Below are 71174 nucleotides of genomic sequence, written 5' to 3' on the forward strand. Positions count from 1 at the left end.
CAAGTCGTAGTCCGGATCCCTTGCTTCCCGCCTGGCCGTGCGGGTCAGCGGCCGCCGCCCCAACCGGACGGGGCCTAAGAAATCTCAGGGCACGTGCACCCCAGCTTCCCCAGTTGGACCTGCGGCCGCCTCCCGGCGTCTCCAGTTGGTGGCAAACAGCCTGAATTCGTGTGAGGTCGCGCTTCCCGGCCAATGCACCAAATGTTGTGGGAAATGAAGCGACCAAACACCGAGGGATTTTGGAGTACGAGGTTTATTCCTTTTACATGCATGGGCTCAGAGGAGTCAGCCTCCAAATTCTGAGCAATGAACAAAGGATTCTTGGGGAATATATAGATTAGGGGTCTTCCTATCTATGTGGCAAAAGCAAGATACAGAAGCAGAATGCGGTAATTAGTTCTGTCTAGGGGCAGTAGCAGAGCTCAAGGACACAGAAGCAGAATGCGATAATTAGTTCTATTTACGGGGCAGGGTTCAAAGGCTCCCATTATTCAGTTTTTCAAAGTTTTTCAGCCCTGGCTGGCATAGCTCAGTGGATTGAGCGCGGGCCTGCGAACCAGAGTATCGTGGCTCGATTCCCAGTCAGGGCACATGCCTGGCAGGGGACGCATGAGAGGCAACCACACATTGATGTTTCTCTCCCACTCTTTCTCCTTCCCTTCCCCTCTCTCAAAAAATAAATAAAGAAAATATTTTAAAAAAATAAAAATTAAAAAAAAAAGTTTTTCAAGGTTTCCCATATTATTTTTAAGTAATTTTGTACTAATGAACTCTCAGTATGAGTGAAGTGGAGGTTGTTCTTTAGTGATAAACTTGAGACCCCTGCATCTGGTGTCCAGATGACAACTTTTCTTAACCAAACTGGGACATTTGGACTATTGATTTTTATTTTTTAATCCTCACCCAAGGACATGCTTTTCGTTTTTTGAGTCAGAGGTGGAGAGGAAGAGAGGCAGAGAAACATAAATGTGAGAAACATCCATTGGTTGCCTCCTGTATGTGTGCCAACTGGGACCAAACCTGCAACCCAGCTCTGTATGGGCCCTGACCAGGAACGAAACTCCAAGGTTTCAATAGGTAGGTGGACACTCCAACCTCTGAGCCACACCAGCCAGGGCAATTACTGCTTTTAGTGGCTTCCAATTGCTTATGCTGTGTAGGTAGGGAGCTCTAAAGCAGCTTGGGAGCTTGGAGCAGGGAAAGGGACCTTGCTCCTTCCTGTCTGCCCACTGCTCTTGTCAGCCTTGCCCAACAGCTCTTGGCAGTGGCTGTGAAGTCCCCCTGCCCAGCCTTAGTTACTCAGCTTCCCAGAGCTAGATCCATCATTCCCAGCTGGGGCCACAGTGGCACTGGGGCACTCCTTCTCCTCATAGGGTTGAGCGTGAACCCTGAGTACTCTGGCTTTCTGGATTCCAATCACCCAGTCTGTGCTCTGTGCCCTTGAACGCTAGGAATTACAGCTCGACACACTTCTCCTTGTTCATCCAAGAGCTCTGTGTTTACTGTTGTAGTTCTCCAGTATCCTTGTAACCATTGTGTTGTATGAAAGTCTCTCTACTATTGTACAACACCAGCATGGTTTTTGTTCCATGTTAGATTCTCATCTGATTCAAAGAGAAAAAATATGGAGGATACATATTCCAGTCTGGTGTGAGATAAAACTCGGCCAAGACTGAGGATGGTAAAAACCCATCAGCCCCAGCTGCCTTTTGTAGCACCTACTCTATGTGGAGGGTTAGTAGGTGGGGAAACTGAGTTCTTGAGCCATAGTGAATGCAAGGTGTGGTCACTATAATGTGTGAAGGAGTCCTAGAAGTCATTCTAGAGCTGCTAAATGGATGAATATGCACGCCATAGTGAGTGAAGGAGTCACAACACCACCATCTTGCCACAAGTGTCCCTGTGGAGAACACCAGAGATTAGTCCCTTTAGAGCCCCCTTTCCTCTGGAAGGGAGTTAATGGCAGTGTCCCTGGTGGGTTTCTATGCCTCCCTACACCAAACCCTCAGAAGTATATTGAGAGGTGGTGGAGTGGAGCAGAGAATCAATCATCTCTTCTTGTTCAGGTACCTTTCCTCCTAAGAGATGCTTATGAGATGGCCATTTCAACACTAAATCAGATGCTTTTCTCTTTCTTGCTGTGTTTTGGCTCAACCCCATTCACATTCAGCTGGTCTTCTCATGTGTAGCTGTAAAGTCTGTGGTAAGTTTCGCATGTTGTCCAGTCTTTGTTCACTATTCAACTTCAGACAGGCTGTGATGAAGAATCACAGTGCAGAATAGAATAGTTATTGTCTGTCAATGTGCGGCTTTTGCTGTGTATAGTCTTAGCAAATTGGATCATTTCAGTCCCATCCTGTTTAGAGATACCTAATGTGGATCATTTAGTGTGGTACATTTAGTGTAAAACTTCTTGTTTAAGTAATATTCGTACAGTGACCAGAGGGGAGAAGGAAGGGAAGTTAAGGGGAAGAAGAGGGGGGGATTTGAAGGAAGAAATAGGAAGGACACAGGGACAAGAACTAAGGGGGGTCGAGATGGGAGGGAGGTGGGGAGCAAGGGGCGAGGGAGGCTGGGATGGGAGAAATAGACAAAAAACTGTATTTGAAAAATAACTAAATAAAATTTTTATTTATTTTTATTTTGTTTTAAGATTTATAAATATTTTCTTTATAAATTTTGCTTGTAAAAGCATAGAAACACTTCTTTTTTTAAATTTCATTTCTTTATTGTTGTTCAAGTACAATTGCCTCCATTTTCATTTTGTCTTCTTAAAATCATCTTTTTTTGTTTTGTTTATTTTTTAAGGTTTATTATGTGTTTAGTATTTTTTTTTCTTTTTTTTTTTTGTCTTCCCCCCCCCCCCCCCCCCCCCGCCCGGTCTCCCCCCACCCTCCCATTCCCCCCCCCAGTCCTCATTTCTGTGTCTTTCATACTTGTTCCTCAAAATCCCTCCCTCTTTTTCCCCTTAAGTTCCCTTCCCTCTCCCCTCTGAAAAAAAGGAAAAAAATATTCGTTAGCTCTGTGAGAGACTTGCTTTAATGTGTTTGTATTGTCCTATGAAATTTAGTCATATTTTCATGAAATAATGGACAAATTGACCACAAAAGGGGTTTACTACAGTAGAGTGTCCTGAAGGTTTTATTTTGAAAGTGAAGTTCTATTTGGTTAGTTATTTGAATAGGAGAATTTTCATTTTTTGAGTCCTTTTAACAGACTTGTCACTCCAAGGAATTTCTTTTTCTTTTGTTATTTATTCATTCTTTTTGTTATTCATTTATTCTTTTTGTTATTCAAGTAGAGTATGTTGCCTTTTTTTTTTCCCCATCCTAGCCCCACACTCCAGCCCTCCCCACTCTCTACTCTGTTTCCATCCACCCCCCCCCCCCCAGGGCCCTGTTATTGTCCATGTGTCCTTTATAATTGTTCCTGCAACCCCTTCACCCTTTTCCCCTGAAATTTCCTCCACTCTCCCCTCTGGTCACTGTCAGCCTCTTCGCAGTTTCATTGTCTTTAGTGACATTTTGTCCAAGGAATTTGTATACACTAGCAAATAGGAGTTGCCTTTATGTCCTCAGCCAAGATATGTGGATGAACATTGAGTATGTTTAGTAAATATCTGTGTATTTTTGTTTTGTGTTTTAGCTACTTACAGCAGATAGGAAGATGAGATGACAGTCACTGGTCATTCTGCTTTAGTTAATTGTGTCCTTCATCCTAGGACATTTTAGAGATACCACTGCTGTCTTCTTGCACCCCAAATGTGCCAACAAACCTGAAACAAAAATGGCTAACACTTTTCTATACATTTAGAGCCAATGAATCCTATAGTTGGAAGAGACCTGAGAACTTTTCTTGCTGGCCTTCTCCCGTAACATGGGAATCCAAATCTCTGAGTTAAACCACTCACTGACATAAAGCTTGGTCCTACTAAAACAACCAGCTTTCTTCACAGAGGTGATTCCAACTGTTATGGCGTTATTTCTTGGACTAAGATAAAATCGTCTCCCACTGTTTCTGCTATGAATTCTGATTCTTCCTTTGAAGCAGGTTGAAGCTTTCACACTTTTGCTTCTAACACCTTGCATATATTAACTTATGAGGAAATTTGAATGTAAAATTGATATGCGACCAAAATCATGAGTTTTTGTGAGATTCCTATTTTAGTGAAATTCAGGTGGATGCTGGGCTGAAGAAGGATATGGAGTCAGACAGACAAGGAAACAGAAGCAGTGGTTTAATAGTTACAAGTGAAACCTCGGAATTCCCACCCTGGGACAAGTTCTTTCCTAAAGATTGATAAACCAGAGAAAGTAAATATTCATGATGAATAATGTTTTCATGTTAGAGTTAAGCTATAAACTATAATAAAGGTTCTAAGGATATGAGTGTATAGTTAGAGCTTAGACTCTAGCCTTGCCTACTGAACAGTAGTTTTAAATCCCACGCCATGACCCATCAAGAGATTATTCAACCACCATTTTACTAGTAGAGTAGAAAATAGCAACTCATCTTCCACATAATAAAGATTCAGGCACATGTGTATGCATGTATGTGTGTATGGAATTGTATATAAAACATATATATTATCCAAACACAGGAATGGAATATAATTATTCATAAAGGGACAATGTGTGATGGGTAATATCCAATCATGAAATAGCATGATCAGAGTAGAATGTTCGTGGGTACAAAAGTCAAAGGACAAAGTTCTCTCCCTAAATCCGGCTAAAGTGGTGGCAGTCTGCCTGCCATGCTCTCAACTTAATTCAAGATGTTGCTGCCAGTAAAAATCACAAGGCTAATACATAAGTCATCTAATGTAGGCACAAATCTGTGAGATCCTCTGATAGGTGGATCTCCCACAGGCTTCTCATCCTCCTTCCCACCCTCGTGTGTGGGTGCAGGGCCAGTGCTACAGCCACCTCCCCATGGTGCCCATGTGTGCACTGGGGGTTGGAACTTCTGCCAGGCAGGCCCACAAACCAGACCTGCTGACTGAGGAAATTGTCCACTGATAGGGAGGCAGTGGGCGTGTTAACATGTTAGGAACTGTGGTGGAAATTTGTAAATAAAGGTAAGATTCACTGAACAGTGTAATGGAACACTGGCATTTAATTTATCAAGGTGAAAGAAATTCCTTCTGTGTCATTTGCCATGCGTAGATACTACTCACTTAGTAACTGATGAACAGGACGTTTTCGAGGGAAGAAGCAGTGACACACACAGGTCTACCTGTGACACATTAAACATGTCCCTCAGGCACTCAGACCTGCTGAGCTCTCTCCCTTGTTCCTTCCCAGGACAATGGGGGGCAACCAGACCTCTGTCACAGAGTTCCTCCTAGTGGGATTCCCACTCAGCCCAGGGATGCGGGTGCTTTTATTTGGGCTCTTCTCTGTGTTCTATGCCTTCACCCTGCTGGGCAACAGGGTCATCCTGGGGCTCATCTCACTGGACCCCCGACTGCACACCCCCATGTACTTCTTCCTCTCCCACCTGGCCACTGTGGACATAGCCTATGCCTGCAACACGGTGCCCCAGATGCTGGTCAATCTCCTGAGCCCAGCCCAGCCCATCTCCTTTGCTGGCTGCCTGACACAGACCTTCCTCTTCATAGTTTTTGCTTCCACGGAATGTCTTCTCCTGATGGTCATGTCCTATGACAGGTACGTGGCCATCTGCCTGCCCCTTCGGTATTCTACCATCATGAACTGGAGAGTCTGCTTCATCCTGGCAGTGACTTCCTGGACTATAGGAGTCCTCCTGACCCTAGTACATCTGGTATTGCTGTTACCATTGCCTTTCTGTGGGCACCAGAATGTGAATCACTTCTTCTGTGAGCTTCTAGCTGTTCTCAAACTCGCCTGTGCAGACACCCACCTTAACGAGGTTGTGGTTGTGGCTCTGTCAGCTTTGGGGCTGGTGGGACCCGTGTGCACAATTATGGTCTCCTATGGTCACATTCTATGTGTCATCCTGAAGATCCAGTCAGCAGAGGGGCGCTGGAAAGCTTTCTCCACCTGCTCCTCCCACCTCTGTGTGATGGGACTCTTTTATGGCACAGCCATTATCATGTATGTTGGACCTCAACATGGGGATCCCCAGGAGCGGAATAAATACCTCCTCCTGTTTCACAGCCTTTTCAATCCCATGCTGAATCCCCTGATCTACAGTCTGAGGAACAGAGATGTCAATGCTGCTCTGAGAAGGAGGCTGAAGAGGAGACACTGTCATGAGAGCCTCACTGATAAAAAAATAATTGAGTGTAAAGAGAGCCAGTGTGTTACCTTACCCGATATGTGCACGGGAATGCAGAGACATGCTCTACGCCTAAGGCGTTCTTTACATGTTCTCCTGTCACTATCTCCAGAGAAAGCCCATTTTGGTCGCTGTCTACAAGGATGCTGCACAAGAAAATGAGCCCTTCTTCCACCTTTCTGTGTGGTATGCACACTTGTGATATGGTCAAAAGGAATATTCTGAATAAGATGAAATAAATTTATATGTTTTGTAATCAAGATTTGTAGACAAAATTTTATTAAATAAACCAAGGTATGGAAAGAATATGTAAAATATAGCAGTTGAGACTGATTATATAGTAATTATTGAAATATTTAAAATTTAACATCTGTCATCTTAATAAATTGTTCTACATTTAAAACATTTGTTGGTTTTCCCGAATATGTCTATGACAGTGATGTTTCTGTGGCTTCAGCAACATAAATTAGGAAGAGCAGGAGCCAGGACTTCAAGGGAAAGAGGATTAAGGTGTAACTCTGATGAAACTGACAAGGAGAGAACCTTGAAGGATGTCAGGTGAAACACACAGACACATGGAATTTCCACTGCTGCTGCGTTTCTCTGCCTTTGCCGTGTAGGTGGAGATCCGGGATGGTGGGGATGAGAGGAAGAAGGCAGAATGGATGTAGCTGAGAGTCCTTGGCAGAATTAACATTTTCTGTCATTGGTTTTGTCCATTTTCTCCTATGGGATATGTCCAAAACTTACAGCATTCTCATGAACAAGAGCAGACTGTGTAATTGCTGTGATGACTGTTTGACCAATGAGACAAGATTATAAATTATCAGTAATAATTTGCTCTTTCAAGTAAGAGATGTGAGGTGAGTTAAATAACCATGTAACACGAAACTCCAACACAATTATGAAAAGGTAGACCACAGTTAAAAAGTGGTGGGTAAGGTTGTATTGAGACACTTTCAAATTTTTCCTTTAATTATATGCTAAATTAAACCTGAATACTTAAACTGCATCAAAGGGAATATTTACTTTTAAAATTATGTTTATGTGTGTGTGAAGAGTTTTTAAAGAAGAAAATGTATGGATTTCTTTCTTACAAAGCATGCTTATATTCTTTGAAGTTTAGATTTTGTAAAGTAAATTCAGTAACTAAGGTTTATTGAGAGGTAATACTATGGGCAAAATGCTTAGCAGAATCCACAAATTATAATGAGCTCAAAATTGTAATTATTAATATTATACTGTAGATAGTATTATCAGTTTAAAAGAACAAGGACTATGACTTACTGAGACAAATAAAGTGCGATTTGCTACTGAACATCCTGGGCATTCAGCTTCTCCCGGCCCTGTCCTTGTGTTTGTTGTCCTGAGGCTGCCCTTCTGTGGGCCTCATGAAGTCGACCACTCCTTCTGTGAGATCCTGTCTGTCCTCAAGCTGGCCTGTGCTGCCACTGGGTTCAGCTGGCTTGTTGCCTTTGTCGCTTCTGTGTTTGTCTTAGTGGGGCCCCTGTGCTTGGTGCTGGTCTCCTACACACGTGTGCTCGTTGCCATCCTGGAGATCCAGTGTTAAAGTCCTTAGTTCATTAATGCCATGTCTTCCTTTTTTTGGTTTACTCCCTTGTTTTATTGGAGTACACCCTACAATAGCATTGTAGAGTTAGAAAGAAGTACCATGGCAAGTTATAGTGGGACCAGTCATGAAGATTCCTAATTTCTCACCATTGCTTATATCATTGCATTTTTTTTCAGCTAGCTCATTGAAACTGTGTGTGCCAAGTGGTCTTGAAAACATTAAGACAGGACTGAAGCCCTGCAAAGAGGAATTTCTCTCTCGGCAGAAATAATGTTAAAAAGATACTAGGTGTAGCTATGGGTTTGCATTGAATTGTGATTTGCAAACATTTTTATTCTTAAATTGACCTGCATTTAATAAAGGTCCATCGCTAATGATGGTGCCATTTATGCTGCATAATATTTATCCTTACTGAAATGTAAAATATGAATCAATATAAATATTACCAGCACACAAGAAATGTAAGGTTTTAGAGAGTAAATATTTTTGCTCTAGTGTTTCAAAGATTAGCAGCAAAAAAAAATTTTAAAAAGGTAATGAACCATGACACCTCTTCCTCCCTACTGTCAGCTGTGTTAAATGCCATCGTCTTGTCCTCCTCAGAAGAAATCAGTGTGGTGCCCTGACTGGGTGGCTCGGTTGGTTGGAGCATCATCCCCTACACCAAAGGTTGTGTGTTCGGTCCCGAGTCAGTGTGTGTTTGTGAGGCACCTGATGGATGTTTCTCCCTCTCCGTTTTTTTCTCTCTCAAAAATCAATGAACATATCCTCAGGTGAGGATTTAAAAATATTTTTAAAAGGCATTAAAAATGGTAATTATGCATATCTGAATGAACATGGCCCAAATCCTTATCCTTAGCTCTCTCTGGGTATTGATGGGTGAAATTTATTTTTCTAGAATAATCTTGTTTTGCTTGTAAAATATAGAAAAGATGAACAATGTGAGAATATTAAAAGTACAGAAAGTGAGTTCAGCACAACCGTTAAGGGCATTACAACAAGGGCATTCAGTCGGCTGGGGCAGGGAGTCCAGCTCCGGCTAAGCGGGCTGAAGAGGGCTCCGAGAGCACTGTGATGGACAGGGGTTGTGTCTGAAGTCAGGTGGGTGGTGAAAGAGTGAGACAGACTCGTGAGGAGGAATGAGAATTTCCAGGTGGCAGTACTGGGGAGGAGGCCTTCACTGGGGCAGAGTGTGTGTGCTGGGGAATGGGGAGGTGCGTGGTGTGAGGCTCAGTTGCACACAGATTATTTTAAGGAAAAAAAATAATTTGTCTCCTCTCACATACTACAATATGTTTTCTGCTCATTGGTAGATTAAACATATTGCTGTTATTGTGTAGGGCTCTTTCTGCCACAGTTTCTGAACTAAGATTCTCTAGAGAACTCAACTGAGATACACTTGGGGAGTTAGAATGGGAGGGACTTTGCAATCATCACACGTTATCAGTGAGAGAGAAAGAGATTCATTTTTCATTTGAGCTGTGGGCTTTAACCCAGGATGAAGGAAGAAAAATGTGGCCCAGAAATCTGGAGATGTTTGAAATGGAGGGCAAACTATAGAAAATTGAGGGAGAGGTATACCTAAATCACCAGGTCCAAACTGTGTGTGAGCAGTGCTCAGTGATTATTTGGCAGTCACGTGTTCTCATTAGGAGGTAACAGTTTCTCCAAGATAGCATCTTAACAGGATCCCTGGGGCCCCTACCAGGAGAGATCAAGAAACCACAGACTCCCCTCCACAATTAAACACGAGGAATCAGAATAGAGCAATTTTAAGACTGATAAAATAAATACGAAGAGCAAGTAATTTATGGCTGAATTTTAATTTTCTATGCCAGGGCTTGCACACTTTAGAGACATCCTGGCCTCACCCAACCCCAAATATGCACACATACACACTCACAACTCCCAAGTAAACATACACAAATTCCCCTGGGGCACTGAGAGAGCAAAATATATGGAGTACAGTTGGGATTTGAATCCAGGCTGTGGCGCTCAGATTCCATGTTTGCTTTTGAAACTGCGGGACCTGTTAGGGTGAAAGTAACTATTGGAGATGGTAAATAATTACTCAGTATGAACATCGGACCAGTCTGCAGTGTCCAACACGACAGCCCAGGGCACTGGTTCTGAGTGACCAACTTGTTGTTGGTGTCAGTGTTACACGTAGCCCAGATCTGCCCCCTCCCTTCTGATGCAGTAGTTGCTCTCCCTGTCCTCTCTGTCTGTCTGTCTCTCTCCCGTTGGGATAGTTTGTACAGCAGAACTGCCTTTTTAGTTTTAAATCCTGGATTTTCTTCTCCCGTCCAGGAGTGATGTTTCTTTAAAAGATTCCTTTGAAAACTTAATTAAAAAAATTAGCATATAACAACATTAATAGAAATGAAATGATAATGGTGCACTTTTTACTTAAAGTACAAATGAATCAAAAAGGAAAGAAAAATACATCTGAAAGAATTCACCATGATTTCATTGGCTCTCTAATCACAGTGACTTGGATTTTTTCTTGAATTTTGTGGTCTCTATGATACTAAAATAACAACTAATATTTAACAGCTAATATCTACCAGTCAAATGGTCTTCGTTCTTCACACCTGCCCTTTAACTTCCAGCCTGTGTAGCTTTCATTACCTGTATTCCTCACACCAGGCCTTTAAATGCCTGTTGTCACTATTTCATGGGTGAAAAGAATGAGACTTAGATTAAGTGACTCCCACTCTTGGCGTCCACCTTGCAGAATCGAGATCTGAATACTGGGCTGGTGGATGCTGTTAACCAGGCTGCTCTCACCCTTATTCAAGGACCTTGCTCTTTGCAGTCTCTAAAAATCTTCACTCTATGGAAGAACAGAAATGTAGATTCATGAAACTTTCCCCCTTATTTTGTGAACCATCGATCTTTCTTCAATGTGTAGGTAACAGTGGTCACTTCTAACTTCATTTCAGGTACTTGTCTATTATATCTGCTCCAGGCTTTTTCTTAGATTAAAAAAAAAAACAACAAAAAACAAAACCGAAATGAACAAACAAAACCCACTTGGTTTCTTGATCTGGGAAATTTTAGATGCAACATCATCTAAAGTCATCGCCAGTGTTTAAAAGGAAAACGAATTGCTTTCATGTTATTCTGTCTTTTTCTACTTTCCTTGTGCTCATAGATAAGCTGATCAACCACTTGTGTGTGTCACTAGCTGCCATGACAGAGGTGTTCCCTCCTGACCTTCCTACAAAGCTGTAACACAGTGCACTTGGCTCCCGTAGAACATGTGGTTTGTCTGTGGCTCACCTCAGATGAAACAAGTTGTTTCACTGAGAATTCTGTCTGCCTCCTTATTTGTTCCTGCCATTTACAAACAGTTTTTTTCCTAAGTTATTGGTTGTGTCTTTGAAAAATATCTTACGAAAATGTGTATAAAACTCTATGAGTCCCCATTGTTTTAATTATGTACTTTGACTAGTCAATTCTAGTCATTTAGGAAGAGGGAGGCAATGACTTGCATATTTGATAGCACCCACGTTTTATCCTAGGTCACTGGCCCAGGTGCAGTGGGAACACAGAGGAGCCCACCAGCTTGGCCTTTGTTGCACTCCAGGGGGCCATTCCAGGCCCTGCTCTCAGCTGGCCTGCCCGTCCCCTTCAAGCTCTTACCCTAGCTTCCCCCCCTGGAGGTTTCCCATGTCTCATTCAAGCACCATCCTTGGAAAGAGAGCTAGTTTTTCCAGGTTCCCAGGTCCTCATTAGCTCTAAAGACACACAGACAAGACCTTTTCTGAAGACATTATCTAATTTTTCACCATTCCCTTTGTTCCTTACTTTCATGATGACATGCTTATTCCAGAAGAGAATTAAAAATGTACAACATGTCCATGCTCCTGGAAGTCTCAGGGAGTAAGAATTCTCTGAGTCTGCGATTCAGCTGCATTCAGGGCAACCCCTGAGCACAGTGCTTGGTGGGTCCACAAAAAACCATGTTTCATCTGGTCATTAATTTTATGTTGTCCAGAAAATTAGTCTGTTCCCATCTTACATGTCTGCTGATTGGAATTTCAGTATATATCCTTTAACTGTGCTCTTCTGGCATGAAGTTATAAATAAATTTATGAGAAGTCAAGAGTATATCTGTTAGCTCCAATAGAATCAGTTCAGTAATATTTGAGTGACTTTGTAAGGTATTTTACTGACCATAATTTGCTGCTATTTCCTGGGCATTCCAGCAAAGTGTCAGCAGAATTTAGCCTAAGAGGGCTCCTTTTTTAGAAGAGAAACAGCAAATGCATGCAGGCATAGACACAGAAGTTCACAAGAAAGAGAGCACTCGTCTCTCAAACTTGCAATTGCAAGGCACTCTGATCAGACGTGTCTCCTGGCAAGCACATGGGTCAGCCACAGGGATGCAAGTACAGGAATTCACAGAGGCAGAGTCTGGGTTGCCTCTCTCAAGCAGTGTCAAGGGCAAGAGGCAGCTGTCATGAGCTTGCGATACAGAGCATGCAGTGGTATGCGTTTTCTTATAAAGTGATGGAAAGATTGCTGGAGTAGAGGACCACTCAGTGTCCTGTCACTTGTGATTCTGCATTGACAGGCACTGGTTTTCATTCTTTTGTCATGCTTTTGTTTTTGGACTGAAATCCCCAGAAACTGCGTTCCCAATGAGAAAACTAAGAGTGCAATGAAGTGTGCTTGTCTGAACGGTACAGCTCACTGTCTTTGGTCTGTGCAACATCAGAAGTTTGCTTTGCCTGGGCTGTCTCTTACATCCAGGTGGGTGTGACGGTAACCTTCCACCTGACTTTAGATCCTTTCTTAGTCTTTTTAAATGAATTTATTTCCTTCTTTTTAGATAGAGGGGAAGAGAGGGAGAAAGAGAGGAAGAGAAACATCAATGTGAGAGAGAAACATCGATTGGCTGCCTCTACTATGTGCCCTGACCAGGGAGCCGAACTGGGGACCAAACCAGCAACCCAGGCATGTGCCCTGACCAGGAATCAAACTGCTGACCTTTTGCTTCCTGGAACAACGCCCAGCCCTTGAGCCACACTGGCCAGGGTGATTCTCCTTTACCTATTTCAGTCAATAGAAGAGTTTGATCTTTTTCTCTATCAGTACAGTTCGGGAAATAATAGTATGGTGAACAGTGGGGTAGGGTTTTGAATGCCCCTTTCCTGTGGAAGGCTAACTGTGTCTCATGATGCAGTGACTTAGTTCTCCCACTGGAACTAAGTGCCCCCATTCTGACATTCCTGGCCGGCTCGGTGAGGGTCACTGTCCAATGAGCAGCGATGACATGCAGCTTCAGTTTCAGGTCCCAGCATGGCCTTTTCCCAAGTGGAAATGTCTCATTTTTGCCATTAATGCCCAGGGTTTATTATAAAGGAACAAATAAGCAAACAATTTATATGAAAGGTAAATCCCTGCATGATCCTTCTTTCTGCAAATAATCAGCATCAGCAGTTTCATGTTTAATTGATACAATTTTCCAGATACATGTAAATAGGCACACAAGACATTGAGTAAATACGTTCATGTTATAAACTATAAATCAGATGACATTGTACATCTGTGGTTTGACTCTCTATGGAAATTTTTTATTTCACTGTGTTAGGAGTCTTATATTCTCCTGCTTGGTCCAACTTTGCTCTTTTCAGTGGCATCCTGGTCGCCAAATATTTCAATACATCTCCAACTTACTAATTTTTACATCCTTGTCTTTTTAAAAATTTTTAGTTAATTATTTTTCAAGTACATTTTTTTTGTCTATTTCTCCCATCCCAGCCTCCCCCCGCCCGCCCTGTCTCCCTACCTCCCTCCCATTTCTGCCCCCCCCCCGTCCTCATCCTTGTGTCTTTCATACTTGTTCCTCAAAACCCCTCCCTATTTTTCCCCTTAAATTTCCTTCCCTCTCCCCTCTGGTCATTGCCCACTTGTTCTCTATTTCAATGTCTTTGTTTTTATTCTGTTTGCTTGTTTGTTTTATTGTTTAGCTTCCTGTTAAAGGTGAAATCATATGGTATTTGTCCTTCAATGCCTGGCCTATTTCACTCAGCATAATGCTTTCCAGTTCCATCCATGTTGTTGCAACGGGTAGTAGCTTCTTCTTTCTCTCTGTTGCATAGAATTCCATTGTGTATATGAACCACAGTTTTTTGATCCATTCATTTACTGACGGGCACCTAGGTCGCTTCCAACTCTTGGCTATTGTAAATTGTGCGGCTATGAACATTGTGGTTCATAGGTTTTTTGAAATTGATGTTTTAGGATTCTTGGGATATAATCCCAGCAGTGGAATTGCTGTGTCAAAAGGCAGGTCGATTTTTATTTTTCTGAGAAAATTCCATACTGTTTTCCATAATGGTTGTACCAGTCTGCAATCCCACCAACAGTGAACTAAGGTCCCCTTTTCCCCACAACCTCTCCAACATTTGTTGTTGCTTTGTTTATGATAGCCATCCTGACTGGTGTAAAGTGGTATCTCATTGTGGTTTTAATTTGCATCTGTATGTTAGCAAACGATATTGAGCATCTCTTCATGTGTCTCTGGATATTCTGTATGTCCTCCTTGGAGAAGTATCTGTTCAAGTCCTTCTCCCATTTTTTAATTGGGTTAGATGTCTTCCTAGAGTGGAGTCGTGTAAGTTCTTGTATATTTTGGAGATTAAAACTTTGTCTGAGTTATCATTGGCAAATATGTTTTCCCATACAGTTGCTAGTCTTTTTAATTTAATACTGTTTACTTTAGCCATGCAGAAGCTTTTCGTTTTGATGAGATCCCGTTTGTTTATTCTTTCCTTTATATTCCTTGCTCTAGGGGACATATTGGTAAAAATGTTGCTGCGTGGAATATCTGAGATTTTCTTGCCAATGTTCTCCTCTAGGACTTTAATGGTGTCACGACTTATATTTAAGTCTTTTATCCACCTGGAATTTATTTTGGTGTATGGTGTAAGTCTGTGCTCAAGTTTCATTTTTTTGCATGTAGCTATCCAGTTTTCCCAATACCATTTGCTGAAGAGGCTATCTTTACTTCATTTTATGTTACTGCCCCCTTTGTCAAATATTAATTGACTGTAGAGAGTTGGGTTGATTTCTCGGTTCTCTATTCTGTTCCATTGGTCTGTGTGCCTGTTTTTCTGCCAGTACCAGGCTGTTTTGATTATAGTGGCTTTGTAATACAGTTTGATATCAGGTATTGTGATCCCTCCTACTTTGTTCTTCTTTCTCAAAAGTGCAGCTGCTATTTGGGCTCGTTTATGGTTCCATATAAATTTTTGAAGTGTTTGTTCTATGTCTGTGAAATATACCATTGGTACTTTAATAGGTATTGCACTGGATCTGTATATTGCTTTGGGTAGTATGGACATTTTGATGATGTTAATTCTTCCAATCCATGAACAAGGTATATGTTTCCATTTGTTTGTGTGTTCCCTGATTTCTTTCTTCAGTGCTGTGTAGTTTTTTGCATACAGGTCTTTTACCTCCTTGGTTAGGTTTATTCCCAGATATTTTATTTTTCTTTTTGCTATATCGAATGGGATTTTTTCCTTGATTTCTGCTCCTGCTGATTCATTGGTAGTATACAAAAATGCCTTGATTTCTGGATATTGACTTTGTATGCTGCCGTTTCGCCAAATTCATTATTTAGGTTGAGCAGTTTTTCAGTAGAGTGTATAGGATTTTCCATGTACACTATCATGTCATCTGCAAACAGTGACAGTTTTGTTTCCTCCTTTCCTATTTAGATGCCTTTTATTTCCTTTTCCTGCCTGATCGCTGTGGCCAAAACTTCTAATACTATATTGAATAGAAGTGGTGAAAGTGGACATCCTTGTCTTGTTCCTGATCTTAGTGGAAAAGCTTTTAGATTTTGCCCATTGAGTATGGTATTAGCTGTAGGTCTCTCATAAATGGCCTTTATTATATTGAGGAATGCTCCCTCTATTGTCACTATGCTGAGTGTTTTTATCATCAATGGGTACTGTACCTTATCAAAAGCTTTTTCCGCATCTATTGATATGATCATGTGGTTTTTGTCTTTGCTTTTGTTTATGTGATGAATTACATTTACTGATTTGAGAATGTTGAACCATCCTTGCATCCCTGGGATGAATCCCACTTGGTCATGGTGTATAATCTTTTGGATATATTGTTGGATGCGATTTGCCAATATTTTGTTGAGGATTTTAGCATCTATGTTCATCAGCGATATTGGCCTGAAGTTTTCTTTCTTGTATCTCTATCTGGTTTTGGAATTAGGATGATGGTGGCTTCATAAAAGGAGTTTGGGGGTTTTCCATCCTTTTGGATTTTTAGGAATAGTCTGTGAAGAATGGGGGCTAGCTCTTCCTTAAATGCTTTGTAGAATTCTCCTGTGAACCCATCTGGTCTGGGGCTCTTCTTCATGGGAGTTTTTTGATTACTGCTTCAATTTCTTTTGCTGTTATTGGTGTATTCAGGTTTTCTACTTATTTTTCATTGAGTTTTGGGACATTATATTTTTCTCGAAATCTGTCCATTTCCCCTAGGTTTTCAAATTTCTTGGCATACAGTTCTTCATAGTAATTTCTTACAATCCTTTCTATTTCTTTGGTATCAGTTGTAATCTCTCCTTTTTCATTTCTGATTGTGTTTATTTGTGTCTGTTTCCTTCTTTTGTTGATGAGCCTACGTAAAGGCTTGTCTATTTTGTTTATCTTTTCAAAGAACCAACTCCTGGATTCATTGAACCTTAGAATTGTGCTTTTAGTCTCTATGTCATTTAGTTCTGCTCTGATCTTCGTTATTTCCTTCCCTCTACTTGTTCTGGGCTCTCTTTGTTGTTGTTCCTCAAGTTCTTGCAGGTGTAGGGTTAGGTTGTTTGTTTGAAATGTTTCTATCTTCTTTAGGAAGGCCTGTATTGCTATAAACTTCCCTCTCAGGACTGCCTTCGCTGTGTCCCATAAGTTTTAGGTTGTTGTGACATCATTTTCATTTGTTTCCAGAAACATTTTGATTTCATCTGTAATTTCATTCTTGACCCATTCGTTGTTTAATAGCATACCATTCAGTCTCCATAATTTTGGGTGTTTTGGGGTTTTTTTTGGGGGGGTTGGTTTCCAGTTTCAGTCCCTTGTGGTCAGAGAAAATGCTTGGTATGATTTCAATATTCTTGAATTTGTTGAGGCTCGTTTTGTGTCCTATCATGTGGTCTATCTTTGAGAATGTTCCATGTGCATTTGAAAAGAATGTGTATTTAAGCTTCTTTGGGGTGAAGGGCTCTGTATATATCAGTTAGGTCCATTTCATCAAGGGTGTTGTTTAATGACACAATATCTTTGTTGATATTTTGTTTGGAAGATCTGTCCATTTTTGATAGTGGGGTCTTAATATCCCCCACTATAATTGTGTTGCTGTCTATATCTTTCTTGAATTCCTCTAACATTTTCTTTGTATATTTTGGTGGTCCTATGTTGGGTGCATGTATATTTATGATGTTAATGTCTTCTTGGTGGATTCTTCCCTTGAGTATTATGAAGTGACCTTCTAGATCACTCTTTATGGCTCTTTTTTTGAAGTCTATTTTGTCTAATATGAGAATTGCTACCCCAGCTTTTTTTTCTTGTCCATTTGCTTGGAAAATTTGTTTCCAGCCTTTCACTTTTAGTCTGTGGTGGTCTTTTGTCCTGAGGTGGGTCTGTTGTAGGCAGCATATGTGTGGGTCATACTTTCTTATCCATGCAGCTATTCTGTGTCTTTTGATTGGAGCATTTAATCCATTTACATTTAAGATCATTATTGATAGGTACTTATTCATTGCCGTTTTTGTACCTGTGTTCCTCTCTGTCTGTCTCTTTTCCTTAAAGCAGACCTTTTAGTATTTTTTGTAGAGCTGGCTTGGTGGCAGCAAATTCTTTTAGACTTCTTTTGTCTTGGAAGCTCTTTATTTGGTCTTCTATCTTGATTGAGAGCCTTGCTTGGTAAAGTAGCCTTGGTTGTAGGCCTCTGGTTCTCATTACTTGGAATATTTCTTGCCATTCTCTTCTTGCTTGGAGTGTTTCCATTGAGAAGTCAGTGGATAACCTTATTGGGACTCCCTTGTATGTTATTTCTTTTTTCTCCCTTGCTGCCTTTAATATTCTCTGTTTGTCTTGGAATTTTGCCATTTTGATGATGATGTGTCTTGAAGTGAGCCTCCTTGGGTTCCTCTTGAATGGGATTCTGTGTGATTCCTGGATTTGTGTGACTTTTTCTTTTATCAAATTAGGGACATTTTCTCTCATTACTGTTTCAAATACGTTTTCTATTCCTTGTTCTTTTTCTTCTCCTTCTGGTATTCCTATTATTCGGATATTATTACGTTTCATATTGTTGTGCATTTCTCTTAATCCTTCTTCATTCTTTCTGAGCCTCTTTTTTCTTTCCTGTTCTTTCTGTGAGATGCTTTCTACTTTGTCTTCCAATTCACTAATCTGGTCTTCTGTTTCATCTACCCTATTTTTAATGCTTTCTACTGTGTTTTTTAATTCAGAAATTGTATTCTTCATTTTATATTAGCCCTTGCTAATAATTTCCATTTCCTTTTTCATGTTGATATAGTTCACAGTGAGATCATTGTAGCTCCCCTGTAGTTTCTGGTAGCTGATCGTGAGCTCTTTGAACTTCCTGATAACCAATGCTTTAAATCAGTATCTGATAGTTGACTTGCCTCTGTTTCATCTAACATATTTTCTGAGGGTTCCTCGTTTCTTTTCATTTGGGGATTGTTTCTTTGTCTTCCCATTGTTTGTGAGACTCTTCTTGTTAGCCTCAGCTTCTTAGATTAATCTGTTTCAACACCCTGGGTTTATGGTATGAACTTTTGTGGTAGAATGCCTGTGAATTTTAGTGGTGTGGTCCCTTTTGGTTATCCTGTCGTTTTCTGCTTCCACCTACTCAAATATGCAGCAACTTTTGGCTTCTCTTCTACTGCAATGTGCAATTTGTCTCTCTGACTCTGCTATTGGGAGGCCTCTTCTGTGGGTCCAGCTCTGGTCTTTTCATACTTTCAAGTTGATTGTGACTCTTCTGGGTAAAAGAAAGAAATGACAAGGAAAGAAATAAATGGAAGAAAGAAAAAAATGGTAGGGGAATGGAAGAAAGAGCAATAAGTGTACAAAGAAAAGAAAAATAAATAAAACAGAAAATCTGGTAAAAGAGGACAAAAGTATGAAAAGATGAAACAGTAATAAAATTTAGAAGAAATAACAGATTACTTTAAAAAGGCAAAAAGATAAAGAAAAGGAATGGAGAAGAAAGAAAAGTAAAAAAAAAGAAAGAATAAAAATAAAATAAAGTAAAGTAAAAAAAACACAAACAAAAAACAAGAAACAAAAAAAGAAAAAACGCACAAACAAAAATAATTTCTCAAAAACATCAGAAAAGGAAATGTCACTTGTTGGCTTCAAACTAGCGGAACCGGTTTTTCTGGTTGCAATTGGCTGAGGGTGGATTGTTGTGATTTTTTCAGCCAGCCTGGATCCTTTTTTCAGGATCCAGACATTGGCGCTTCTCCCCAGCTCCCTACAATGGGGAACTAGGACTTCCTCACAGCGTTCCCCTCCCAGGGGTTACGCCATGGTCTGGTTTGCTGTGTTTGCGGGCACCTGCACCGGCCTAGCTGCATGGTTCCCTCAGGATTGAGCACAGACCTGCCCCTTTACATCCTTTTCAACAAGTATGTAAACCTCGGTCACTGGGGTCCAGGTCCCCTGGATCTCTTCCTGTTTCCGGACTCCCCAAGTCCTTCTTGCCTGGGGGATGCACCTCTGCTGCTCAGTTGGCAGAGCAACGCCCACCTGGGCTGGAGGCAGGTGGGCATCCCTAAGATTCTGCCTATGTGTCTTCTCTTTGGGGAGACTGTTGCTGACAATCCCACCTAAGGAAGCCCTCTAGAACCAAGTCACTTGCCATCATTTCAGCCTGTTTATTTCCATCATAGTGCTTTTTAGTCTCAACAAGTGCTTTCCTGATTTGTTTACTCCTGGTGATTTATGGGCAGTCCTTAACCATGTTGTCATCTTGTTCCAAGTCTGAAGAAATAAAGTCAGAAATAGACACAGAATATCAAGTAGAAATGAAAATCAGTTTTTAATGAGGCTTATTGGGGAAACATGGGTTGTGTCTTCAACATAATTTCTCTCCAGATTTCAGCCTTTGCTTCTCTCCTACCCTCCAGCAGGATAAAATGTGTTCTGTAGGCTTTACTCTGAGGCAGCAGAAATGTACGGGACCAAAAACTGGAGCAGAAAAGTCATGTCCCCACTTCCTTTGTCCTGTTTCACAAATCACGTAAATTCCAGGACAGACAGGGCCAGGCGTTCACCAAGGTGTTTCCATCCCGGGCAGAGACGTTTTCCCCCAGAGAGGCACAGATGACAGGTACACCTCTCTGCTCCTTCACTGTCCCTCACCCCCTCGGGGTATGTCGACTTTACCCACTGCCCTCCCTCCACAGCTTAGAACAGAGGTTGGAACCCATAGCCCACTGGAGGAATACTGTCAAGGAATTATTGAAATGTAAATTTAAGCTGTATAAAATTATTCACATATCAAATTTGCCTAGGTGTAACTGATAATACTTATTACTGACAACTGTGTGGGAAGGAGGTGGTGCCACCACGTGGTCAGAGGGAGAAAGTGGTGCAGGTCTCCTGCATGGAGGCTGGCAGTGGGTACCAAATGCTCTGGAGCATCTGCATCTTTAGCATCTGCAGTTTTGCTTTCGGAGCACATCCTAAGGAAATAATGATGAGTGTAGACAACACTTCAACTTGAAAGAATGTTATTCTCAATGTTATTAAACATGAAAGAAATAAAAATTTCCATGAGGGAATTAAATGACTGTGATAATAGAACATTGTACTAATGGTTAATGAGATCTGTATGATAGTATTTAAATGCATAAAAATTGTTCACTATTTTGAGTGAAAATGGTAGTTAAAAAGAGTCTGTATGCAATAATCTCTATTTTAAAATATGAATCTAGGGGTCTAAATTTTTTCTTCAAGAAAGCATTGGAGTTCTTTTTCAATATTCTTCTGGATGTGAAACTTTGGCCTTGAAATTTAAAAATGAAGGTAGTTCAGGCTGTTTTTTGAAGACATATGAAAAAAATGTAGAGAGCTGCACCAGGTTGTGTGTGGTTCCTCAGTGTGATGATACTGTCCAGCCCTTTTGTGACCCTTTCTCCCTCAGCCCTGGACAGACCCAGGGCCCTGCAGGAGGGGCTCCTTAGCAGGAACCAACCAGATGATGCTCCCTCTGAGCCCACCCCCTGTCCATGCTCAGAATCCATGAGAGCAGCTGTCGGGGGTCAGCAGGGGATTCTATGGCAGTGTGAGTTGCCAACACTGGGAAGATATGGTGGCAGCAGAGGATCCTGGCATGCCAGAATGTGAGATAAGCTGTGACATCTGTCTTTATATTAAGTTATAAACCGGAAAAGAGAAACCACCCCCAAAAGTACAATTATAATACAGCTGTCTTCTCTAAATACATTTGCTGTTCATGGTAATCTGTTTTCCACTTCTGCTTTCATTCTTAAATCAACTGCAGAGATGTCATCAGGTTGAACTGAACTTAAGACATGTGCCTGGGTTCACTTCATGTGGCCATACTACTTTTTCACTGGTATTTATGTTCCAGCATCCAGTGCAGATGAAGAAGTAGCTAAAAGACTCAAAACAAAGCTACTGAAGGTGGGAAAAGGAACCAGAAGATGCTTCTAGGAAATATTAGGCAGCTGCTGAAAGGAGGGGCTTGCAAAGTTTGAAAGACATTACAAAACAGAGATGTTGTTTTGAAGGGATTTCAAATTGGAACTAAGTGGGTAGGAAAGCAGGTGGGAAGGTGAGTGGATAAGTAAGCAACCCAGAAAGAAAAGAGGAACCCAGTCATTTCCTGTCTTGGATCAAGAAGGCATGCAAGGCTAGGAAATGACACTACCCCCTGCTAGAGATGTTTGGTCAGGGCCATTGCTCTTCTTTCTACATAAATAATCCAGACCCATGCCCTTGAAGAGAAGGCAGATCCCTTAGTTTTCCAAAATAAAAAATGTCTACAGGTGTGTGCGTCCTATTAGGTAGAGTATATAAGGATGTATTTTCTTACATTTTATTATGTATGTATAGATAGATGTATGTTCTATTACTCCTTTGATGCAAGGGGAGTTTTTCCCAAGGTATATGAATACACCAAGTTAGCTTTGTACAGTATATCTAAAACCAAATTGTGGAGAATCCATTCAAAGTAGGACATTTCTAAATGCTTCCACGGTAGCATTTGGTGAGCACTGTGTATCCTGTTTGCCTTACAACTGTGACCCTCCTGTCCTGGTTGAGGGTGTGTCTGTCTCCACCCCAGGAGCATGGGGAGCAACCTCATGTGGATCACAGAAGTCACCCTGCTTGGCTTCCAGGTGGAGTCAACACTGGAGTTTGTACTCTTTGCACTCTTGTCTCTGTTGTATGCCCTCACCCTTCTGGGGAATGGCGTCATCCTGGGCCTTGTCTGCTCAGATTGTAGACTGCGCAGCCCCATGTCCTTCTTCCTCTTCCACCTAACCATCATTGATATCTACTATGCTTCCAACAATGTCCCCAAGATGCTGGCAAACTTAGTGACCCAGAATAGAGCCATCTCCTTTGTCCCATGCATCATGCAGACCTTTTTGTATTTGAATCTTGCTGCTACAGAATGCCTGATTTTGGTGGCCATGTCCTACTATAAGTATGTGGCCATCTGCCACCCCCTGCAGTACACTGTCATCATGAGCTGGAGAGTGTACATGGCCCTGGCTGTCTCGTCCTGGGTGTTTAGCTTCCTCCTGGCTCTGGTCCATTTAGTTCTCATCCTGAGGCTGCCCATCTGTGGGCTTCTTGAAGTCATCCACTTCTTCTGTGAGACCCTGTCTGTCCTCAAGCTGGCCTGTGGTGACACTGGGCTCAACCAGCTTGTCATCTTTGCTGCCTGTGTGTTTGTCTTAGTCGGGCCCCTCTGCTTGGTGCTGGTCTTCTACACACACATCCTCTGGGCCATCCTGAAGATTTAGTTTGGGGAGGGCCACAGGAAGGCCTTCTCCACCTGCTCCTCCCACCTCTGTGTGGTTGGGCTCTTCTTCGGCTTTGCCATGGTGGTTTATATGGTCCCTGATTTCAGTCAACAAGAAGAGAAAGAGAAAATTCTGTCCCTGTTTCACAGTCTCTTTAACCCACTGGTGAACCCCCTCATCTACAGCCTGAGGAATGCTCGGGTGCAGTACGCCTTGGGTAGGGCACTGCAGGTGAGGTCCAGGGGTAGGGGAAACTCAGACAGTTCTCCCAAATAGAAGTTTGCTAGCTGTGGTTCACACAACTGAAGTTGTCACAGCTGAAAAGAGCAGCTGTGATTTACAGTTCTGAAAACCCTTTAAGTGTTGGTTGAGCCCAGTACAGCAGAGTTGACATCTTTAGCATTTTCTCTGGGTCACCTCATCGAATGTCATGTTGCCTCCAGAAAGCCCCCCTGTGCACTCCTGAGACAGTGAGGATGAAGAAGGCAAAGTGTCTGAGTATTATTGTGAAAAGAGTTCATACCCAGTAGCACCTTGGAAAGGTTCTCAGAGATTCCCTGTGGTCCCTGGGCCACAATCAGAGGACTCATGACAGTGTGTTCACACTTCGAGCTCCACATCTGTAAAGTGAAAATGATGATCAGACTGAACTGTGTGGTCACTGTAAGGTATTTGGCACCTTTTCTGAAACACAAGAAGGACTGAGTAGTTGTTGCTCTTGGGTGTTCTAATCATTCCTCATTTGTACCTATGAGCCCTGAGTACAGACAGGGACACATCCTGGCTTGGGGGAGACCCTGTTCTCTCTCAGGGTCAGGCCAAAAGTTTCCACAGTGTCCCACCCTCTACAACATCTAGAGAACCAGGCATTCATAACACTAATCATTTCAAGAGCATGGCTGCCATCATCTGTGGTGTCTGTCTCAGGGTCAAAACCCCTGAGATCCCTGCAAGTTCATGGAGAATTAGCACAGGGCTAACGTCTGCCCTGCCTGGTCCCCAGTGCTCTATCCCCAGGGACAGTCAGACTCGATCTTTACTCTCCTCCACAGAGGGAATGGAGAGTGTTTTTCTTTTCCTGTAGGGAGAAGATAACTAGGCAGAACATCTTATGATCCTTTTGGGAATCTGAACTCTCAGTAGAAACACCAGAGTATTTTTAGTTCCTCTGATTGTTAAATGGAAGCTATGCCTCTGGAGTTCTCTGAAGGACCCACAGCAAGACCTGAGGCCCCTCCAGTGTCTGGGTCTCCACCTGCAGAAGCTGCAGAGGGCAGGCTGCTGCCCCTGTTCACAGGTGCATCTCTCTCCTGCGTGGGGTTTATTCCAGGTCAGAGTAGGTGCTCATGAGAAAATCCCACACAGAAGAGACTGATTTGTGTTGGGAAGTCAAATTCAGTGTGGGTAGTTGAGGCTGGACAGGAGAGCAGCCAACACCACTGTGGCTGTTTGCAAGAGACTGGCATTGCTGGGTACTCTTTTCTCCTGACTACCAGGGACACGGCAGGTCAGTGGAGTCAGTGACTAGATTTCTTCCTTCCTCACCTCAGGGACTGTCTGCCTCCTGTGCTATGGGCAGGGCCCTGACCACCCTCAGAGTACCTCACACTCCCCTCCTGATGTGCCTGCATAGTGGTGGACAGAGCCAGCTCCCTTTCTCAGCCAGAGATGTGTACTCAGGCATTGATTGGCTGTGAGTAAGGCTCTGAGGATCCAGATTAGAGGTGGTCTTTGTTACCTAGTCTCCAGAAAGCCCCCCTGGGGGGCTGACTGAATGAGGAAAGTGACATCCAGGGCAAGTTCTCTCCATGGGAGAGAATTTGCAGGAAGTGTGACAGTAATTCATGTCTTTCCTAAAAGCATTAAAAATGTCAGTTTACCGTATAGTTACTCCTTTCCTGACCATCCCAGGTGATCAGCTCATGGTGATGGTTTTCAGGTTGGAAATTACAGTGTGTGATGTAAATATCACTCCTATCATTCAGTAGAACAGCATGAGTGGGAGACTCCTGGGCAGAGCTGGGGAAGTGGGACACAGCTCCAGAGCTGAAGGAACTTGGAGTCACGGGACCACCACGTGAAGACCTGCTTGTGAAGACCCCACAAACCTTTGTATGTGCACCACTAGTGTTTTATTCTGACTGTGATGTTTTCTTTTTTTAATATGTTTTATTGATTATGCCATTACAGTTGTCCCATTTCCCCCTTCATTCTTCTCCACCCTGCACACCCCTCCCCCTATTCCCTGCCTTTAGTTCAAGTTCATGTGTCACACGTTCTTACATTCTCTATTTACCATACTATTCTTGCTCTCCCCCTGTCTATTTTCTACCATCTATGCTGCTTATTCTCTGTATCTTCTCCCCCCTTCTCCTCTTCCCTTGCCCCTGTTGCTAACCCTCCATGTAATCTCCATTTCTATGGTTCTGTTCCTGATCTAGCTGTCCTCTTAGTTTTCTTTTGTTTTAGGTATGATTGTTAGTAACTGTGAGTTTGATGTCCATTCACTGTTAATATTTTTCATATTCTTTTTCTTAGATAAGTTTGTTTAATATTTCATTTAATAAGAGCTTGGTGGCGATGAACTCTGTGAACTTGACCTTATCTATGAACCAATTTATCTGCCCTTCCATTCTAAATAAAAGTTTTGCTGGATAGAGTAATCTGTATGTAGGTCTTTGGATTTCATGACTTGGAATACTTGTTTTCAGTCCCTTCTTGCCTGTAAGGTCTCTTTTGAGAAATCAGTTGACAGTCTGATGGGAACTTCTTTATAGGTTACTGTCCCCTTTCTCATGGTGCTTTTAGGGTTCTCTCCTTCATTTTAGTCTTGGCTAATATACTTATGATGTGCCTTGGTGTGTTCCTTCTTGGGTCCAACTTCTTAGGGACTCTCTGAGCTTCCTGGACTCTCTGGAAGTCTATTTCCTTTGCCAGATTGGTTAAGTTTTCCTTTATTATTTGTCCAAATAAGTTTTCCACTTGTTGCTTTTTCTCTTCCCCTTCTGGTAACCCTATAATTCAGATGTTGAAATGTTTAAATATGTCCTGGAGGTTCCTAAGCGTCTCCTCATTTTTTTGAATTCTTGTTTCTTCATATTTTTCTGTTTGGTCATTTTTTTTCTTCCTTGTGGTCCACTGGATTGATTTTAGTCCTGGTTCCTTTCCCATCACTATTGGTTCCCTGTGCATTTTGCTTTATTTCACTTAATGTAGCCTTCCTTTTTTTAAAATCTAATTTGTGACAAGAATCAACCAGTTCTGTGAGCATCCTGATCATGAGTGCTTTGAACGTGTGTCTGGTAAGTTGTGTATCTCTTGGTCACTTAGATGTGTTGACCCTGGGGCTTTTAGCTGTTCTCCTTGAGTCATAATGTTGTGGTCTGGTCGTGCCTGTTATGTGTGAGGTGAGGAGACTTAGATGTTCACCAGGGTGGGGCAACCTCCTCTCTGGGTTGTGATGCTGTATATGGCTCAAGGTCAGAGTGGGGCAATGGCGTTTTTCTGCTCTCTCTTGGATTTCGGTCCCCTGTGCTACTTCCCACAAGACAATTGGGCCCTTCTGGTGCTGGTTTCTGGATGTGTCAGCTTGTGCACCCTCCAGGACCCTGTGGGTCTCTCCAGTGTACTCTCTGTGAGCCTGGGAGCCTCTCCTGGCACCTCGACCCCCGAAAGTTTTTCCAATTGGTGCTTTTAGATTTTAATTCTCATCCCTGTGGTCCTGGGCTGTGTGGTCTGTCTACTGCTCACTCCTTTGCCTGGTTAATCTGCATGTGAAAGTGTGACCACAGTCAGCCAGCCACCTTGCCCCCTCACTGTGTCTGCCCGTCCCAGTCCCCCCCCCCTCCCACCAGCACCTGGGATCTGCCAACTGCTGCCTTCACGCCTGGGTCCCTCTGGCCGCTTTTTCCTGCTACAACCCCTCACCACCAGCTGCCGCATCTGCCTGTCTTACCAGTCTAGATAAATGGTTTGTTGTTGTCGGACTTCGGTACAGTTAAATTTTCTATTTTGGTTGCGTTCTGGTTTCTAAATCTTTATTGTTCATAAACTTGGTCATAGGAGAAGTTACAATATTTCCACCTACGCCTCCACCTTGGCCAGAAGCCCTCACCATATTTTCTTTTCTGTTCCACTGTGTGTCTCCTTCAAGATTGAATCTGTCTTCTATTTTATTTTCATGTTGGTTATTTTTAATAGCAAAATGATAACTGTAGTAATGAAAATAAAAATAAAATGATTACTATATCTAAATTAAAATAATCCATTTATTAAGACACAAAACTAAAAAGTTAGTAAACAAATGTTCCTACTGATTTAAAATACATTGAGTTACATTCAACAAAGTCATTATTCTTCATGTTCAGGGTTGAAATATGTTTCCAACATTACTTACTGTGTGCAAATGTGTTTGAATAGAATTTGCCATACTGATGTGGCTTCTGTCATTTTCCATAACACAGATGGAGTAAGTTACCACATTTTTCAATAATCATTACTAGTAATTGCATCAGGCAGGATAATCAGCTGGCAGTGAAATTAGTGGCTGAGAAGCTCTATGAGGAACAGAATATTATATAGTAACTTTAATGGCTGCTCCAGAAGTTGCATTAGAGAAAAAGATAAAGATTTTACAGTGGGGATACTCAGGAAGCACCATGTTCACCAGGTCATCCCAGTGAGCCTCACCAGTGATGGAACAGTGAACCTCATGTACCTGCCCATGAAGCACAATGGAAGATACTTAATTTCCCTGCAGAAAGTGAATAGTCTGAATCAAACAGTGAGAAACTGCATGCAGTACCATCTGGAGAATATTGTAGTGAAAAAAGTCTCTATGATCTACCAAATTAAGTGGTCATGAATGGCAGAAAGAGTAGCTATTTCAGATGAAGGAAACTAAAAATGAATGACATTAAATATCACATGTCATTTTGAATTAGGTCAAGTGTGAGGGAAGTAGAGAGAGTATTGCACATTAATAAATCCTGTCAATATCAAATTGCCCCATTTTGAAAATTGTGGTAGATTACTGAATGTCTTCATTCTTGTTAGAAGAAAAAAGAAGAATTTAATGGTAATGGGTATGATGTCTATTCATACTTTAATCTCAAGTTCTCTAGAAAAAACCAGTACTCATATATAATAATATAGAGAAAAAGAATTATAAGGCAAATATAAAATAAATACTAAAATTTGTTAGATCTGGGCATATTGTTATATTAGAGTTCTTTGAATAATTCTTGACTGCTTTATATAAGTTAAAATTTATTTTATAGGAAAGTTAAAAACAGGTAACGAATTTTGGGGAGAAGGGGAAGCTTTCAAGGAGTGACAAGGATACAACCTTTCTCTGAGCTCATGTTGAGATTAACTCCACTTTGTATTGATTCTCCAGCCCTGACCTTTATCACAATTCAGTTCCTGACCAGGTCTCTGTAAGGAATGAAGGGGAACTGGTCATGGGCCACAGAGTTCGTGCTGTTGGGATTCCAGCTCAGCGCAGAGACAGAACTGCTCCTCTTCTGGGTCTTCTCCCTGATCTACACCTTCAGTCTGTTGGCAAATAGCATGATCTTTGCGCTCATCTGTCTGGACCAGAGACTACACACCCCCATGTACTTCTTCCTCTCCCACCTGGCCATCATTGACATCTCCTATGCTTCCAACAATGTCCCCAAGATGCTGGCAAACTTAGTGACCCAGAAAAGAGCCATCTCCTTTGTCCCATGCATCATGCAGACATTTTTGTATCTAGCATTTGGTCACATAGAGTGTCTGGTTTTGGTGGCAATGTCCTGTGATCGGTATGTGGCCATCTGCCACCCCCTTCAGTACACTGTCATCATGAGCTGGACTGTGTGCACAGTCCTGGCCACCATGTGCTGGTCATGTGGATTTATTATTGCTCTGATACACGTGCTTCTTCTTCTAAGGCTGCCTTTCTGCAGGTCTTGGGACATAAATCATCTCTTCTGTGAGCTCTTGTCTGTCCTTAAGCTGGCCTGTGCTGACACCTGGCTCAACAAAATGGTCATCATCACTGATTGTGTCTTATTCTTACTCTGGCCTCTCTGCTTGGTCTTGTTCTCCTACACACACATCCTCCGGGCCATCCTGAAGATCCAGTCTGGGGAGGGCCGCAGGAAGGCCTTCTCCACCTGCTCCTCCCACCTCTGTGTGGTCGGGCTCTTCTTTGGCTGTGCCATGGTGGTTTATATGGTCCCTGACTCCAGTCAACAAGAGGAGAAGGAGAAACTTCTGTCCCTGTTTCATAGTCTCTTTAACCCCATGCTGAACCCCCTCATCTACAGCCTGAGGAATGCTCAGGTGAAGGACGCCTTGTGTAGGGTGCTGCAGGTGAGGTCCAGGTGAAGGGAAAACTCAGACGGTTCTCCCAAGTAGAAGTTTCATATACAAATAGGAATTGTTCAACTTCTAGCTCTGAAAATAGGATAAAGTACCAGAGAAGAACACAGCTGTTGAAGTTGAAATGGGACAACTAAATTATTAGAATTTTTAGTCTTTTTTTTTTAAAAAAGTGATTCTCATTATTTTCAAGCCACGAATATTGCATGGAGAAGAAATTAAATGTGAGAAAATTGTATTTCTGGCTCATGTACTTAAATATTTGACTTCTTATCAGCTTGTGGTAGTTGGAAACAGCACAGCAAAAGTAATGCCCTATGAGATTCTACCCCTACCTTCAAACAAAAAGGGAAAAAATAGGTGCCAATATTTATGGTTTGCCCAGCACGCACCTGGCTTTTCGTATGCTCAGGAACCATTTTTTGCGTTTCCCAATGTGTTTCTTATTGTGGAAATGTGGAGTTAGAGCACAGGTGGACATGTTCCCAAAACGTAACTGCTCGGTTTTCTGAAGTTCAGGTCATGATCCCAGAAATTCTGGAGTCACACAGTAAGGAATGATAGAAGTAAGCTGCATGCTTTATTGATGTGAGATTTCCAAATTAACATTTTGACTCCATTACATTGAGTATGAGAGTACAGCAGAGTAAAAATATATATGACACTCTTAGGTAGCAGATCCTCTCCTGGTCCCAGAAGAGGCATGAAGCTTTGAGGGCAGCCACCTTGGAGAGGGTCCTTTTCTTCCCTCCCAGGAAGGGCTTGGACCCTGAATCTCCCCACTTGAGGGTAGAGATTAGAGGGTACCTCCAATGTTTTGTGCCCTGGAAAACCCTCCCTCAGCCAGGTTCTAATAAACCATATGGGGACACCTTGACCATACTTTGGGGTTCCCAGACCGCCTCCTGCATCCTCCATAACCAACTGTCTAGAGCACATCAACACCTTGAGTTGTCACTTGGACTCTGATGGGTTTATCTGGGGACTTTCATGCCACCTCTGCTGCAACTCATGGACCCCAATAACAGAGGGAAGAAGCCTAAATATCAAGGTTAATCCCAGGAGCTTACTCATTGTCACACTGGTCCTGCTTCCTCTTGGGTTCACGTGGACCGGGTTTGGGGACCAGGGCAGTGCTGGGAAGCACAAAACCCAAACAGCACAGAGTATTTGGGTTGTGTAATGACTGACATCATCTCAGAGCAGTGCTCTGTGGCTTTGTGTCCTGTGGGGGCAAGAGCAGAAGCAGGAGAATAGAGTTTCTGTCTCCTTTCTGGTGGCAGGGGGCAGACACTGCATGTCATAGCCCACCCTCCAGTGAGACCCCAGGGCTGCCAACTGGGTCAAGCCCATTAAAGACTAAACGTTTTCTGACAATTCTGCCCTATTTTCAGTCAAGCAGTAAGAAGAGGGTCTGCAGCTCCCACTTACAGGAGCTCCCAGATGGCAGGACCCTGGCTGACCTTCAGGTGCTTTTTCTTGTGGGGTTGTTGGGTCCAAATGCAGGTGCTAAATAGGTTGCCTTGTCTTATTTTACCTCCTTGGTGTAGAAGCCTTTGTCACTGTTTACAACCTTGGGGGCAACTACTGAGCCAGTAGCTAACAAACGGTAGAACTGGGCATTGGTTTCAGAGAAACAATTTGGGCTGTGTATGGTCCCCAGGAACTTTTGAGTGTTGACCTGTGAATGATGTAGATGCACAGACTGTTTACATGTTCTCCAGTGCCTTTCACTAGCAAATTCACCCTGGTTAGTCCAGGTCTGTGTCATTTTCCTCATGAGACTATTTATTCTGACACAGGACATTTTACCAGAGGCTGTAGGTGACTAGTAGAGTGTGGCTGGCTCTTTTTCCTTGTTGGCAAATTGACTTTTACTTATTCCTTCTACTTATCAAACACAATGGTCAGGGATGCGTCCCACACACCTAGGTAGCCTCTTAGGGTTTAACATAAACTGCTCTTTTAATCCACTTTAACGTGAGGGTGGCCACTCACTTCCAGAGTCTTTCTGTATCTCACACTGAGAGTGAACAGACATGATGAGAATAATAAGTGTGTGCCCTTCACTTTTTGCCCACTGAAATTATCTTTAAAATGAAAGTTTTAAAACTCATATTTAATAAAATCATAAAGTGATCAATTATTCCATTTTCACTCAGTGAGCTATTTATACAGTCATTAAAATGGAGACTGTATAAATTTTACAGATACAGAGGAAAGAGTTAAAGGGAAATTGTGAACCAATAATTGCAGGTGTTCTGTAACTGCAATTATGGTACATATATGCAGTAAATAGCAAAATCTACAACATACAATAATGTAGTTTTGGGACTTCTGCCAATGGAGGCATAGGTGGAGACGCTGTGCTTCCTCACACAACCAAGTTTAGAAACAATTAAATAATAGCAACAGAAAACACAGCCAGAACACAGAAAATTGAACTTTTCGAAAGTCTGATAACAAAAAATTCTTCAGCCTGACTGGTAAGAGGGGGAAACCAGCAGGTGGCAGAGCAGGGTAGCACAGGAGAACTCGGTCAGACTGACTCAGGGGAGCGGAATCCAGTCGCAGGGTTGGATCTGGTGGGCAACTCAGCAAGCAATCTCTGGGAAACAGCGAGGAAGCAGGGCTGTGGGTTTACTGTGGTATTGCATTCGCGCATTCGTGTGTGGAGTGTGGATAGACAAACAAGGGAGTGGGCGATTGGACGAGAGCCAGCAGCCCCAGCAGCAAGCAGCAGGGGTGGGTGCCGCCATTTCCCGCTCTAACCCCGCCTCCACGTACAGCATCACAACCCAGCCACCTGGGAGTTCAAGACTCCGCTTCTCATACTTAACAGGCACAAACAGACCAAAAATGACTCTAGAAGATCTCAAAGCCCCACAGCCTATAAATCTAAGCAATGAAGAAATAGCAAAACTCTCAGACGCACAGTTTAAAACACTGGTGATCAGGATCGTCACAGTAGTGTTTTTTAAGTAATTCTTGTGTCTGTCCCAACTTAATGAGCTCTCAGTATAAGTGATGTGGAGGTTGTTCTTTTTTGATAAACTTGAGGGCCCTGCATCTGGTATCCAGCTGAAAACTTTTCTTAACCAAACTGGGACATTTGGACTAATGATTTTTCTTTTTCAATCCTCACCCAAGGACATGCTTATCATTTTTTTAGAGAGGGGGAGGGGAGGGAGAGAGGCAGAGAAACATAAATGTGAGAAACATCCATTGCTTGCCTCCTGTGTGTTTGCAAACTGGGAACAAACCCACAACCCAGGTCTGTATGAGCCCTGACCAGGAAGAAAACGCTGAAACTTTCCATTTATAGGCTGACACTCCAACCTACTGAGCCACACCAGCCAGGGCAGATTACTTCTTTTCGTGGCTTCCAGTTCCTTATGTTGTGAAGGTAGGGAGCTGTAAAGCAGACTGGGAGCCTGGAGCAGGGAAAAGGACCTTGCTCCTTCCTGTCTGCCCACTGCTCTTATCAGCCTTGCCCAACAGCTCTTGGCAGAGGCAGTGAAGGCCCCCTGCCCAGCCTTAGGTACTCAGCTTCCCAGAGCCAGGCTCATCATTCCTTGCTGTGGCCACAGTGCCACTGGGGCACCACATCTCCTCATAGGGTCAAGTCTGAACCCAGACTCCACTGACCTTCTGGATTCTTATAACCCAGCCTCTGCTCTATATCCTTGAACCCTAGGGAGCGCAGCTTTATGTAGTTCTACTTGTTCATCCCAGAGCTCTGTGTTTACTGTTGTATTTCTCCAGTATCTTTGTAACCATTCTGTTGTATGGAAGTCTGTCTACTATTGTACAACACCAGCACTATTTCTGTTCCCTGTTGGATTCCCATCTGATTCAAAGAGAGAAAAATACAAAGGACACATGTTGTGGTCAGGTGTGACATAAAACTCGGCCAAGACTACAGGTTAGAAAAAACCTATGGGCCCCAGCTGCCCTAGGTGTACCACCTACTATATTTGGAGGGTTAGTTGGTGGGGAAATTGAGTTCTTGAGCCAAAGTGAATGCATGGTGTGGTCATTGTAATGTGTGAAGGAGTCCCAGAAATCATTCTAGAGCTTCGAAATGTATGACCATTCACCCCACAGTCAGTGAAGGAACCATCGTAGCCAGTGTCTTGTTACAGGTGTCCCTGTGGAGAACACCAGAGATTAGTCCCTTGAGAGCCCCTTTCCTCTGGAAGGGAGTTAATGGCAGTGTCCCTGGTGGGTCTCTATCCCTCCCTACACCAAACACTCAGAAGTATATTGAGAGGTGGTGGAGTGGAGCAGAGAATAAATCATCTCTTCTTGTGAGGCACCTTTTCTCCTAAGAGATGCTTATGAGATGGCCATTTCAACACTAAATCAGATACTTTTCTCTTTCTTGCTGTGTTTTGGCTCAACCCCAGTCACATTCAGCTGGTCTTCTCAATTTTAGCTGTGAGTCTGTGGTAAGTTTCTTATGTTGTCCAGTCTTTGTTCACTATTCAAATTCAGACAGGCTGTGATGAAAAATCTCAGTGGAACAGGATTGTTATTGTCTGTCAGTGCCAGAGGCTGCTATCTATAGACAAAGCTAATGGGACAATTTCAGACATCACTTCATTTAGAGACACCTAAGGTTGATCATTTAGTGTAACATTTCTTCTTTAAATGATAAGATACACTAGGTGTTTGAGAGATTTTTCTTGAAAGTCTTTCCATTGTGCCATGAAATTAAATCATGCTTCCATGAAATAATGGAGCAAATTGACCAGAAAAGGGGTTTTCTTTTTTTTATTTATTTATTTATTTATTTTTATTGATTATGCCATTACAGTTCTATTCCCCCTTCATTCCCCTCCACCCTACCCCCCCATCCCCACCATTACCCCCCCTTTAGTTTATGACCATGTGTCTCGAGTTCTTTAGATTCTATATTTCCCATACTATTCTTGCCCCCCCATCAATTTTCTATCTACTGTCTATGCTACTTATTTTCTGTACCTTCTCTCCCCTTCTCCTCCTCCCACTCCCCTATTGCTAACCCTCCTTGAGATCTTCATTTCTATGTTTCCACTCCTGATCTAGCTGTCCTTTTAGTTTGCTTTTGTTTTAGGTGTGGTTCTTAATAACTGAGTTTGCTGTCCTTTCACTGTTCATGTTTCTTTAACTTCTTTTTCTTAGATAAGTCCCTTTAACATTTCATATAATAAGGGCTTGGTGATGATGAACTCCTTGAAGAGTGTCATGAAGGTTTTATTTTTCAAAGTGAAAAGCTCCTTGGTGACTTATTTGAATATGAGAATTATCATCTTTTGAGTCGTCTTAAGAGACTGGTCACTCCAGGCACGTTCCATACAACAGCAGATATGAATTGTCTTGTATGTCTTCAGCCAAGACATATGGATGAACATTGAATATGTTTATTAAATATCTGTGGATTTTAGTTTTGTGTTTTAGTTACTTGCAGCAGCTAGGAGCTTGATGAGATGATACTCCCTGGTCCTTCTTCTTTAGTTTATTGTGACCTTCATCCTAGGACATTTTAGAATTAGCATAGCTATCTTCTTTCTCCCCAAATGTGACAACAAAGCTGAAATGAAAATGGCTAACACTTTTCTGTACATTTAGGACTAATGAATCCTATAGTTGGAAGAGACCTCAGCATTTTTCTTGCTCAACTTCTCCCATCACATGGGAATCTAAATCTCTGAGTTAAATCATTCACTGACATACAGCTCGGTCCTACTAAAACAGCCAGCTTTCTTCACGAAGGTGATTCCAGCTGTTATGATGTTATTTCTTGGATGAAGACAATATCATCTCCCAGTGTTTCTGTTGTGAATTCTGATTCTACCTTTGAATCAGGGTGAAACCTTCACACTTTTGCTTATCAAACCTTGCAAATGTTAACTTGTAAGGAAATTTGAATGGAGAATTGATATAGGACTGCATTTATGAGTTTTTCTTTGTGGTCCTTATTTTAGTTAAATTCAGATGGATGCTGGATAGAAGAATGGTATGGAGTCAGACAGACAAGGAAACAGAAGCAGTGGTTTAATTGTTACAAGTCAAACCTCAAAATACCCACCCTGGGACAAAGTCTTTTCCTAAACATTGATAAACCACGGAAAGTAAAGATTCATGATGAATAATATTTTTCTGTTAGAGTTAAGCTGTAAAGTATGTTAAAGGTTCTAAGGATGTGAGTATATAGTTAGAGCTTTAGTTCTTGCCTTGGATATTGATCAGTAGTTTTAAATCCCTGACCATGACCCATCAAGAAACCATTCAAGCAGCATTTTAGTAGTGAAGGAGTAGAAAATAATACAGAAAGTAGCAACTAGTCTTCCACATAGTAAAGATTCAAATGCATGTGTGTGCATATGTGTGTATATAACTATATACATAATATATACATTCTCCACAGACATACAGGCATAGAATATAAATGTTCATTATAGGGTTAAGAATATAATAAGGATTATATTCACAGAAGATGTGCCTATATGCACATGATATTCACATGATATACACATATGTGCAGCGAAGGATTCAAGTCTATGTATGTGCATATGTGATTAACTATATACATAAGATATATTTATCCACACATACAGGCATAGAGCATGAATATTCATATAGGGATAAGTTTTTGATGGGTAATATCTGATCAAAAAATAGCATGATCAGAGTAGAATATCTGTGGGTACAAAAGTCAAAAGAGAAAGTTCTGTCTCTTAAATCCAGCTAAAGTGGTAGCAGTCTGTCTTCCATGGTCTCAACTTAATTCAAGATGATGCTGCCAGTAAAAATTACAAGGCTGACCAATAAGTCATCTAATGAAGGCACGAAAATGTGAGATCTCCTGATAGGATCTCCCACAGGCTCCTCATCCTCCTTCCCACCTTCGTGTGTGGGTGCAGATGCAGGCCCACAGCCCCATCCCCACGGTGTCCGTGTGTGCACTGGGGGGTTGGAACTCCTCTTAGGCAGGCCCCCAAAGCAGTCCTGCTCACTGAGGAAAGTGTTCACTGATAGGGAGGCAGTAGGCTTGTTAATGTGTTAGGAACTGTAGTGGAAGTTTGGAACTAAAGGTAAAATTCACTGAACAGTGTAATAGGACACTGGCATTTAATTTATCAGGGAGAAAAAATTCTTTCTGTGTCATTTGCCATGTGTAGATAGTACTCACTTAGTAACTGATGAACAGGACAGAAGTGTCACTGAAGATGTTTTCTGAGGGAAGAAACGATGATACACACAGGTCTACCATGTTAATCATGTCCCTCAGGAACTCAGACATGCTGAGCTCTCTCCCTTGTTCCTTCCCAGGACAATGGGGGGCAACCAGACCTCTGTCACAGAGTTCCTCCTAGTGGGATTCCCACTCAGCCCAAGGATGCAGTTGCTCCTGTTTGGGGTCTTCTCTGTGTTCTATGCCTTCACGCTGCTGGGCAACGGGGTCATCCTGGGGCTCATCTCACTGGACCCCCGACTGCACACCCCCATGTACTTCTTCCTCTCCCACCTGGCCACTGTGGACATAGCCTATGCCTGCAACACGGTGCCCCAGATGCTGGTCAACCTCCTGAGCCCAGCCCAGCCCATCTCCTTTGCTGACTGCATAATTCAGACCTTTCTCTTCTTGACTTTTTCTCTCACTGAATGTTTTCTTCTGGTGGTAATGTCCTTCGACAGGTACGTGGCCATCTGCCTGCCCCTTTGGTATTCTACCATCATGAACTGGAGAGTCTGCTTCACCCTGGCACTGACTTCCTGGACTATAGGAGTCCTCCTGACCCTAGTAGACATGGTGTTACTGTTACTTTTGCCCTTCTGTGGTCCCCAGAAAGTGAATCACTTTTTCTGTGAAATTCTGGCTCTTCTCAAACTCGCATGTGCAGATACACACCTTAACGAGGTTGTGATTATGGTTTCGGGTGTGTTGGTGCTGGTGGGACCAGTGTTCATAATTGTGGTCTCCTATGGTCACATTCTATGTGCCATCCTGAAGATCCAGTCAGCAGAGGGGCGCCGGAAAGCTTTCTCCACCTGCTCCTCCCACCTCTGTGTGATGGGACTCTTTTATGGCACAGCCATTATCATGTATGTTGGACCTCAACATGGGGACCCCCAGGAGCGGAATAAATACCTCCTCCTGTTTCACAGCCTTTTCAATCCCATGCTGAATCCCCTGATCTACAGTCTGAGGAACAGAGAAGTCAACGCTGCTCTGAGAAGGAGGCTGAAAAGGAGACACTGTCATGAGAGCCTCACTGATAAAAAATAACCTAGTGTAAACAGACCCAGTGTGTTACCTTACCCGATATGTGCACAGGAATGCAGAGACATGTTGTAGGCCTAGGGCATCCTTTGCATGTCCTTGAACTTCTTCTGTCACTATCTCTGGAGAAAGCCCATTTTAGTCGCTCTCTACAAGGATGCTGCACAAGGAAATGAGCCCCTCTTCCAGCTCTCTACTTGGTGCATGCACTTGTAATATGGTCATGAAGGATATTCTGAATAAGATGAAATAAATTTATATATTCCATAATCAGGATTTATAGACAAAATTTTATTGAATAAACCAAGGTATTTGCAGAATATTTAAAATATAGGAGTTGAGACTGATTACATAGTAGTTATTGAAATATTTTAAATTTGGCAATGGCTATCTTCAAGAATTGGTCTAAATTTAAAATATTTGGTTGTTTTCCTGTGTATGTTTATGACAGTAATGTTTTGTGAGGCACCAAGAAATTAAATTAGGAAAAGCATGAGCTAGGACTTCAAGGGAAAGAAGATTAAGGGTGTAACGCTGATGGAAGTAACAACAAGGAGAGAACCCTGAAAGATGTCAGGCTGAAACACAGACACATTGGAACTTTCTCTGCCACTGTAGTATTTCTTGCCTCTGCAGTGTAGGTGGAGATCCGGGATGGTGGGGGCGAGAGGAAGAAGGCAGAATGGACGTAGCTGAGAGTTCTTGGGAGAATGCACATTTTCTCTCATTGGTTTGTTCACCTGTCTCCTATGGGAAATGACCAAAACTTAGAAGTTTCTCACAAATAAGAGCAGACTGTGTAATTGCTGTCATGACTGTTAGATCAATGAGACAAGACTATAAATGATCAGTAATAATTTGTTCTTTAAAGTAAGAGATGTGAGGTGATTTAAATAACCATGTAACACGAATCTCTAACACAATTATGAAATGGTAGAACACAGTTAAGAAGCAGTGAGTAAGGTTGTATTGAGACTTTTTCAAAACTTTCCTTAAATTGTATGCTAAATTAAACCTGCATACTTAAACTGAATCAAAGGGAATATTTACTTTTAAAATTATGTTTTATGTGTGTGTGAAGAGTTTTTAAAGAAGAAAATGTATGGATTTCTTTCTTACAAAGCATGCTTAGATTCTTTGAAGTTTAGATTTTGTATGTGTAAAGTAAATTCACTAACTAAGGTTTATTGAGAGGTAATACTATGGGCAAAATACTTAGCAGAATCTAGAAACTATAATGAGCTCAAAATTGTACTTATTAATATTATACTCTACATACTTTTATCAGTTTAAAAGAAGAAGGACTATGACTTACTGAGACAAATAAAGTGCGATTTGCTACTGAACATCCTGGGCGTTCAGCTTCCCCCTGGCCCTTGTCCTTGTGTTTTTTGTACTGAGGCTGCCCTTCTGTGGGTCTCAGGAAGTCGACCACTCCTTCTGTGAGATCCTGTCTGTCCTCAAGTTGGCCTGTGCTGCCACTGGGTTCAACTGGCTTGTCACCTTTGTTGCTTCTGTGCTTGTCTTAGTGGGGCCCCTGTGCTTGGTGCTGGTCTCCTACACGTGTGTGCTCGTTGCCATCCTGGAGATCCAGTGTTAAAGTCCTTAGTTCATTAATGCCATGTCTTCGTCTTTTTTTGGTTTACTCCCTCATTTTGGTGGAGTATACCCTACAATAGCATTGTAGAGTTAAAAAGGAGTACCATGGCAAGTTATAGTGGGACCAGTCATGAAGATTCCTAATTTCTCATCATTGCTTATATCATTTTATTTTTTTCTGCTAGCTCATTGAAATTGTGTGTGCCAAGTGGTCTTGAAAACACTAAGACAGGACTGAAGCCCTGCAAAGAGGAATTTCTCTCTCAGCAGAAATAATGTTAAAATGATATTAGGTGTAGCTATGGGTTTGCACGACCTTTATTTAATAAAGGTTCATCACTAATGATGGTGCCATTTATGCTTTGTAATATTTATTCTTACTGAAATTAAAATATGAATCAATGTAAATATTAACAGCACACAAGAAATGTAAGGTTTTTGAGAGTAAATACTTTTGCTCTAGTGTTTCAAAGATTAGCAGCAAAAAATATTTGGCTCAGAAATCTGGAGATGTTTGAAATGGAGAGCAAACTATAGAAAATTGAGGGAGAGGTACACCTAAATCACCAGGTCCAAACTGTGTGTCAGCAATGCTCAGTGATTATTTGGCAGTCACGTGTTCTGATTAGGAGGTAACAATTTCTCCAAGATAGCATCTTAACAGGATCCCTGGGGCCCCTACCAGGAGAGATCAAGAAACCACAGACTCCCCTCCACAATTAAAGAGGAAGAATCAGAATAGAGCAATTTTAAGACTGATAAAATAAATATGGAGAGCAAGTAATTTATGGCTGAATTTTAATTTTCTATGCCAGGGCTTGCACACTTTAGAGACATCCTGGCCTCACCCAACCCCAAAAATGCACACGTACACACTCACAACTCCCAAATAAACACACAGAAATTCCCGTGGGGCACTGAGAGAGCAAAATGCATGGACGTGGGACATGCACTCACTGGTTCACCACCACAGGAGGTAGCAGAGCCTTTCAATCTCTCTGGCGAGAGCATGGGTGGACGTAAATCCCCAGGGCCTATCCCGGAATCATTGTCTGCATCTGTGGGAAGGGAGGTGGGTTCAGGTGAAGATAGAAAAGGCCTTTGCTGGCAAAAGCAAGTCAATCATCAAGTTCTCTGCTGAGAGCTGTGTCTGGGCTTCACTCCCGGGGAGTCCCCTTCAGAGAGGAGACTGGATCCCGTTTCTTTCCCCCTTCTGTGAGATTTCCTGTAAGTCCAAGGCCATATTTGGAGAACAGAACATAGATTATAGCACTGTAAGTAACGAATGCTCATTAGCCCTGAGGACGGGTTAGCAGGTGGGAGATGGGAAAGGGGGTGAATGAAATGACCGGCTTTAAGTGTTGGTGCCCAAATGCCTTGCCCGTGTGGTCCCAGGCCTATCTCCATAACCAGGGACCTGAGGACATCACTAGGGACTGCTCCCTCTGTCCATGGTGTGGCCCTGATGTCTCTGACCCTCTAGGACCCTCCTCATTGTCCTTATGTGGCCGGCAGCTCTTGACTTGGCTATGACAGTGTCAGAGAGCTGGAATCAGCCAGCCACCCATGCAGAATGTGATCTGGCTACAGAGCTACCAAGACCTTCGGAACCACGTGACCCAGGGGACACTTCCTGTAATGAAACCCCCACAGTCACAAATAGGTGGTTCGCTTGCCCTGAGTCTGATCTTCCCTCCCCACCCTGTTTTCTGCTCATCCCTGCAGATTCATGGGAACACTGTCTCACCAGACAGACCCCACGTCCCACTTGTCCAGAAGCCAGGTGACGTTCTCTTACAGGTCAAACCCAGTGTCTGTCACCATTAAGATTCTCTGGCTGGTCTTTATTTTAATGCAGGAATATTAACCATGTAACCTGTTTCCTTATGGTTATTGGATCCAGAAGTTTCTCTCCAATGTCGTTGTTAAAATCTCTAAGATATCTCTAGGCTCTTATGAAGTGTCTCATGTCAGTGAATTCATTTAATTCTCTCTGCTCCCTTATGAGGTGTGTCCTGCTGCTCCCCCCATTTTTGCAGGAGGTGAAGCAGAGGAGCAGAGAGTGGTATGGAGCACGGTTGGGATTTGAATCCAGGCTGTGGTGCTCAGATTCCATGTTTGCTTTTGAAAGTGGGGGACCTGTTAGGGTCAAAGTAACTATTGGAGATGGTAAATAATTACTCAGTATGAACATCGGACTAGTCTGCAGTGCTCAACATGACAGCCCAGGGCACTGGCTCTGAGTGACAAACTTGTTGTTGGAGTCAGTGTTACACGTAGCCCAGATCTGCCCCCTCCCTTTTGATGCAGTAGTTGCTCTCCCTGTCCTCTCTGTCTGTCTGTCTCTCTCCCATTGAGATAGTTTGTACAGCAGAACTGCGTTTTTAGTTTTATTTATTTATTTATTTATTTATTTAATATTTTTAAATTAGGTTTATTGGGGAATACATTGGTTAGTAAAATCATATAGGTTTGGGTATACAGTTTTATAATATATCATTTATATATTGTATTGTGAAGTCAAGTCTCTTTCCATAACTATTTAACCCCCCTTTACTTTCTCCTGCCTCACCCCCATTTCCCTTTGGTAATTACCATACTGTTGTCTATGAGATTTCTTTTCTTTTTTATTTAAATTAATTTTATTTAGTTATTTTTAAGTACAGTTTTTTTTTGTCTATTTCTCCCATCCCAGCCTCCCCCGCCCCTTGCTCTCCACCTCCCTCCCATTTCCACCCCCCTTAGTTCTCGTCCCTGTGTCCTTCCTATTTGTTCCTCCAAATCCCTCCCCTTTTTTCCCCTTAACTTCCTTTCCCTCTCCCCTCTGATCACTGTCCCCTTGTTCTCTATTTCAGTGTCTTTGGTTTTTCTTTTTTTTTTTTTCTGCTTGCTTGTTTGTTTCGTTGTTTAGCTTCCTTCTAGAGGTGAGATCATATGGTATTTGTCTTTCAACACCTGGCCTATTTCACTCAGCATAATGCTTTCCAGTTCCATCCATGTTGTTGCAAAGGGTAGTAGCTCCTTCTTTCTCTCTGCTGCATAGAATTCCATTGTGTATATGTACCACAATTTCTTGATCCATTCATTTACTGACAGGCACCTAGGTTGATTCCAACTCTTGGCTATTGTAAATTGTGCTGCTATGAACATTGTGGTGTATAGGTTCTTTGATATTGATGTTTTAGGATTCTTAGGATATAATCCTAGCAGTGGAATTGCTGTGTCAAAAGGCAGGTCGATTTTTATTTTTCTGAGAAAATTCCATAGTGTTTTCCATAATGGTTGTACCAGTCTGCAATCCCACCAACAGTGAACTAAGGACCCCTTTTCCCCACACCCTCTCCAACATTTGTTGTTTGTTGCTTTGTTTATGATAGCCATCCTGACTGGTGTAAAGTGGTATCTCATTGTGGTTTTAATTTGCATCTCTCTGATAGCTAACGATATTGAGCATCTCTTCATGTGTCTCTGGATATTCTGTATGTCCTCTTTAGAGAAGTGTTTGTTCAAGTCCTTTTCCCATTTTTTAATTGGGTTAGCTGTCTTCTTAGAGTGGAGTCGTGTAAGTTCTTTGTATATTTTGGAGATTAAACCTTTGTCTGAGGTATCATTGGCAAATATGTTTTCCCATACAGTTTGTTGTCTTTTTAATTTAATACTGTTTTCTTTAGCCACGCAGAAGCTTTTTATTTTGATGAGATCCCATTTGTTTATTCTTTCGTTTATATTACTTTGCTCTAGGGGACATATCAGTAAAAAAGTTGCCGTGTGAAATATCTGAGATTTTCTTGCCAATGTTCTCCTCTAGGACTTAATGGTGTCATGACTTATATTTAAGTCTTTTATCCTCCTGGAATTTATTTTGGTGTATGGTGTAAGTCGGTGCTCAAGTTTCATTTTTTTGCACATAGCTGTCCAGTTCTTCCAACACCATTTGTTGAAGAGGCTATCTTTACTCCATTTTATGTTACTGCCCCCTTTGTCAAATATTAATTGACTGTAGAGAGTTGGGTTGATTTCTGGGCTCTCTGTTCTGTTCCATTGGTCTATGTGCCTGTTTTTTATGCCAGTACCAGTCTGTTTTGATTATAGTGGCTTTGTAATACAGTTTGATATCAGGTATTGTGATCCCTCCTACTTTGTTCTTCTTTCTCAAATGTTCAGCTGCTATTCTGGGTCATTTTTGGTTCCATATAAACTTTTGAAGTGTTTGTTCTATGTCTGTGAAATATGCCATTGGTACTTTAATAGGTATTGCATTGAATGTGTATATTGCTTTGGGTAGTATGGACATTTTGATGATGTTAATTCTTCCAATCCATGAACAAGGTATATGTTTCTATTTGTTTGTGTCTTCCTTGATTTCTTTCTTCAGTGCTGTGTACTTTTCTGCGTACAGGTTTTTTACCTCATTAGTTAGGTTTATTCCCAGATATTTTATTTTTCTTTTTGCTATATTGAATGCGATTTTTTCCTTTATTTCTGCTTCTGCTGATTCATTGTTGGTATACAAAAATGGCTTTGATTTCTGGGTATTGACTTTGTAACCCGCTGTTTTGCCAAAATCATTAATTAGTTTGAGAATTTTTTTGGTAGAGTCTATGGGGTTTTCCATGTACACTATCATGTCACCTGCAAACAATGACAGTTTTGCTTCCTCCTTTCCTATTTGGATGCCTTTTATTTCCTTTTGTTGCCTGATCGTGTAGCTAAAATTTCCAATACTGTATTGAATAGTAGTGGTGAAAGTGGACATCCTTGTCTTGTTCCTGATCTTAGTGGAAAGGCTTTTAGTTTTTTTCCATTGAGTATGATATTAGCTGTAGGTCTCTCATATATGGCCTTTATTATTTTGTGAAATGCTCCCTGTATTCCCACTTTTCTGAGTGTTTTTATCATAAATGGGTGCTGGACCTTGTCAAAAGCTTTTTCAGCATCTATTGATATGATCATGTGATTTTTGTCCTTGCTTTTGTTTATGTTATGTATTACATTTACTGATTTGCGAATATTGAACCATCCTTGCATCCCTGGGATGAATCCCGCTTGGTCTTGGTGTAAGATCTTTTTGATATATTGTTGGATGGGATTTGCCAATATTTTGTTGAGGATTTTAGCATCTATGTTCATCAGCGATATTGGCCTGACGTTTTCGTTCTTTGTTGTGTCTCTATCTGGTTTTGGAATTAAGATGATGCTGGCTTCATAAAAAGAATTTGGGAGTTTTCCATTCTTCTGGATTTTTTGGAATAGTCTGTGGAGAATAGGGGTTAGCTCTTCCTTAAATGCTTTGTAGAATTCTCCTGTGAACCCATCTGGTCCAGGGCTTTTGTGTGATGGGAGTTTTTTGATTACTGCTTGAATTTCTTTAGCTGTTATTGGTGTATTTAGACTTTCTGCTTCTTTTTCACTGAGTTTTGGAAGATTGTATTTTTCTAAAAATGTGTCCATTTCCCCTAGGTTTTCAAATTTCTTGGCATTCAGTTCTTCATAGTAATTTCTTACAATCCCTTCTATTTCTGTGGTATCAGTTGTAATCTCTCCTCTGTCATTTCTGATTGTGTTTATTTGAGTCCTGACTCTTCTTTTCTTGATGAGCCTACTTAAAGGCTTGTCTATTTTCTTTATCTTCTCAAAGAACCAACTCCTGGATTCATTGATCCTTAGAATTATACTTTTAGTTTCTGTGTCATTTAATTCTCCTCTGATCTTGGTTATTTCCTTCCTTCTGCTTTTTCTGGGCTGTCTTTGTTGTTGTTCCTCAAGTTCTTGCAGGTGTAGGGTTAGGTTGTTTGTTTGAAATGTTTCTATCTTCTTTAGGTAGGCCTGTATTGCTATAAACTTCCCTCTCAGGACTGCATTCGCTGTGTCCCATAAGTTTTGGGTTGTTGTGAGTTCATTTTCATTTGTTGCCAGAAACGTTTTGACTTCTTCCCTAATTTCATTCTTGACCCATTCGTTGTTTAATAGCATACCATTCAGTCTCCATGATTTTGGGTGCTTTGGGTTTTTTCTTTTTGTTGGTTTCCAATTTCAGTCCCTTGTGGTCAGAGAAGATGCTTGGTATGATTTCAATTTTCTTGAATTTGTTGAGGTCGTTCTGTGTCCTATCATGTGGTCTATCTTTGAAAATGTTCCATGTGCATTTGAAAAGAACGTGTACTTAGCTTCTTTGGGATGAAGGGCTCTATATATATCCGTTAAGTCCATTTCATCTAGGGTGTTGTTTAATGCCACAATATGTTTGTTGATAATTTGTTTGGAAGATCTGTCCATTTTTGATAGTGGGGTGTTAAAATTTCCTACTATAATTGTGTTGCTGTCAATATCTTTCTTTCAGTCCTCTAAGATTTTCTCGATATATTTGGGTGCCCTTATGTTTGGTGCATATATGTTTACAATGTTAATGTCTTCTTGGTGGATTCTTCCCTTGAGTATAATGAAGTGACCTTCTGGGTCTCTCTTTATGGCCCTTTTTTTCAAGTCTATTTTGTCTGATATGAGACTTGCTACCCCAGCTCCTTTTTCTTGTCCGTTTGCTTGGAAACTTGTTTCTAGCCTTTCACTTTTAGTCTGTGATGGTGTTTTGTCCTGTGGTGGGTCTCTTGTAGGCAGCATATGTGTGGATCATGTTTACTTATCCATTGAGCTATTGTGTGTCTTTTGATTGGAGCATTTAATCCATTTACATTTAAGGTTATTATTGATAGGTACTTATTCATTGCCATTTTTTTGTACCTGTGTTCCTCTCTGTCTCCCTCTTATCCTTCCTTCCCTTAAAGCAGTCCTTTTAGTATTTCTTGTAGAGCTGGTTTGGTGAAGGCATATTCTTTTAGGCTTCTTTTGTCTTGGAAGCTCTTTATTTGGCCATCTATCTTGATTGACAGCCTTTCTGGGTAAAGTAGCCTTGGTTGTAGGCCTCTGGTTCTCATTATTTGGAATATTTCTTGCCATTCTCTTCTTGCTTGGAATGTTTTTATTGAGAAGTCAGTAGCTAAGCTTATTGGGGCTCCCTTGTATGTTATTTCTTTTTTCTCCCTTGCTGCCTTTAAGATTCTGTCTTCATCTTGGAATTTTGCCATTTTGATGATGATGTGTCTTGAAGTGGGCCTCCTTGGGTTCCTCTCGATTGGAACTCTCTGTGATTCCTGGATTTGTGTGACTTTTTCTCTTATCAAATTAGGGAAATTTTCTCTCATTACTCATTCAAATACGTTTTCTATTCCTTCTTCTTCTTTTTTTACTGGTATTCCAATTATTCGGATATTATTACGTTTCATATTGTTGTGCATTTCTCTTAATCCTTCTTCATTCTTTCTGAGCCTCTTTTCATTTTCTTGCTCTTTCTGTGAGATGCTTTCTACCTTGCCCTCCAACTCACTAATCCTATCCTCCGCTTCATCTATCCTACTTTTGAAACTTTCTACTGTGTTCTTCAATTCGGAAATTGTATTCTTCATTTCCTCTTGTGCCTGCCTGATAGTTTCCATTTCCTCTTTCATACTGATGTAGTTTGCAGAGAGATCATTATAGTTCCCCTGTAGTTTCTGGTAGTTCACTGTGAGCTCTTTGAACTTCGTAATAACCAGTACTCTGTATTCACTATCTGATAATTGATTAGCTTCTATTTCATCTAACATTCTTTCTGAAGTTTCTGCTTTTTCTTTCATTTGGGGATTGTTTGTTTGTCTTCCCATTGTTTGAGACTCTTCTTGTTATTCTCTGCTTCTAAAATTGATCTGTTCTGAAACCCTGGGTTTTTTGGTGTGAACTTCTTTGGTATGATCCTTGTGAAGTTCAGTGGTGCAGACTCCTTGAAGTTTCTTGATGTTCTCCGTCTCCACCTACTCTCACACTGGTCCTCGCGCTCGTCCCTGTATTGGTTGCCTACCACTGCTGAATTCCCTGGCTCTAGTAGCCGTCTCCTCAAGTGCCCAGGCCCATTACCATGGCAGCGGGACAGGGGCTGGGAATGTCCCGGCTCCAGTAGAGGCTCCTCTGCCACCCAGGGCCGTCACAGGGGTTTGGAGCGTCCCGGCTTTTTTACCCGACTCCCCAGCATCCAGTCTTGTTTCTATGGCAGTGGCACAGAGGCTTAGAATGTCCCAGCTCCCGTACCTGACTCCCGAGCGTCCAGACCTGTGCCTATGGGAGCAGCTCAGGGACTGAGAATGCCTCGGCTGCGTAGCTGACTCCTCTGCCTGCCAGTACCATCACAGGTGTTCGGAGTGCCCTGGGTTCCGTACCTGACTTTCCGGCATCCAGTCCCATCGCTGTGGTAGCGGCACCCAGATTCTGGCTAGCTGGCTCCCCGGGCCCCGCGCCGCCTCTCTGTGGCGGTGTCACAGGGGCCTCCGGTGTCCCTGCTCTTGCAACTGACTGTTCTGTTGCCCAGGCTGGTAGCTATGGCATCAGCACAGGGGCCGAGAATGTCACAGCTTTGGTTCCTGACTCCTCTGTTGCCCAGGACCATCACAGGTGCTTGGAGTGTCCGGCTCCCATACCTGACTCCCCGCCTCCCAGGCCTGTTGCTCTGCTGGTGGCACAGGGGCCACGTGTGTCCCACCTTCAGTAGCTTACTCTGCCGCTGTCTGGTATTTCAGCGTCGGTCACAATCTCTGGTCTTTTAATTTCATGCTGGGTGACCGATGGTTTATTGCGCTGTTTCTCTATAGATCCGCCAGGATTTTCACCCATGAGTACAGGAGCTAGCATCAGGTCTGTCCTATTCCGATGCCATCTTCCCAGCATCCCCCTGCGTTTTTAGTTTTAAATCCTGTATTTTCTTCTCCAGTCCAGGAATGGCGTTTCTTTAAAAGATTCCTTTGAAAACTTAATTTGAAAAAATTAGCATATAACAACATTAATAGAAATGAAATGATAATGGTGCACTTTTTACTTAAAGTACAAATGAACCAAAAAGGAAAGCAAAATAAATCTGAAAGAATTTACCATGATTTCATTGGCTCTCTAATCCCAGTGACTTGGATTTTCTCTTGAATTTTGTGGTTTCTTTGATATTATTAATAACAAGTAATATTTAACAGCTAATATCTACCAGTCAAATGGTCTTTGTTCTTCACATCTGCCCTTTAACTTCCAGCCTGTGTAGCTTTCATTATCTGTATTCCTCACACCAGGCTTTTAGATGCCTGTTGTCACTATTTCACGGGTGAAAAGAATGAAACTTAGATTAAGTGACTCCCACTCTTGGCGTCCACCTTGCAGAATTGAGATCTGAATACTGGGCTAGTGGATGCTGTTAACCAGGCTGCTCTCACCCTTATTCAAGGACCTTGCTCTTTGCAGTCTCTAAAAATCTTCACTCTATGGAAGAACAGAAACAAAGATTCATGAAACTTTTTTCCTTATTTTGTGAACCATCGATCTTTCTTCAATGTGTAGGTAACAGTGGTCACTTCTATCTTCATTTCAGGTACTTGTCTATTATATCTGCTCCAGGCTTTTTCTTAGATTAAAAAAAAAACCCGAAACCAAAACAAACAAACAAAACCCACTTGGTTTCTTGACCTGGGAAATTTTAGATGCAACATCATCTAAAGTCATCTCCAGTGTTTTAAAGGAAAACGAATTGCTTTCATGTTATTCTGTCTTTTTCTACTTTTCTTGTGCTCACAGATGAGCTGATCAACAACTTGTGTGTGTCACTAGCCACCATGACAGAGGTGTTTCCTCCTGACCTTTCTGCAAAGCTGTAACACAGTGCACTTGGCTTCCGTAGAACATGTGGTTTGTCTGTGGCTCACCTCCGATGAAGTAAGTTGTTTCACTAAGAATTCTGTCTGCCTTCTTATTTGTTCCTGCCATTTACAAACAGTTTTTTTCCTAAGTTGTTGGTCGTGTCTTTGAAAAATATCTTACCAAAATGTATATAAGACTCTATGAGTCCCCATTGTTTTAATTATGTACTTTGACTAGTCAATTCTAGTCATTTAGGAAGACGAAGGCAATCACTTGCATATTTGATAGCACCCATGTTTTATCCTAGGTCACTGGCCCAGGTGCAGTGGGAACACAGTGGAGCCCACCAGCTTGGCCTTTGTTGCACTCCAGGGGGCCATTCCAGGCCCTGCTCTCAGCTGGCCTGCCCGTCCCCTTCAAGCTCTTACCCTAGCTTCCCCCCCTGGAGGTTTCCCATGTCTCATTCAAGCACCATCCTTGGAAAGAGAGCTAGTCTTTTCAGGTTTCCAGGTCCTCATTAGCTCTAAAGACACACAGACAAGATGTTTTCTGAAGACATTATCTAATTTTTTCACCATTCCCTTTGTTCCTTACTTTCATGATGACATGCTTATTCCAGAAGAGAATTAAAAATGTACAACATGTCCATCCTCCTGGAAGTCTCAGGGAGTAAGAATTCTCTGAGTCTGCGATTCAGCTGCATTCAGGGCAACCCCTGAGCACAGTGCTTGGTGGGTCCACAAAAAACCATGTTCCATCTGGTCATTAATTTTATGTTGTGCAGAAAGTCTCTTTTCCATCTCTCCACCATCTTCCTCCAGCCTAGTCTCAGTTCCTTGTGGCCAAAAGAATATGATGAAAATATGTAAACCCCTTAGCTGAGTGTCTGGCATCTATTAAGTGCTGAAAGGGTAGCTGTTCTTTCCATGAACAAGAGCATTTCTTCCCTAGTCACCAGTTCTTACAATTCCTCCCTCTGATTTACACACTGATCTGTTTCTTGTTAATAAGGGGACCTTAGTGTTCAATACAAAATGTAAGAATGGGGTTTTGTTTCAAAAAAACTCAGCAATTGAGGACATAGATTTCAACATGAAATGACTGTGTCCTTCTTTCCTAGGCCCCGGGAGGGGCAGGTCATGTGTGAGCACAAGTGACAGGGGTCCGTGGGGCCTTTTCTTGTTGTTCAGCCCTAAGGGGGTGGGTGGGTGGGTGGGTGGGTGGCTGGAGTGAGGGAGTTCCCACCAGACAGGAGACCTTGCCACTTGCTCTGATCCCACATCCTAACAAGAGCCAAAGTGGGAGGCTGGCCTGTTCCTATGTCCCTTGTGTTGTGTCCCCTAGAGGAGGACAGGTAGGGACAGGTAAAAAACCATGGCATGGAATTCGAACCCAAGACTCTCTGGGCTTAAAATGACTTGATGGTTTCATACCACCTCATTTCCCTTGGCAGAGCAGGGGTTGTGGACAGGAGAGTCTTTCAAAGTAAAAATAGCAAGAAACAAGGAGCAAGAGGCCACCCAAACATGCAGCCACAAAGACACACAGAGGTCCCTTTGACCACACTCTAGGCCATGTTTCCCCTGCCTGCTGGGACAGGGCACCACAGGCATCTGCCTTTGACTGGAACAGGCCTATACAGATGGGACACTTGCCTGTGGTCCCAGGTCTACTACACACACCAAGAAGTGCCATTTACAGATGGGGAAGATGGAGCAAATATGAGAAGACAGGAAGGAGAAAAGTCAACAGACACATGGCAGGCATCCTGGGAGGTAGGGTCACTGTCCTGGGAGAGAAAACAGGCCTCAGCCATGGGTCAGGGCACTCACACAGAGGCTCTGAGGCCCAGGTTGCTGGGAGGAGCCATGCTGGGCTGGGTGAGGAGAAGAGCTTTGCCATGTGTGCTGTGGCTTCCGAGAAAATCCGGCCATTTGGAGCCCGGGAAGCCAAGCTGAAAAAAAATGGGAGTGAGTGGCAGGTCAGAAGTGAACACAGTACCTTCATGGAGGCCTGGCCCTTGGGTCTCCTTCTGCTCAGCCTGCCCCAGGGCCAGATACAGCCTGAAGAGAGGGTCAGCAGAGACCTGAAACTATCAGGGAGAACACCTGGCCAGGAGTGGACCATGAAAGAGATTCACAGGGTCCTGGCAAATGCAGGGGAGTGAGTGCTTCAGACCATCTTTGTTCTAGTTACAAACAGTGCTGTGGACCTGCTGGTGCTTTGAGTTGCTTGTCCAGATATGGAGATGGCTTCCAGCAGCTTTTCCCACAGTCTCGGGCTGGCTCATTGGCCACCAGCCAGTGCCTGCTGTGTTGAAGACAGCTATGAAGGATTGAAGCCAGTCCCCTCCATTAGCCCAGCTGTATAAGGGGCAGGTCTTCACTATGTCTCCAGATCATCTGTTGCCCACGAAAACCCTCATCTGGGATTCACCAGTCATTTTATACAGGCTTATCACAGGGGCCTGTGTAAAACAGGGGCCAGGTTTATCCGAGCTTCTGTTTGTTACTTGTCCTCTGCTTGTCCCAGTCAACACTAGTTCACTCACTCATTCATTTCTTCATCCCGCAGACCTGTATTAGTTAGTGCCCCATATGCATTGAGCCCTCCAGCACGTGCTGGTTATTGGGCAGACAGTGGCGCACAGGCTGGACTCAGCTCCTGTCGCCTGTGGCATCTGCCCTCACCTTGGTCTGCAGAGGCCTCTCCAACTCTTGTACAGGTGCTCTGGTGGAGCTAATCCGTAGTGAGGGGATGAGGGTTAGGAAGTGCATCCCAACCGCCAGTGTGTGCTGGTGAGTGTGAGCTCAGGAGGGAACTGTGAGAGGAGGCCACATAGCAGGAAGGCAGGTCTCTGAGGGTTGCCATTCATAACACTGAGATTTTTATCCTGCCCTAACCTTGGTGATGCTGTGACAGAAGTTGATGATGCCCACCAGTAGTGTCTAATAGAAGGGCTGTGGCTTATTATGGTAAGACCTCTTGCCAGAAGCTGCAAAGACTGGTCTGGAATGGCTCTGAAGCTCACCTTGCCCTTGATCAGGGCCAGTGGACACAGTACACAAACAGGTCCTTCCTTTTATGGCTGCCTGCCATGGCAGGCATGCTCGGCCACATGCTGATTCTGTGCTCTCTCTCTCTCTCTCTCTCTCTCTCTCTCTCCCTCTCCCTCTCCCTCTCCCTCTCCCTCTCCCCCTCCCCCTCTCCCCCTCTCCCCCTCTCCCCCTCTCCCCCTCTCTCCCTCTCTCCCTCTCTCCCTCTCTCCCTCTCTCCCTCTCCCTCCGTCTCTCAGGAAAGCCACCAAAACCATCACACCTAGGGGTTAGGGTTATAACGTGTGAGTGTTGGTGGAGCAAAACATTCGGACCATAGCAAGGCTTTTATGCCAACCTTGGGCCAAGGTCTAAGGGCCTCATTTCTCAACAGGTGGTACCAGAACCAAGTTCATTAGAACCACGAGAGCCCCAATAGCTGTTCCAAAAGTGGGTTTCTGGGCCTCACCCCACAAACCCACTTTTGGGAGCAGAGTGTTTGGGTTTGGGACCTCAGAATTTTCATTGAAAAAGCTGCCCAGGTGACTCTTCCTCAGGTACCATGATCACTTTCCTGAAGACCGGGACACATTCTCAGTGTGTTCCTTCCTTCCTTCCTTCCTTCCTTCCTTCCTTCCTTCCTTCCTTCCTTCCTTCCTTCCTTCCTTCCTTCCTTCCTTCCCTCCTTTCTTTCCTTCTTTTTTTCTTTTCTTTCTTTTTTCTCCCCTCCCTCCCTCCCCTCCCTCCCTCCCCTCCCCTCCCTCCCTCCCCTCCCCTCCCCTCCCCTCCCCTCCCTCCCCTCCCCTCCTCCCTCCCCTCCCCTCCCCTCCCCTCCCTCCCCTCCCTCCCCTCCCTCCCCTCCCCTCCCTCCCCTCCCCTTTTTTCCTTTTCTTTCCATCCCTTTCCTTTTCTTTTCTTTTTCCTTTTCTTGCCTTTTCCCCTTCCTTTCCTTTTTCCTTCCCTTTTTTCCTTTTCCCCTTCCTTTCCTTCCTTTTCCCCTCCCCTCCCTCCCCTCCCCTCTTCTCCCCTCCCCTTTCTCCCCTCCCCTCTTCTCCCCTCCCCTCTTCTCCCCTCCCCTCTTCTCCCCTCCCCTCCCCTCTTCTCCCCTCCCTCTTCTCCCCTCCCCTCCCCTCTTCTCCCTCCCCTCCCCCCCCTCCTCTCTCCCCTCCCCTCCTCTCCCTTCCCATGCTATGCTATGCTATGCTATGCTATGCTATGCTATGCTATGCTATGCTATGCTATGCTATGCTAAAGGGAGGGTGTTGAATCCCATCAGACTCTTCTTGAGGCTCTGTGTGCAGGATTAATTTTGGCAGAGACAATTATTTTCAAGTAAAAGGCTTCATTCTTGCTGCTCATCCTTGTCTAATAATTGGTTGGCTCTTGGTTAGGTGTGAGGGACCGCATCAGGTAGGAGTGAAGTTCGCAGGTCCTTTTGGATTGGTGAAAATGAATCTTTGCAGGTGATTCTGGGCATGGCTATTTTTATAAACTCTTCTACATGATTCTAATAAAACTGCCATCTGGATGGTCTGGAAGATGAATTTGGGGCTGACTCACTGCAGTACGATGCTTCCTATTGGCTGAACAACCTATGGAAACATGGACAGGAATACATTGGTTTAGAGGGCTCCTGGTACTTTTTTTTTAAACTTCTCTCTCAGAGATACACATTTTTGAGACATAGATTTTGTTAGTGTTCTTACCAAGTGTGAGAAAGAGATGAGTAAGTTTTAAGTTTCTTTATTGTTTAAGAAATACAAAATATTCAGCTCTTCATTTAGCGTGAGTAGATGTGCTCTTAAGGCTCTGCCAAGTTGAATGCTGGTCTAAGGTGCATGCTGGCTCTTCCAACGTGAGACCCATGTCCATGTCCATGTGTCCATATCCATGTGTCCATATCCATGCCCATGTCCCCCACAAAGTTCTCAGATGTTCTTCTCTGGTGGAGCTGAAGTTCTTATGCATTGCTCTGCATTGGTTTGCCTTTTTCCCTTTGCTTTTTTGTCCATCATTTCTGTGGTTTAATTGGCTCTGTGGTACCTGAATTGCCCACTTTGAGTTGTTCATTCACATCCCTGCATCCTGTGTGGATTTTGTTATTTTTGCAAGAAAAACCCAGATGAATGGTTTGAAGGCATATGCCTTGAGGCTCAGTTATGGATTGATTTGGTGAGGCCCAAACCCCATATTTTTAAGTCTCAATTTTCTGGGTGATTTATGTGCAGATGTGCAAGTGCAGGTTTTCACCAGGCTTTTTGGGTCACATACTGATATTATGAAAGCAAAGTGTGATTGAAAAAAAAGAGAAGACAAGGTGTTTGTGCCAGGTACTGTTTGTGTCCATAGTCTGATCCATGAAAATCTGCGTAAACCTCAGTAACGATGGTTCTGTTTGCACCACTGTTACAATTTTAAAAACTTTTTGAAAATTTACAATCTCTGTTTCATACTTTTCTTGTGGCCACTTCAATTTCTCTGTGGAATGTGTTGAGCACACATTGATAAGTACCCCAACACACAAACACGTCAAGGGTGGCAGTGGTTCCTTCGGCTGAAAAAACTGCCCACCACATCAGTGCTCATTTTCTTGTGGGAGCAGGGCAGGGGAGGAAGAAGAGGCAGAATTCTTTGCTAATGCTGATGCCAGCAGTCAGTCACAGTCTTGGAGCCAGCCCCTCCTCAGTGTCCCAGTGTGCATTAGAGCCAAGGAGATGAGACGTAAAACAAGACAGCTCAATTGAGGCAGGGGATGGCATCCCATTTGGGTTGCCTCCTCCCTTGCTGCTGTGGTCAAGTGTGGGAGAGAGCCCTTGGTGACAGTGACTTCAGCTGGTTCAGCTTGTTATCATCTGGGTTCCATTTCGTCTAGAGGACACTGTTCTAAGAAGGCCAGAGTAATCAGGTGTCTTTCTCTGCAAATCAGCCCACCAGAATTCATCATCAGCCTCAGCCCTCACTGGGGACACGTCCCAGAGCCTGAACACTTGGGTCGGCTGCCTCATGCCCCACAGGGCTGCCTTCTAAGGAGTGTACCTTTCTGCCTGAGGTTCGCCACCTGTTTACACCTTCTTGGGCAAGCTGTTGCCTGCTGTGACTCCTTGCTTCATAGACTGTTTATAGACCGACTGCCTCAGAGTTGGGCCCTGAGTGATGGCTTAGCACAGAAGACAGAGATGAGCCTAAATTGGTCTAGAAAAAAGAGAAGGGCGCAGTGCACGAGTCCAAAAGTAAGTCCTTGCAACTCTTGGCTGCACAAAGAGAAGGGATGCAGACTTTCCTCATAACCCCCAGATGTGTCAGCAGTCATCAGAAATGATTGTTTCTGTATGGATTTGGGTTTCTTTCTCAAGAAGTAGGAGGAAATCTCCAAAGGGGAAAACAAAGTTCAATCTTAAACGGTTTATGTATCTGGTGACCCCTTCCTGATGGCCACCTATAGGGCCCAAACGTGGGAAGCACTAAATCATTCAGGACACTGAGGTGACTTGTGGGTATGAGAATAGTCAGAAGTAGCCACAGAGTGAAAGCCGACTGCTCAGCATATCTGTTCTCTTAGTATCTTCAAGTGCCTTCTGCAGAGGGGCATAGGATAAGGCCAGTGGGGTAGAAATTTGGCAAGCCAGAGGTGACTCAGGTACTTACCACATCATTGGTGCCTTAATGACATTTATTTTTATAGTCTTTTGGTGTTATTTGAAAGCCCCAATGTATGCCTTCTTCCATATGCCTTCTGCTGTGTCTCCATCCCTTGTTTTCTGTTTTCTTACTTCCATCTGAGAAGACATTTAAAATCGTCTTGGAGAAAGTTTGTTTACATATGGCAAGCTGCTGTTCCCTATGTCTAAGACGAAAGAAAATGAGGCTTTAATGTCACAAAATACCCAGGAAGGTTTCCCAGATGTCAAGTAGTTGTGTCCTCACATCTTATGAATGAGTTAAGTGTAGAAGAATCAGAAAGAGACCAATCCAATTTCACTGAAAACCAACATATGTCAGGAAAATATGTCTGGGCCAAGCCTGATAGTAGTTCCAAAAAGAATTCGGCCTATTGGGTGTAGAAGCAAAAGTCCAGAGGCACCTAGGTGTATTTGTTCCTTCTTCACCAAGACTCCTGCATACACATCTTTCCTGGAGTGAGCAAAGCGAGGCCCTTCTAAAACATGAATCGTCCAGAAACACAGACCAGGGGGACTTGGAGACACCAGTGTGGGCCCCTGTCTTCCAAACACTGGGCAGGGGAGAAGGAGCCTGCGTCTGGGAAAGCGCTGGTCACATTGGATGACAACTGGGGCAGATGTATTCTTCCAGGGGTCCAGCCTGGTGCCATGAAATAGTGGAGGATCATAGCCAGTCCCTTTGTTGTTACTCTGGGATCTCAGAGAATTCTTCTGGGGCCGCCACCATCTGTGTGGTACCCAAGCCAGGAGCCTGGCAACTGGCCTCTGGCCCTTCCTCTCCTCATCCTGCCCTATGCCAGCAGCCATTGTTCAGTCAACTCCTCACCAAAGGCTGGGGACGCAGTCTCTGCCACCCTGACTGCTCCTCCTCCAGCTCAGTTTACTGTGGACCCTCACCAGGTTGCTGGTCTCCCACCACAGACCTCACTTGTCTCCAATGCATTTTCTGCAAGGCAGGTAGGTGGTGTGTGCTCCCCAGACCTCACCTCAGCTCCCAGGGTCAACACCTTGGACCTCCTGTCGGGGTTGCCTGGGTGCTTGCAAATGCCTCACATTGCATTCCCTGGCTTCTTCCTGCTTTTCCATCTCCAGGCAGCCTGTGCCTCCCAGTGCTCCCCCACGGGCCCCACTCATTTAGAACTACTTTCAGCCACTGCGTAGCTGGAGGATCTTGGAAAAGTCCGTTTACCTCCTCGTGCCTCAGTTTCCTCATTTGTGAAATGAGGCTAACAGCAGCACCTCAATGGGATTCTTGGGAATAAGTCCACAGAGGCAGAATTCTTTGATCTGAGCCAGCCACCTTCGTGCACCTCTCTATACACAGAGAATCTGGACCCTGCATGTGCTCTCATTTTCTCTGAGTCACTCCCATGAGTCCTGAGGCCCTGGAGGTCTCAGCTCAGCTGTCAGTTCCTTGATAGCTCTTTTGTGCCCTGAAGCCCCCATCCCCAGCTAGACCAGGGATCTTGTGCATCTGCTTTTATAGCCCAATTAAGTACTGCTTCTGATGGAAGGGCCATGGTCCACATTGTCTCCTATTCATCCACATCCCAGGCTGTCCTTGCACCAGACCTAAAGCCCTTTGAGGGCAGGCACTGTTTCTCAGAGACCTGGAAGCCCCTCCGTGAATAAGCATTTGCTGAAAGAAGACCACAATTGGGTCACAAGGAGAGATTATTCCATCTTCTGGGTAGATGCTTATAGACCCTGGAGGGTCATATTTCTTTTCAGAAATGCATAAATGGTTATTCTCTCTTAATGAACCAAAGGAAAAGCAAATTTTCCAAGTCAGCATTGGGCAAAAGGCATTTCAACACCTGGAGATATTCCTGGTTTTGGAACTGAGAAAGGCTTTACACCTTAAGATGTCTTTGCAAGGTTGCTGGACTGATTAGGTTTGGCTTCCTGCTCTTGGCCCGGTGCCCTACTTTTTGCCCACTCCTCATCTCAGCTGGTGTTCCTGCAACACACTCCAGCTTCCCCTGTGCTTCCATGGCTCCGGGTGCTCAAGGAGCCTGGTTTCTCCTGGGCTCTGAAAGAGACTGGGAACCTGTGCTCCTTGTTTAGGGCTCATGTGGTTGTGTCCAGACACAAGGAGGTGGGAGCTTCTGCCACCTGGATCAGCTGTGGTGGCACACTGGACATGGCTAAAGGATTCCATCAGTGCAGTTGGCTATGGCTCATTAAAATGTGTGGGCTTGCCGGGGACTGATCTTTCCAAATCCGTGCCTCTCATAAGACATGGAAACAGTGTATGGTGGTCCTTTTCCAAGAGGTCTCATTTGTCCATGGTCACATGGGTTGGAAAGGAGAGGAGGGTGTGGTGTGTGAGGCAGGGAGATGCTTCCCAAGAGTCTGCACCTAGATCTTCTGGGAACATACAGTCTCTCTCCTCTCCTCATCTTGTAGGGATTACAAGAAAAAACCCATTGTGTCGTTTTTACGTATATGAAAATTGAATTGAAGAACTTTAAAATTCTTTTTTTCTCTCTAGTAAACGATACGTACTGTGTAATCTACTTCCTGTTAGAAAAGCATTCTTTGTCAACAACTACATACACAAACTACATAGTTGATCGTAGTTGACACCATCATAGAGAGACACCATTTTAAACGCAGATGGAAATTTAATTACGTATTAGCATTAAAAGTAGGCAGGCCTGTTTTTGTGTTTGGAATGTCTGCATTTTGACTTAAAAAATCAACCAGCTAATTGGGGTAAATTTTGAGTTTTATTTCTAAGTGTTGATATAAGAGATGGAAATAGTCTGCTTGCCATTATTTTTCCAAAATATCCCATTGCAGAAGTGTATAGTTTTATTCCCAGGTAAGGAAGAAGTAAATTGGATATAATTTTCATGATAGTTTGTGGGGGCGACTTTTTTTTTAAGTCCCCTCTGTGTGCCACGGATCAGAGTAATCATGACTGAGACATGATGTGATCTTCTTGGGGAGGAGAGGTAGCCAGTTTCCCAGAAGAAAAAGGCTTTGAGCAGTGGCCAGTTTCTCAGGGGGAAAAAGGCATTGAGCTCCTTCCTCCAAGGGCTTTTATTGGGTTGTAATACACAGGAATACAGGGTGGCAAAGATCAAACGATAGATAACATTTCAAAGAAATCTGAGGGCTTAGTCCGAGTCAGAGTCTGCCAGAAACAGAGTTTTAGGGTTTCCTGCTCAAACCCTGAACATATGAATGAAAGCACCCTTAGCAGATTTCACAGGTTTATCAGCAAGTCTTTGTGATGCCAGGTGGTTCCCCAGGACACACTCTAGCAAAGCAAGGAGCTGCACCTCTCCCCAGTAGGCATTCAGGCTTAAGAGGATTAGAGCCAGGAAGCGGTTCTCCCGGAGAAAATGGGGACTCGGGCTTTGTCAAAGCCAGGGGGCGAGAGTCCATTGCTCTTTGTTGCAGCCCCCCAAGTCCTTCCATGATGGCCTCCCAAGTGATCCTGTCTGGCCTAGGTTGCGCCTCCTCTGAGGAGTCTTACCCGCCATGGACATTGACCATGCTTTGGGGGCAGAGAGGAAATTGAGGCAGCATTTGCTACCAGAGACAAGTTTTGTCTCTTGCGGCTCCCATTCCAAAGGCCAACCCTTCCCCTTAGCCCCAGGGGTCAGATACAATTCCTAGAACCAGGAAGAGCAGTCTACAACAGTTGATAATACTGAAAAAAATAAAAGGGGGGGGTATCCAGTCTCTGAATAACAAGATTAACAGGCTTGCTGTAATAAATATATAAAGAATCCTATGCCTGAGAAATAGAGAACCAGTACTAGCCTGTGCACCAACTATGCTGAAAACAAAATAGATGTGAAAATAAAAAAATACAAGAAATTCACCTACTAAAGTTGTAAGATGTAAGAAAAACCCTCATATATCATGTCTGTCTTTATTTTAAATACTATAGCATAAAAACAATTTTGAAAAGCCACCCAACACTTGCTTAGCTCCTCTGGGCAGCAGAGCTCACTGAATATGAAGATCAGGTGGGCTCTGATGGGAACAGCTACCGTATTTTCCATCCCTCACTCAGTGCTGTGCACTACACATCGATGGCACTCAACACGCAACGTCTCATCCAGCCATCCTAACCAGTCCAGGAAGAACGTCCCATTATAGATCTGTTTTATGCCTGTGCGTACCAGCAAGTAGCAAACGTCTGACTTTTGATGAGTTGCTGTCACTGTCAAGCCCTCCTTCCCTGTGGTCACCCACCCTTAGCAAGCAGCACACATTCTCCTCTGTGTCTGCACTGTCAGTGTGGTGTAGACTGGACCTTAGAGGGAAGGTCTGTGGCTCACAGTGCTGCCTGCGAGTAGCTAGCATGTTCGCTTCAAGGTAAGGATTCAGCAAAATCATTGCGCATCACATCTAAACCTGACCTTCCTGTTAGTGTTTTTAAGTAATTTTGTACTAATGAACTCTCAGTATGAGTGAAGTGGAGGTTGTTCTTTAGTGATAAACTTGAGACCCCTGCATCTGGTGTCCAGATGACAACTTTTCTTAACCAAACTGGGACATTTGGACTGTTGATTTTTATTTTTTAATCCTCACCCAAGGACATGCTTTTCGTTTTTTGAGTCAGAGGTGGAGAGGAAGAGAGGCAGAGAAACATAAATGTGAGAAACATCCATTGGTTGCCTCCTATATGTGTGCCAGCTGGGACCAAACCTGCAACCCAGCTCTGTATGGGCCCTGACCAGGAACCGAACTCCAAGCTTTTAATTTATAGGTGGACACTCCAACCTACTGAGCCACACCAGCCAGGGCAATTACTGCTTTTAGTGGCTTCCAATCGCTTATGTTGTGTAGGTAGGGAGCTCTAAAGCAGACTGGCAGCCTGGGGCAGGGAAAGGGACCTTTCTCCTTCCTGTCTGTCCACTGCTCTTATCAGCCTTGCCCAACAGCTCTTGGCAGTGGCAGTGAAGGCCCCCCTGCCCAGCCTTAGTTAGTCGAGTAGCCATCGCACACTCCTGAATTCTAATCACCCAGCCTCTGCTCTATGCACTTGAACCCTAGGGATGGCATCTTCACACACTTCTGCTTCTTCATCTGAGAGCTCTGTGTTTAATGTTGTAGTTCTCCAGTATCCTTGTAACCATTGTGTTGTATGAAAGTCTCTCTACTATCGTAGAACACCAGCATGATTTTTGTTCCATGTTAGATTCCCATCTGATTCAAAGAGAAAAAATATGGAGGATACATATTCCAGTTAGGTGTGAGATAAAACTCAGCCAAAACTGAGGATGGGAAAAACCCATCATCCCCAGCTGCCTTTTGTAGCACCTACTCTATATGGAGAGTAGGTGGGGAAATTGAGTTCTTGAGCCATAGTGAATGCAAGGTGTGTTCATTGTAATGTGTGAAGGAGTCCCAGAAATCATTCTAGAGCTTTGAAATGGATGGACATGCACGCCACAGTGAGTGAAGGAGTCGCAACACCACCATCTTGCCACAAGTGTCCTTGTGGAGAACACCAGAGATTAATCCCTGGAGAGCCCCTTTCCTCTGGAAGGGAGCTGATGGCAGTGTCCCTGGTGGGTCTCTATCCCTCCCTACACCAAACCCTCAGAAGTATATTGAGAGGTGTTGGAGTTGAGCAGAGAATAAATCATCTCTTATTGTTCGGGCACCTTTTCTCCTAAGAGATGCTTAGGAGACGGCAATTTCGACACTAACTCACAGATAACTTTTCTCTTTATTAGTGTGTTTTTGGTCAGCCCAGTCACATTCAGTGGTCTTCTCATGTGTAGCTGTAAAGTCTGTGGTAAGTTTCATATGTTGTCCAGTCTTTGTTTACTGTTCAACTTCAGACAGGCTATGCTGAAGAATCACATTGCAGAATAGAATAGTTATTGTCTGTCAATGTCAAGCTTTTGCTATGTATAGTCTTAGCAAATTGGATCATTTCAGTCCCATCTTGTTTAGAGACACCTAATGTGGATCATTTAGTGTGGTACATTTAGTGTAAAATTTCTTGTTTAAATAATATTCGTTAGCTGTGTGAGAGACTTGCTTTAAAGTGTTTCTATTGTCCTATGAAATTTAGTCATATTTTCATGAAGTAATGGACAAATTGACCACAAAAGGGGTTTACTACAGTAGAGTGTCCTGAAGGTTTTATTTTTGAAAGCAAAGTTCTATTTGGTTAGTTATTTGAATAGGAGAATTTTCATTTTTTGAGTCCTTTTAACAGACTTGTCACTCCAAGGAATTTCTTTTTCTTTTTTTATATATTTATTCTTTTTGTTATTCAAGTAGAGTGTGTTGCCCCTTTTTTTCCCCATCCCAGCCTGACATTCCAGCCCTCCCCAGATCTCTACTCTGTTTCCAACTACCCTACCCCTTGGGGGGCCCTGTTATTGTCCATGTGTCCTTTATAATTGTTTCTGCAACCCCTTCACCCTTTTCCCCTGAAATTCCCTCCACTCTCCCCCTATGGTCACTGTCAGCTTGTTCTCAACTTCAGTGTCTTTGGCTATATTTTGTCCAAGGAACTTCTATACACTAGCAGATAGGAGTTGCCTTTATGTGCTCAGTCAAGATATGTGGATGAACACTGAGTATGTTTAGTAAATATCCATGTATTTTTGTTTTGTGTTTTAGCTACTTACAGCAGATAGGAAGATGAGATGACAGTCACTGCTCCTTCTGCTTTAGTTTATTGGGTCCTTCATCCTAGGACATTTTAGAGATACCACTGCTGTCTTCTTGCACCCCAGATGTGGCAACAAAGCTGAAACAAAAATGGCTAACACTTTTCTATACATTTAGAGCCAATGAATCCTATAGTTGGAAGAGACCTGAGAACTTTTCTTGCTTGTCTTCTCCCGTAACATGGGAATCCAAATCTCTGAGTTAAAGCACTCACTGACATAAAGCTCGGCCCTACTAAAACAAGCAGCTTTCTTCACAGAGGTGATTCCAACTGTTATGGCATTATTTCCTGGACTAAGATAAAATTGCCTCCCACTGTTTCTGCTGTGAATTCTGATTCTTCCTTTGAAGCAGGTTGAAGCCTTCACACTTTTGCTTCTAACACCTTGCAAATATTAACTTATGAGGAAATTTGAATGGAAAATTGATATGCGACCAAAATCATGAGTTTTTGTGAGATTCTTATTTTAGTGAAATTCAGGTGGATGCTGGGCTGAAGAAGGATATGGAGTCAGACAGACAAGGAAATAGAAGCAGTGGTTTAATAGTTACAAGTGAAACCTCAGAATTTTCACTCTGGGACAAGTTCGTTCCTAAAGATTGATAAACCAGAGAAAGTAAATATTCATGATGAATAATGTTTTCATGTTAGAGTTAAGCTATAAAATATAATAAAGGTTGTAAGGATATGAGTGTATAGTTAGAGCTTAGACTCTAGCCTTGCCTATTGAACAGTAGTTTTAAATCCCATGCCATGACCCATCAAGAGATTATTCAACCAGCCTTTTACTAGTAGAGTAGAAAATAGCAACTCATCTTCCACATAATAAAGATTCAAGCACATGATGTGCATGTATGAGTTATGGAATTATATATAAAACATATATATTATCCAAACACATACAGGAATGGAATATAATTATTCATAAAGGGATAAGTGTGTGATGGATAATATCCAATCATGAAATAGCATGATCAGAGTAGAATTTCCATGGGTACAAAAGTCAAAGGACAAAGTTCTCTTCCTTAAATCCAGCTACAGTGGTGGCAGTCTGCCTGCCATGTTCTAAACTTAATTCAAGATGATGCTGCCAGTAAAAATTACAAGGCTAATACATAAGTCATCTAATGTAGGCCCAAATCTGTGAGATCCCCTGACAGGAGGATCTCCCACAGGCTTCTCATCCTCCTTCCCACCCTCGTGTGTGGGTGCAGGCCCAGTACCACAGCCCCCTCCCCACGGTGCCCCTGTGTGCACTGGGGGTTGGAACTCCTGCCAGGCAGGCCCCCAAACCAGACCCGCTGACTGAGGAAAGTGTCCACTGATAGGGAGGCAGTAGGCGTGTTAACGTGTTAGGAACTGTGGTGGAAGTTTGGAAATAAAGGTAAGATTCACTGAACAGTGTAATGGAACACTGGCATTTAATTTATCAAGGTGAAAGAAATTCCTTCTGTGTCATTTGCCATGCGTAGATACTACTCACTTAGTAACTGATGAACAGGACATTTTCGAGGGAAGATGCAGTGACACACACAGGTCGACCTGTGACACATTACACACGTCCCTCGGGCACTCAGACCTGCTGAGCTCTCTCCCTTGTTCCTTCCCAGGACAATGGGGGGCAACCAGACTTCTGTCACAGAGTTCCTCCTAGTGGGATTCCCACTCAGCCCAGGGACGCGGGTGCTTTTATTTGGGCTCTTCTCTGTGTTCTATGCCTTCACCCTGCTGGGCAACGGGGTCATCCTGGGGCTCATCTCAATGGACCCCCGACTGCACACCCCCATGTACTTCTTCCTCTCCCAGCTGGCCACTGTGGACATAGCCTATGCCTGCAACACGGTGCCCCAGATGCTGGTCAACCTCCTGAGCCCAGCCCAGCCCATCTCCTTTGCTGCCTGCATAATTCAGACCTTTCTCTTCATAGTTCTTGCTCCCACGGAATGTCTTCTCCTGGTGGTCATGTCCTATGACAGGTACGTGGCCATCTGCCTGCCCCTTCGGTATTCTACCATCATGAACTGGAGAGTCTGCTTCATCCTGGCAGTGACTTCCTGGACTATAGGAGTCCTCCTAACCGTAGTACATCTGGTATTGCTGTTACCATTGCCTTTCTGTGGGCACCAGAATGTGAATCACTTCTTCTGTGAGCTTCTAGCAGTTCTCAAACTCGCCTGTGCAGACACCCACCTTAACGAGGTTGTGGTTGTGGCTCTGTCAGCCTTGGGGCTGGTGGGACCCGTGGCCACAATTATGGTCTCCTATGGTCACATTCTATGTGTCATCCTGAAGATCCAGTCAGCAGAGGGGCACTGGAAAGCTTTCTCCACCTGCTCCTCCCACCTCTGTGTGATGGGACTCTTTTATGGCACAGCCATTATCATGTATGTTGGACCTCAACATGGGGACCCCCAGGAGCGGAATAAATACCTCCTCCTGTTTCACAGCCTTTTCAATCCCATGCTGAATCCCCTGATCTACAGTCTGAGGAACAGAGACGTCCATGCTGCTCTGAGAAGGAGGCTGAAAAGGAGAGACCTTCCTGAGAGCCTCACTGATAAAAAATAACTGAGTGTAAAGAGAGCCAGTGTGTTACCTTACCCAATATGTGCAGAGGAATGCAGAGACATGCTCTAGGCCTAGGGCGTTCTTTACATGTTCTCCTGTCACTATCTCCAGAGAAAGCCCATTTTGGTCGCTGTCTACAAGGATGCTGCACAAGGAAATGAGCCCTTCTTCCAGCTTTCTGTGTGGTGTGCACACTTGTAATATGGTCACAAGGAATATTCTGAATAAGATGAAATAAATTTATATGTTTTGTAATCAAGATTTGTAGACAAAATTTTATTAAATAAACCAAGGTATGGAAAGAATATGTAAAATATAGGAGTTGAGACTTACTACATAGTAATTATTGAAATATTTTAAATTTAGCAACTGTCATCTTCCAAAACTGGCTCTATATTTAAAATATTTCAATGTTTTCCTGCATATGTGTATGACAGTGATGTTTTGTAAGGCATCAGCAACATAAATTAGGAAGAGTAGGAGCCAGGACTTCAAGGGAAAGAGGAATCAGGTGTAACTCAGATGGAACTGACAACAAGGAGAGAACCCTGAAGGATGTCAGGCTGAAACACAGACACATTGGAACTTTCTCTGTTGCGGTGTTTCTCTGCCTTTGCAGTGTAGGTGGAGATCCAGGATGGTTGGGACGAGAGGAAGAAGGCAGAATGGATGTAGCTGAGAGGACTTGGCAGAATTAACATTTTCTCTCATTGGTTTGGTCCATTTTCTCCTATGGGAAATGACCAAAACTTAGAACATTCTCACAAATAAGAGCAGACTGTGTAAATGCTGTGATGACTGTTAGATCAATGAGACAAGACTATAAATTATCAGTAATAATTTGCTCTTTCAAGTAAGAGATGTGAGGTGAGTTAAATAACCATGTAACACGAAACTCCAACACAATTATGAAATGGTAGACCACAGTTAAAAAGTAGTGGGTAAGGTTGTACTGAGACTTTTTCAAACTTTTCCTTAAATTGTATGCTAAATTAAACCTGAATACTTAAACTGCATGAAAGGGAATATTTACTTTCAAAATTATGTTTTATGTGTGTATGAAGAGTTTTTAAAGAAGAAAGCATATGGATTTCGTTCTTACAAAGCATGCTTAGATTCTTTGAAATTTAGATTTTGCAAAGTAAATTCAGTAACTAAGGTTTATTGAGAGGTAATACTATGTGCAAAATGCTTAGCAGAATCTAGAAACTATAATGAGCTGAAAATTGTAATTATTAATATTATACTCTACATACTTTTATCAGTTTAAAAGAACAAGGACTATGACTTACTGAGACAAATAAAGTGCGATTTGCTACTGAACATCCTGGGCGTTCAGCTTCCCCTGGCCCTTGTCCTTGTGTTTGCTGTCCTGAGGCTGCCCTTCTGTGGGCCTCAGGAAGTCGACCACTCCTTCTGTGAGATCCTGTCTGTCCTCAAGCTGACCTGTGCTGCCACTGGGTTCAACTGGCTTGTCGCCTTTGTTTCTTCTGTTTATCTTAGTGGGGCCCCTGTGCTTGGTGCTGGTCTCCTACACACGTGTGCTCGTTGCCATCCTGGAGATTCAGTGTTAAAGTCCTTAGTTCATTAATGCCATGTCTTCCTCTTTTCTGGTTTTCTCCCTCGTTTTGGTGGAGTATACCCTACAATAGCATTGTTAGAGTTAGAAAGGAGTACCATGGCAAGTTATAGTGGGACCAGTCATGAAGATTCCTAATTTCTCACCATTGCTTATATCATTGTATTTTTTTCTGCTAGCTCATTGAAATTGTGTGTGCCAAGTGGTCTTGAAAACACTAAGGCAGGACTTAAGCCCTGCAAAGAGGAATTTCTCTCTTGGTAGAAATAATGTTAAAAAGATATTAGGTGTAGCTATGGGTTTGCATTGAATTGTGATTTGCAAACTTTTTTATTCTTAAATTCACCTGCATTTAATAAAGGTCCATCACTAATGATGGTGCCATTTATGCTGCATAATATTTATTCTTACTGAAATGTAAAATATGAATCAATATAAATATTAACAGCACACAAGAAATGTAAGGTTTTTGAGAGTAAATACTTTTGCTCTAGTGTTTCAACGATTAGCAGCAAAAAAAATTTTAAAAAGGTAATGAACCATGACACCTCTTCCTCCCCACTATCAGCTGTGTTAAATGCCATCGTATTGTCCTCCTCAGAAGAAATCAGTGTGGTGCCCTGACTGGGTGGCTCGGTTGGTTGGAGCATCATCCCCTACACCAAAGGTTGTGTGTTCGGTCCCGAGTCAGTGTGTGTGTGTGTGAGGCAGCCGATGGATGTTTCTCCCTCTCCCTCTTTTTCTCTCTCAAAAATCAATGAACATATCCTCAGGTGAGGATTTAAAAATATTTTTAAAAGGCATTAAAAATGGTAATTATGCATATCTGAATGAACATGGCCCAAATCCTTATCCTTAGCTCTCTCTGGGTATTGATGGGTGAAATTTATTCTTCTAGAATAATCTTGTTTTGCTTGTAAAACACAGGAAAGATGAACAATGTGAGAATATTAAAAGTACAAAAAAGTGAGTTCAGCACAACCGGTAAGGGCATTACAACAAGGGTATTCAGTCTGCTGCGGTAGGGAGTCCAGCTTCACCTAGGCTGGCTGAAGAGGGCTCCAAGAGCACTGTGATGGACTGGGGTTGTGTCTGAAGTCAGGTGGGTGGTGAAAGAGTGAGACAGACTCATGAGGAGGAATGAGAATTTCCAGGTGGCAGTACTGGGGAGGAGGCCTTCACTGGGGCAGAGTGTGTGTGCTGGGGAACGGGGAGGTGCGTGGTGCGAGGCTCAGTTAGACACAGATTATTTTAAGGAAAAAAAAATAATTTGTCTCCTCTCACATACTACAAAAAGTTTTCTGCTCACCGGTAGATTAAACATATTGCTGTTATTGTGTAGGGCTCTTTCCACCACAGTTTCAGAACTAAGATTCTCTAGAGAACTCAACTGAGATACACTTGGGGAGTTAGAATGGGAGGGACTTTGCAATCATCAAATGTTATCAGTGAGAGAGAAAGAGATTCATTTTTCATTGGAGCTGTGGGCTTTAACCCAGGATGAAGGAAGAAAAATGTGGCTCAGAAATCTGGAGATGTTTGGAATGGAGGGCAAACTATAGAAAATTGAGGGAGAGGTATACCTAAATCACCAGGTCAAAACTGTGTGTGAGCAGTGCTCAGTGATTATTTGGCAGTCACGTGTTCTCATTAGGAGGTAAGAATTTCTCCAAGATAGCATCTTAACAGGATCCCTGGGGCCCCTACCAGGAGAGATCAAGAAACCACAGACTCCCCCTCCACAATTAAAGAGGAGGAATCAGAGTAGAGCAATTTTAAGACTGATAAAATAAATATGGAGAGCAAGTAATTTATGGCTGAATTTTTATTTTCTATGCCAGGGCTTGCACACTTTAGAGACATCCTGGCCTCACCCAATCCCAAGCATGCACAGGTACACACTCACCACTCCCAAATAAACACACAGAAATTGCTTTAATTATGTCCCCATTGTTTTAATTATGTACTTTGACTAGTCAATTCTAGTCATTTAGGAAGAGGAAGGCAATGACTTGCATATTTGATAGCACCCACTTTTTATCCTTGTTCACTGGCCCAGGTGCAGTGGGAACACAGAGGAGCCCACCGGCTTGGCCTTTGTTGCACTCCAGGGGGCCATTCCAGGCCCTGCTCTCAGCTGGCCTGTCTGTCCCCTTCAAGCTCTTACCCTTGCTTCCCCCCCTGGAGGTTTCCCATGTCTCATTCAAGCACCATCCTTGGAAAGAGAGCTAGTCTTTTCAGGTTTCCAGGTCGTCATTAGCTCTAAAGACACACAGACAAGACCTTTTCTGAAGACATTATCTAATTTTTTCACCATTCCCTTTGTTCCTTACTTTCATGATGGCATGCTTATTCCAGAAGAGACTTAAAAATGTACAACATGTCCATGCTCCTGGCAGTCTCGGGGAGTAAGAATTCTCTGAGTCCATGATTCAGCTGCATCCAGGGCGACCCCTGAGCACAATGCCTGCTGGGTCCACAAAAGGCCATGTTCCATCTGGCCACTAATTTTATGTTGTCCAGAAAATTAGTCTGTTCCCATCTTACATGTTTGCTGATTGGAATTTGTTTATATATCCTTTAACTGTGCTCTGCTGGCATGAATTTATAAATAAATCAATTTATGAGAAGTGAAGAGTATATCTGTCAGCTCCAATAGAATCAGTTCAGTAATATTTGAGTGACTTTGTAAGATATTTTACTGACCATAATTTGCTGCTATTTCCTGGGAGTTCCAGCAAAGTGTCAGCAGAATTTAGCCTAAGAGGGTTCCTTCGTTAGAAGAGAAACACCAAATGCATGTAGGCATAGACACAGAAGTTTACAAGAAAGAGAGCACACGTCTCTCAAACTTGCAATTGCAAGGCACTCTGATCAGACGTGTCTCCTGGCAAGCACATGGGTCAGCCACAGGGATGCAAGTACAGGAGTTCACAGAGCAGAGTCTGGGATGCCTCTCTCAAGCAGTGTCAAGGGCAAGAGGCAGCTGTCATGAGCTGGGGATACACAGCATGCACTGCTCAGCATTTTCTTATAAACTGATGGAAAGATTCCTGGAGTAGATGACCACTCAGTGTCCTGTCACTTGTGATTCTGCATTGACAGGCACTGGTTTTCATTCTTTTGTCATGCTTTTGTTTTTGGACTGAAATCCCCAGAAACTGTGTTCCCAATGAGAAAACTAAGAGTGCAATGAAGTGTGCTTGTCTGAATGGCACAGCTCACTGTCTTTGGTCTGTGCAACAGCAGAAATTTGCTTTGCCTGGGCTGTCTCTTACATCCAGGTGGGTGTGACGGTAACCTTCCACCTGACTTTAGATCCTTTTTTACTCTTTTTAAATGAATTTATTTCCTTATTTTTCGATAGAGGGGAAGAGAAGGAGAAAGAGAGGAAGAGAAACATTAATGTGAGAGAGAAACATCGATTGGCTGCCTCTGCTATGTGCCCTGACCAGGGACTTCAACTGGGGACCAAACCAGCAACCCAGGCATGTGCCCTGACCAGGAATCAAACCGCTGACCTTTTGCTTCCTGGAACAACGTCCAGCCCTTGAGCCACACTGTCCAGGGTGATTCTCCTTTACCTATTTCAGTCAATAGAAGAGTTTGATCTTTTTCTCTATCAGTACAGTTCAGGAAATAATAGTATGGTGAACAGTGGGGTAGGGTTTTGAATGCCCCTTTCCTGTCGAATGCAGTGACTTAGTTCTCCCACTGGAAGCTCTGAGAAAACCTGCCCCCATTCTCACATTCCTGGGCCAGCTCAGTGAGGGTCACTGTCCAATGAGCAACAATGACATGCAGCTTCAGTTTCAGGTCCCAGCATGGCCTTTTCCCAAGTGGAAATGTCTCATTTTTCCCATTAATGCCCAGGGTTTATTATAAGGGAACAAATAAACAAACAATTTATATGAAAGGTAAATCCCTGCATGATCCTTCTTTCTATAGATAATCAGCATCAACAGTTTCATGTTTAATTTATACAATTTTCCAGATACATGTAAATAGGTATTGTATTGGTATTTACATAGGTAAATAGGTAAATAGGTATTTACTCAATAGACATTGAGTAAATACGTTCATGTTATAAACTATAAATCAGACCACATTGTACACCTGTGGTTTACTCTCTATGGAAAATTTTTATTTCACTGTGTTAGGAGTCTTATATTCTCCTGCATGTTCCAACTTTGCTCTTTTCAGTAGCTGCCTGGTCGCCAAATATTTCAATACATCTCCAACTTACTAATTTTTACATCCTTTTCTTTTTTTTAATTTTTAGTTAATTATTTTTCAAGTACATTTTTTTGTCTATTTCTTTCATCCCAGCCCCTCCTGCCCTGTCTCCCTACCTATCTCCCATTTCTGCCCCCCCCCAGTCCTCATCCCTGTGTCTTTCATACTTGTTCCTCAAAATCCCTCCCTATTTTTACCCTTAAATTCCCTTCCCTCTCCCCTCTGGTCACTGCCCACTTGTTCTCTATTTCAATGTCTTTGTTTTTATTCTGTTTGCTTGTTTGTTTTATTGTTTAGCTTCCTGTCAAAGGTGAGATCATATGGTATTTGTCCTTCAATGCCTGGCCTATTTCACTCAGCATAATGCTTTCCAGTTCCATCCATGTTGTTGCAAAGTTTAGTACCTCCTTCTTTCTCTCTGTTGCATAGAATTCCATTGTGTATATGAACCACAGTTTTTTGATCCATTCATTTACTGACGGGCACCTAGGTTGCTTGCAACTCTTGGCTATTGTAAATTGTGCTGCTATGAACATTGTGGTGCATAGGTTCTTTGAAATCGATGTTTTAGGATTCTTGGGCTA

At 42.9% G+C, this 71174-nt stretch overlaps 4 protein-coding genes and 1 pseudogene across 4 annotated transcripts; all 5 read left to right on the plus strand.

Annotated features, from left to right (window-relative positions):
• Nucleotides 1-5247: 5247 nt before the first annotated feature.
• On the plus strand, nt 5248-6423 carry LOC128627061 (olfactory receptor 13-like). Its single transcript, XM_053663123.1, has one exon. The coding sequence runs from the start codon at nt 5308-5310 to the stop codon at nt 6421-6423; it is 1116 nt and encodes a 371-aa protein (XP_053519098.1). The 5' UTR covers nt 5248-5307.
• A 15788-nt stretch (nt 6424-22211) lies between these two features.
• Nucleotides 22212-23425, plus strand: LOC119057852 (olfactory receptor 2A2-like; annotated as a pseudogene).
• A 4915-nt stretch (nt 23426-28340) lies between these two features.
• LOC119057855 (olfactory receptor 2A2-like) lies at nt 28341-29270 on the plus strand. Its single transcript, XM_037156790.2, has one exon. It carries the CDS (start codon nt 28341-28343, stop codon nt 29268-29270), a length of 930 nt encoding a protein of 309 aa, XP_037012685.2.
• Nucleotides 29271-33689: 4419 nt separating this feature from the next.
• On the plus strand, nt 33690-37539 carry LOC119052911 (olfactory receptor 13-like). Its single transcript, XM_053663130.1, has 2 exons — nt 33690-33715; nt 36582-37539. Exon 2 carries the CDS (start codon nt 36586-36588, stop codon nt 37537-37539), a length of 954 nt encoding a protein of 317 aa, XP_053519105.1. The 5' UTR covers nt 33690-33715; nt 36582-36585.
• Nucleotides 37540-63773: 26234 nt separating this feature from the next.
• LOC119040109 (olfactory receptor 13-like) lies at nt 63774-64775 on the plus strand. Its single transcript, XM_037132963.2, has one exon. The coding sequence runs from the start codon at nt 63822-63824 to the stop codon at nt 64773-64775; it is 954 nt and encodes a 317-aa protein (XP_036988858.2). The 5' UTR covers nt 63774-63821.
• The last annotated feature ends 6399 nt before the right edge of the window (nt 64776-71174 follow it).

This window comes from Artibeus jamaicensis, unplaced genomic scaffold (genome assembly GCF_021234435.1).
Source record: "Artibeus jamaicensis isolate MK-2021 breed Jamaican fruit bat unplaced genomic scaffold, CSHL_Jam_final contig_1044, whole genome shotgun sequence".
Lineage (NCBI taxonomy): Eukaryota > Metazoa > Chordata > Mammalia > Chiroptera > Phyllostomidae > Artibeus > Artibeus jamaicensis.

Bases quoted from the DNA above. Each gene is read 5' to 3' on its own strand.
- LOC119040109 (XM_037132963.2), top strand. From the start codon at position 63,822: ATGGGGGGCAACCAGACTTCTGTCACAGAGTTCCTCCTAGTGGGATTC.
- LOC119057855 (XM_037156790.2), top strand. From the start codon at position 28,341: ATGAAGGGGAACTGGTCATGGGCCACAGAGTTCGTGCTGTTGGGATTC.
- LOC119052911 (XM_053663130.1), top strand. From the start codon at position 36,586: ATGGGGGGCAACCAGACCTCTGTCACAGAGTTCCTCCTAGTGGGATTC.
- LOC128627061 (XM_053663123.1), top strand. From the start codon at position 5,308: ATGGGGGGCAACCAGACCTCTGTCACAGAGTTCCTCCTAGTGGGATTC.